This window comes from Drosophila hydei, unplaced genomic scaffold (genome assembly GCF_003285905.1).
Source record: "Drosophila hydei strain 15085-1641.00,03,60 unplaced genomic scaffold, DhydRS2 tig00008145-arrow-arrow-pilon, whole genome shotgun sequence".
NCBI lineage: Eukaryota > Metazoa > Arthropoda > Insecta > Diptera > Drosophilidae > Drosophila > Drosophila hydei.
In genome coordinates, this window is record NW_022045850.1 from 343,910 (window position 1) to 415,526 (window position 71,617).

Here is a 71,617-nt window from a genome sequence, read left to right on the forward strand (position 1 = left end):
ACATAAATTCTTGTTAACTTATATGTCTATAACTACTAATTCGTCTACTTTTTCTTGCTACAACTAGTTCTACTACTATTTCTCTTATATTTTCTACCTACTTAAACTATAATTAATACAACTGTTTTACTACTATTATTTCTCCTACAATATGTATAATTTTTCTGTTTACTAAAATTCAATTTATACTACTGCTTTACAAATTACTACGAACCCTCCAACTACTTCACACGCTGAACAAACACCTCTGTCGAGGCATCTGGCAACACTCAAGGCTGCCACAACGCACAGGCTTTATGGAGAAGGCAACCCTTGTAAAAGTATTCGGTGGTTGAATAAAGCAAAGCTGCGCAGTAGACGCAAAAAGGAATTGTGAATACAAATCGCAAGATTAAATATATTGAACACATTTTTTTGCCACAGAAAATCAAGTTTACTCTTTTTGTTATTCCTTTAAAATTATTCAGTGTTTTTTTTAAGATCCAGTTATTGTGATCTTATATGTACTTCAAAAGGAAAACCGAAAAGCATTTAGAAATTATATATAAAGTTGAAGTGAAGAAGTTATAAGTGCGAATTTCCATGGCTTATTAAGAAGGTGGATAAGGTTTCAAGCTGGTAAAATTAGTAAGTATTATATGAGCAACAATATATATCCAGGACTCGTCCCACATATGCGTAGAACAATAAAAAAATTAATTAAAAACAAATTAATCCATAGATATGTTGTTAATATATTGTTAGACGCTACTATTTATTTGTATAAATAAGTATATGATGACATTTACAGCCTCGACTGGGAAAAGAATATGAGAAGTGCACGACTATAATATATTCTTTATGCAATACAGTGTCAGGCAGATGCTGAAATGAAGATGATTTGAACTGAATTGTGTTGTTCAAAATATATGGTCATTCATATACATTCATTCTATTTATATTTATTTGAGATAAGGAACATTGTACTTAATTTGAAATCTTGTTTTTATTTACTTTCCAGCACTTTCATGTTCAATTAATTACAATTAAAACTGCTTTTCAAATTATAATAATATTCATGTTAATATTTATTATAATCAATAACTATTAAAAAAATATTAATTATAATCAATAATATAAATGTAACTTATTAACAAATTATTTATTTAATTTTTATATTTCCTTTATTTACTTTTTGCCATAATTTAATAAAGATCTGGCCATATAAAAACATATAATGATAAATATCAAAAGGAACAAGAAAACATCCACAACATGTTGAGATATTTGAACTTTTGCTTTATGCCTTGGAACATTGAAAATGACTTTCTTTTCAAATACCCATTTGTATAGCCACATGGAGGCGTAACGAGCTCGATCTAGTGCAGTGTCTATTCATGTCTGCCTGAATATCGAACATAATCGATATACTGACTTAACTACTTTATATGCTAGAGATACCAAATGTTGCATATTACTCCTCGAGCAAACTTATCCTAGATAACTACAATTATTTCTAATATTGAAAAATAATTCATATTAAATAGGTAAGACCTTGTGACCTTAATTGAAATGAGTTACATTGAATTAAAAACAATATTTCAGAAATATCACGACAGAAATAAAAGGGCCAACATTACAAAACCGCGAAACTTTAATGAGATTTTGTGCGGATTATGGCGACTTCATATGGAAGCAAAAAACGTTCGAATAACTTAAATAAATTCAAGCCGATTCTCTTTTTCATCTTGCATTTAAATATTAGTATTCAACGAATTAGCGCAACGTCGTTTTTAATTATCAATGGTAAGCATAGACTACCAATCTGTTAATGAACTAATAATCTTTCCTCTTGTTGCATAGATTTAGCCAATGTGAATCGACCCTATTTTGACGACATAAGCCCAAGAAATATTTCAGCAGTTGTCGATGAAACAGCAATCTTAAGATGCCGAGTTAAAAATAAAGGAAATCGAACTGTACGTAGAAAGATATATATGTAAATATATTTACTCTAGTTTATTTCAAAGTTATAAAGTTATATTATACAATTAGAATACAATTAGAATATGAAAAGACCATAAAATCGTATTATTATTCTAAAATTCATATTTCAAATAACTTTATTTTTGTCTGCAAATGAAAACAAATGTACTTCATATTCATATTTCAAATACCAGATATCATATCAATATTGCTAAGATCTAGCCTCTGTTTTCATTCATATACTATATTATATATAGTAATCTATATCCATTTTATAATCGATAAACAGGTTTCGTGGATGCGTAAACGAGATCTTCACATTTTGACAACTAACATATATACATACACTGGGGATCAAAGGTTCTCTGTTATACATCCGCCAAATAGTGACGACTGGGACTTGAAGATTGACTACGCCCAAGCACGCGACAGTGGAATATATGAGTGTCAAGTAAACACAGAGCCTAAAATTAATATGGCTATTACTTTGGAGGTCACTGGTAATTCATGTTGATTGAAACTTTTTTATTTATAACTTTATATATATTTTTTTTGTTATTCTGTTCTTATTTCTTCAATTTATTTCTCTTCTATTCTCATCCATCTTTTTTCTTCTCTCTTCCTTTATTTTCTTTCTTTACGATTCTGTCATTTTCTCTCCTTTTCTAAATTTCAACGTATGCTTGTTTTTCTACTTTTCTCCTCTCTTCCTTTTTTTCTCTTCACGTTTTTATTTATTCTTCCTCTTCCTTGTTCATCATTTCTATTAACTGCTCGAATCCCTCTTCTTTAAATTTATTCAACTTTGAATTCTTCTTTGATCTTCTTTTCCCATTTTTTCCATTCGCCTGCTTTTTCTTTGTATTTTAATTTATTTTTTGCTCTTCTATTTCAATTTGTTTTCCAGCTGAATATGATATGAGAGATAAAAATTCGGAGAATCTATACTATAATTCTAAAGGTTTGTTATTAAATCAATTTTTAATAAAACGTATGTCTTGAAAGATCGAAAGATTGGTTAAACATAGTTTTACAAATATACATTTTTAAAATTTTTGGCTTAGTCATTTACATATGTCAATTTATTTAAATGAATCCACAATTCATAATCCATAAGTTTATATACCTAAATTTAAAACAAATAAAAAAGTTCTAGTCTGGGTGCCCGACTAGGAGATTCCCTGATCCCAGTCTGATCTGCGTTTTTTAATATTTTCTATAGTTTTCAGAAACTCTACTAAAACCGGCACTTTAATAAAAATAAAAATTGTAGAAAGTATACATAAAACTAAACAAAATTTTGAGGCTCTAGCTTTTAAGACGTACGAGATATAATTTAATAACTATATTTCTATCATGTTTTTAATTGATAATAATAAAATGGGAATGGTTACCGAATATTTGAAACAAAGTTTATATGCGTCTGCTATATACGGATCTAGCTCTTATACAGACCGACAGACAGACGAACAGGGCTCAATCGACTCGGCTTGTCGTCCTGATCAAGAATTTATGTGAAAGCGAAGCAGTGTGTGCAGTGCAGCACTGGCGGTGATGGTAGAGACGTCGCTCGTAAGCAGTAACTTCTGGGTTTAAGCCAGGCACCGAAGGGACATTTTTAATGTTTTTTTTTTTTTATTTTTTTAATTATGAAGAGGCTGTATTGGTAGAATTGATGTAAGTTACGCAAACAATGTGCGTTCGAATCTGGGTGTCGTAATTTTTGTCTTCATTTGTTGATTTTTAAATACTTGATATAAACTATGGATAATATTAAAAAACGCAGATATGACTGGGATCACTTATCTTCTAGTCGGGCACCCCGACTAGAGCTTTCGTACTTGTAAAATATATTTATTTATTTGACTTAAATAAATGTATTTTTCATTTCCATACCAAAGCGGCACGTGCTAAAATTTTGGGATCGACAGAAATACACGTGAAGCGAGATAGTACCATTGCTCTAGCATGCTCCGTTAATATACATGCATCATCTGTATTGTGGTAAATAATATTCTATATATATGTGCATATATCCTTGCTGAACTGGTAAATATTGCAGGTATCATGGCTCAGCGATTGTCGATTTTGATTCATTGCGTGGCGGCATTAGTTTGGAAACTGAGAAAACTGACGCAGGTACTACGAGTCGGCTAATGTTGACCCGCGCATCACTGAGAGACTCTGGAAACTATACGTGTGTACCCAATGCAGCTGTACCAGCTTCTGTTCGAGTTCACGTCTTGACGGGTAGGTGAAAATATTCTTCCAGATCTGCTAACTTATCCGCAGGACAGAGTCCTGATATTTATTTATCGTGGCGTGTACCCCGAGGGGGTTTACAACCACGGTACGCGTTTGAGCCACATATGTGACACAAAGTACAGCCGGTGAATACGATGCGTCCACCAACGCCCCTAAAAGAAACTCTTTTAGGTACCAAGTTCGAATGCATGCTGTCGGGCATGGCTTCCCTCTTGGGTAGAGGCGAGGCCTATCTTAACCTCTGCTGACTGCGGGAACATCTTCCGGCTGTGGTCCAACTTTACGTTGAACCACAACATTTTATAAACCACAGTCACCACGATACTCCCACTAAAGGGGGCCAACCTCAATTGGGCTGGCCTTGGCCACCAGCCCATCCCGTGGTTCAAATTAACAGCTTTGATCGGCTGATCGCAGTCAGAGACTGCTTCCCATTTTGGTTTCCGACAACCAGGAACTGGGTAAACACCGGCGGCTGACTCCCGAAGGAGTGAGTCTACCAAATTAACAGGCTTTGGTCCGCCCTTCGACTAGTCCATAAGGATTTGTCTCCCAAACTGAGGACTTTGGTCAGCCTTCCGACTTTCTCCGGAGAGAAGAGAGTCTACTAAATTGAGGTTTTGGTTTGCCCTTCGACTAGTCCGTGAGGATTCGTCCACCAAACTTAAAGGACTTTGGTAAGACCTTCGATGTATCCACAAGGACACGTCTCCCAGATTAAGGCTCTGGTACGCCCTTCGACTCATCGCGAGAATTTTGTCTACCAAATTAAGGCTCTGGTAGGCCTTTGGACTAGTCCGTTAGGATTCGTCTCCCAAAATTGAGGACTTTGGTATGACCCTCGACTTTCTCCGTTACGAAGAAAATCTACCAAATTGAGGCTTTGGTCTGCCCTTCGACTCGTCCGAGTGGATTTTGTCTACCAAATTTATGGACTTTGGTTGGACCTGCGATTCACTCCGGGGAGATCGTCTGCCAATTTGAGGCATTGGTGGGCCTTTCGTAGTAAGTGCTTCTACCAGTTTTGACTAACGTCAGTCCGGTACTGGTCGACCAGGTCCAGCTCCAGCGTCAAGCAGCATGCGTCGCCTGCTGAAGACTATGCGAGCATAATCTTCAAGCAGTTGCATGCTCTCGTTGGTCGTCAGGGTGTCAACAAAAGTCCAGTCACCGGATGCATTCTACTGAAGCTTACGGCGGGCGGTCTGCCAGATGACAGCCTTCCCTTAAGGAGCATCGTCACAGTCTTCGTTGCCGAGACTGAGACGCCTACCTCGATACCCCATCCTCCAACTAATTCCATTAGTTGGGCACCTTTGAGCTCCAGTTGGGATCTGAAATTTCCCTCAACGAGCAGCAAGAGGTCGTCAGCAGATGCACTTAGAGTGCATTCCGCTTTAAGGCGATGCAGAAGAGTGTCCATCAGGATGTTCCAAATAAATGGACCACTGATGGACCCCTGCGGACAGCCACGTGTAACATCGACACTGACTTCGCCGAAGCTGCTGATGATACTTGCCTTTCGGTCTGAAAAGAAGCTGCGCCAGATCCCAACTTCCCTGCATTCTAGATCCGATAGTCGGCGTAGAGCTGCGTCCCATTCGACATGGTCGAACGCACCCCTGAAGTCAACGAAGATACCGAGCACATATCGAGCCGAGCTGGCTTCGACACTGCTCACGACGTGACTCCAGGCATCCTCAACGCAGCGCCCGGGTCGAAAGCCAAATTGCCATCGACTCTCGTCCGTGAGCACCTCCTTCACACGGTTCCCTTCGAGTACTTTGCCGAAGACAGGCAACAGGCAGATACCCCGATAGGACGCTGGATGCTCCTGTCCTTATCTGGGCCCTTGAGGAGCGCAACCATACGTGGGCGCTTCCACTCAGTGGGGAAGTATCCCTCTGCCAGGCAGCGGGAAAACAACGCTGTCAAGTACTCAGGGATGGCGCGCCAAGCTGCTTTGACCATACCCCCAGTTATGCCGTCTAAACCAGGTGAGCGTTTGCTCCGAACTCTGGCGATGCATGTTTCTACCTCGAACCTGTCAAGGGCTGGGGGTACTTCGCTAGGAATGGTAACGTCCACTGGCCTCTCAGCAGTAGGAAAGAAGCTGCGGAGCAGGACGTTCGCACAGTCGTGCCAGGTTACAACTTGCTCATCATTCCAGCGAAGGCAACCGAGATCGATGCACGTCTTGCGGCCTCGGCATATCCGGTAGGCACGCCCCCATGGGTCTTCCTGGTGCTCGCCGACAAATCGTTTCCAGTCTTCCTCTTTCACCTTAAGCATCATCCTCACGTATTCCTTTCGGGTGATCCTGAAATACGTGGTTTCGACGCGCATGCTGAAGCCTTCGTCGGGCTCTCCTGAGCTCGCGACGTGCATCAGTGAGGGCAGCATTCCACCAACCCACACGACGTCTGGCTTGTAGCTGTTGGCGTCCCAACACAGTGTCGCTCACCTGATGAACTAGGGAGCGAAGTGCGGAGACCTGCTCATCAGATGCCATCTGGTGAAACTCCTCCAGAGAAAGTTCCAACGATGCAGTCATCAGCTCATCACTGAAACGTCGCCAGTCAGCACGTTGGAGTTTCCACGAGGGCACCGGAGCATAGCTCTCAACAGTGCTTAGCGGATCCGGCGTTACAACAACAGTAATGATGTTGTGATCGCTCAGATCCCATTCGCTTACACTCCAATCATACGTGGCCCACGTAGACGCTGAATCGCTGACGATCGTTACGTTGATATCGCTTCTTGACCTGCGATTATCGAACGTGTACACACTGCTGCGGACATTTAGCACTCCGGCTCGGCTGCCCTGTACCCAATTTGCTAGCAGCTCACCCCGCTGCCTGTTCAAGTAGCCCCGAGAGCGCTCGGGGAGCTTACTGAACCACAGATGCGTTCGCATCTAGGCCATAGATGACAGGCGTGCGGCTGGCTAGCGGCAGCACCGCATCCATGTACAGCAGGTACTGTTCAATTTCAGTATTGAACTGGCAATACACGGAGGTGAGGAAAATTGAGCTAAAATTCCCAGACACACTCACGCATACGCCGTACTCAGTGATGAGCGACGAGACAGGCATGCAGACGACCTCCTGGTCGTCAACGACTATGGCAGCTTTATTGCGGCGGTCGGAGAAAACTCGCATGCCTGCCGGCAATCCGGTGATCCTTCCCCCACGATCAACGTAAGGCTCCTGCCGAGCTCTATCTCGGCAGCTCGACTGCGACCGCAGTTTCCCTGGGTGATGCTAAACATTAATGTCTAGCAGCCACCTTGGCGAGCACAGCTCCGTAAATCGGGCAAGCCGCTGAGAGCATAAGATGCTCACAGGGTAGCCCCATGAAGCTGCAATTCCTGCAGTGCACAGGGTTGCAGCATTTCCCGGCTCGGTGCCCAGACTGTCCGCACTGACGGCAGATTTGCTCCTTCATCCGGCACTGGGCGATCTTGTGGTCAAAGCTGACACACCTGTGGCACGCATACGTGCGCACCATCTAACGCCAGCGGAAGGCGAACCAATCCACGTAAATCCTGTCGTGTTCCTCCAGGATATCCAGGGCCTTCTGCTCCAGCTCCAGCTGGATAGGCACCGGTCCAGCATCTTGCGTCCATGCCTTCGACACAATGGCCACCGACTTCTCGAAGGCAGCAATAGGCATGTGCCCCGAGAAGTGGTTTTTAAACAAACCGCCCATGAACTGCTTGACAGTAATACTACTGTCAACGTCAAGGACAGATCGATTTTTTGTCTTGAAAGGGAGCTTTGTCTCCTTGCTTGGTTTCAGACAAAATCTATTTAACGTATTTTTTTCTTTTCAAACCAAGCCCATTCAATTCCATTTTTTTTTCTTGGAGCTGTTTTAATTTATATGTCTATCTTAAAAGAACGTCAACACAATTTCACTGTAAATCTTGTTTAAGTATATACTTGAATTTTAATCGAATAGGTTTTTAACTGAATACTTTGTTCTGTTTGTCACTTTAACAACAGCAAGAGGCCCACAATTTATAATATATATTTTGTATACCATAAGCGCGCTTATTGTTTTGTGTGTGTTTTTTTGTGTATGTATAGATGTATACATGTAACTGTAATATGTAAATGATGTATCTCTTAGTCGAGCACTGCCGACTACAGCACATTTATTTGAATAAAAAGAGATACGTATTTTGAGCCGATGTTTTAATATATAGATATAAAATATCTTAAAATTAATTTAAAAATATATATTTTTGTATATTTGTGTTTGTAGGCGAGCAACCGGCAGCAATGCAGACGAGCGTTGCGAGCGTATTACATGATTCCACTGCAATCATAATTACGTATTTCATCATATCAGAAGAAGTGTTGTTAAGCATTTTAAACATACTCCTTTTACATCGAAGTTCAAGATGACTAACTTATAAAATTCAGCCATAACTCCAAAGAAAAAGAAATCAAGGAAACTAAAATAATGCTATATATAAAGGTACAACAAATTTGGTTTTAGTTAATGTGGTTTTGTATAAATTATACGATTTTCAAAAGTACATAATGATTTAATTTATAATTAAGTTTCTAGGATTTATTTATTGTTTTCATAGTAAAGGCGGCTTTTCAATCTTTGAGCCATCATATGGATCTAATAATGAAAGTCTGTGTAAGAAGTGAGACTTTGGAGCCGTCAATGAGTTCCACTTACTCGTTTCGTAAAACTAAACAATATCACATGAATATTACTTCAAGCTGATTTCACTAAATACAGATTGATTTCTGTTTGTGCATTTGCCTGGACTTATCTCACGGCTTTCACTTTCTGATGCAAGTAAATTCCCTGTCATACCATAGTTTTTAGTTATGCCTTTAAGAAACTCAAAATTTAGTTATATACCTTATATAGTTATATACAAACATATATATATATAACATGTGACTATATAAATTAGTATATTCCACTTAATTATAGATTACAAGCATATTCCAAGGGAACGAATGTAAATGAATGAAGTTTACCGAAAATAAAAATAAAAGAAAAAACTTAAAACAAGAAAAGAAAGGAAAACAAATTTTAAATGCATACCTATATTAAGTATAATTCCTATAGTCTTATGTAATATTAATAAAAGATTAACAATATTAAATAAATAAATAAATAAATAAATATATATATATATATATATATATATATATATATATATATATATATATATGTGTATAGTTATATGTATACATTCTTTTGTTTAACTATGTAAGCATTACACGTATGATAACTAATTAACAAATAATATATATATATATATATTATTTGTTATTTAGTTATATATATATATATTATTTGTTAATTAGTTATATATATATATATATATGTATATCTTTGTCTGCAGATGTGGGCTCCATCTTTGAAGATCGTGAACATCTAGTTGATCTGATATCTGGTATGTTATCGCTTGGAACTGGATATTAACTGCTGTCGTTTATAAAGTGGTTTAACCTTCGCCGTTGGCATTGAAGTTTTTGTCGTGTTGTTTCTCTCAAATTCGGCCGTCTTTGCACACAATGTTGCCCCGCCTATATTCGATATACTAGTCGGCAGCTTTGGCTCAGATATGGTCGTTGTTTGAACTTTACTCTCTAAATAAATTAATTAAATGAGTTAAAGAAATCAAATTTTAAATAATCAATTACTGGAGCAATAGTCAACTGGTACATGATTCAACTGCATATTACGAATTGAGCTTGCCTTCCGTAAAGTTTATCTTGTACACTTGAATTTCGATGAAATTTTCAACTGCGTTATTAGCTAACAGAACTACCCATAGAACAAAGGTACACCTATGTGCGTGAGTTTGATACTCTGCTCGAAAGATTCATGCGCAAATGAACACTTGAAATAAAAAGTTTGTTTTATGAATATAATTATAACAACTAATAATGCGAATTTTCCGTTTTTATTTTATCATAGTTAAATTTGCTGAATTCCAAAGCTGAAAGTCGGTGCACTTTGGTCTGACGTCATCCTTTTACACTGTTAAGTTAAGTTGCCATTTGGCCAGAAACTAGTCGTCAATCAGGGTGCTGCTTATATACATATAGCCGTGTTTATAAATATATATACAAATAGGAAATGTACATGCTTATTGAGAAAGGATCTAAAGTATAGTCCAGTTCGTAAAGTTTGCTCCTATTATTTTATTTATATGTTGTATGGTTAGTGGGATCACCAGTTTTATTAGAACAATTATTGTAAATGGAAATCTTCTACAAAAAAATCATTTCAGTTCACTTTACTCTAGTCACATTTGATGTACAGAATCATAATATTTTACCTTGCATTTTATTTGCTCTCGCCTTTGATTTTGATGTCGGCTCGTCAGGTTTTGATATCTGTAAGCTGGCCGAGAACACGTTTTGATTTTCTAATATAATCGGAGTCGATTGTCGCCTGCCATCAGGCAAAAGTGCCGAATTGTAGGTGCCATCTCTTGGGCTTACTTGATTTTCAATAGATTTTGATATCTCAACCTGCGTACTAAAACTCAAATTAATTAGAACACAGTATTTATCTGTTATATACTATACACGTATGTTAAATAGTTATCAACATTGATGACAAATATGTAATAATTGTTAAGAAGTTAGAGGAAGGAACTTGACTAGTAAATTTCCTAATCTGATCTAAAGAAAATTTCATTTAGAAACAGTTATGAAAAAACGAAGTTTTAAATTTTATATAAGCTAGATGTATTAGAAAAGGGCTTTAAAAACCCGAATATTTATTAAGTAAGAATATTTGAATCGGGGCAAATATTAAGTTTCTTTTTTGCAATTTATAACAGCACTCATGACCGTTGACACTTTTATGACGAGGGTTTCCGAGAACATATTCTCGATTGTAAACGAAATGCTTTGCATTCATACGGACAGAAAGAAGGAAGACTGAAAGATGTAACCAAGATCCAAACTATCTATATACATCGACGATTTAATACAGACGGAACGATGGATTGCCTATTTGTTTTGTAGTTTACGATTCCTTCTGGCTGTTACACACATTTTCACAAAACCTTTATATGTAAAACTTGAATTTTCAATGGGTTCAGTGTGAAAGAAAAATGACAGCAACATGTTCCCCCATTATCCTCTATTTTATGGCTTGCTCGCTTAGGAGGGAGTAGCAACTGACAATTCAAACACAATTCCATCACAATTGTTAAGTAAGTATGATTATATGAGTGCACATGTAAAATGAAGCCGTCTCGATACCCAAATTGAGTATGTGAGAATTCTATTGAAACTTAGAAGATAAAAAATGGTGGGGACGTAAAACTTTATATATTTTAGAGCTAAGTCTCCCAAATGTAGCATTTTAGTTAATGTAAAGATTATTTACAGATTGAAGCCCAAAGGGATCTGACTGTATAGTGTCCAGTACAAATTCTGATATATTTTGAACACTATTGGTGATAGAGACTTGAAATTTATAACGCGCTCATTTGGGGCTAAAATTGAATTGAAGATTATTAAAAAAATTATATGTCTACTGTGATAACTTTAACAAATCGGTACTACAGTAGTAGAAACTCAAAATTGACCAACAAAATAGCTGTGGAACTTCTTCGTTGCTCTACCAAAATGAATATAGACGTGGAAAATCGGATGATGTCTTCCAAAGTTTTGCAACTGGCAGCGCTTAGGCTGTGAACTTGTTTTAATTTTATTTAATAATATTTGTGTTACCTAACGGATAACAATGACTATTTCATCATATTGTCAGCATACTCTATTAAATATTTGTCAATTTTTTAAAAATACTTCCAAAGAATTTTGTTCGAATTCTCAGAAGAGTAGATAGACTTAGCTTGTCGTCCTGATTAATGTTAAGTTTCCCAGCACAGGCCCGTGATCAAGAATAGCCTTAGTAGCCTCAACAATCACTATTCTTTATGCATATTAGTGTTATGAGCTACTTCGCTTTCTAATCAGAATAATATTGTTAATTGAATCAGATAAAAATTTAACATGTACTCCTATTATATATTATATACTATAATAAGCGCTTGGAATAAGAAGAAAGAAAGCGATTATTGTATTATTTAGTTTTGAAAAGTTTATGGCAGAAATTCTTACGTTGAAGATTCATTGATTTTAGTCGTGATTAGCGTGTGCAATTGTTCTGGACAAGTATCTAACATATGGGTGTAAAGAAGATCTAAAAGATCTACAGGGACTTTAAAGATTTCTTCATAGTGGTCAATCATTATTCTGCAAAGTAAAAAGCATAATAAAAATGATAAATAAAATAAAACATATAATATTTTCATGTAAATATATAATAGAAAGAGAGAGACACGGTATGCAGTAATATATGTAGTTATATTTATAGAAAGATTAAATTTTATCCATAAACAAGTAAGAAAGCTTTAGTCGGGGTGCCCGACTAGGAGATACCCCGATCCAAGTCCTATCTGCGTTTATAAATATTTTCCGTAGTTTGATCGAAAAAAAAAAAAACAAGTAAAAAACGACATTAGGAGACCAGGATTCGAAATCGGATTGTTTGCGCAACGTGCACCAACTCTACCAACACCGCCACTTCATAATTAAAAAAATAAATAAAACAATAAAAATGTCTCATCGCCGCGAATTTTGAACCGCTTACGAGCGCCGCCTCTACCAACGCAGCCACTGCACCGCTTGCAAGAAGAGTTGCAAATTTGAAGTGAGTAGCAGCTGATAATTCAGCACAATTCAATCGCAATTTCGATTCTTGGAATAGAATTGAATACACGCATTTGAATGTATGTGTGCACACGCATAGAAAAAATGTGCTTTTGCAAATTGGCCAAACGTTTTGTTTAATAACTTCTGTTCTGCTTAATGGATTTTAATGAAAGCCTATGATCAATGAATGGCCCTATTTTCAACTAAACTTAAATTTTAAGAATTTGGGGAAATTTGGAGCCGGTATCCAAAACCCAACAAAAACAACATATAATATATTAACTGTATTTCAATTATGTTTTTATTCGATTACAATTAAATGCGAATAGTTATCGAATATTGATCTGCGCGTGCTACACACGGACCTACAAACAATTTTTAGTCTCTAGCTCTTATAGATGCTGGGATCCACGCGTTCACACATACGGACAGACGGACAGACGGGCGGACGGGCGGACGGAGAGACATACAGACGGACATGGCTCAATCGACTCGGCTTGTCGTCCTGATCAAGAATATATACTTTATGGGGTCTGCCACGCCTCCTTCTGCCTGTTACATACATTTGAACAAAACCATTATACCCTGATTTCCCATTTTCAATGGGATCGGGGTATAAAAAACGCGTGTTTAATTGGTAAAATCAGAAGAGTGTATAAGGCCTATGAATGAAAGCAACCCATTTCGTGGCTACTATTGCAGGCAGATACATAATTGATATTTGGTAAAATATACATTTTTTTTATAAAGAAAATATAATTAATAATATTACCTAATGACATTGATGGCATCGGTCATGTTGCCCTGCTCTTTGTATTCTGCTGACTTTGGTGGATAATAACGCAAAATGTTTGGAGCAAAGACGGTGGATAGATTGTTGCTATCCATTTTGTTGCCAATCGTATGAATGGAGCCATCTGGATTGCACATATTATCACAATGGGCAGCTACATTGCCCAGAAACTTTAATAATACATATAATGTATCACGATGAGCAACGGGTAATAATTTGATTAAATGGGATATCGCTTCCAGTTGTAGGCGTCGATTTCGTATCCCTAAGAAAATTTGTAAAATTACATATAGTTGTAATATATTTTAATACATTTAGCTGTTTAGCTCTATTGCCTTACGTTGCGTTTCCAAAAATGTTGTATATAATCTTTTGCACAATAGGGGCTCGGGTAAGTCCCGTAGAAACTCTTTAAGCAATGTTGCTACATCATGTGGACATGTATTATCGGGAATGCGCATGTTGCAGTTCTTATCAAAATCCTCACGAAGCTAAAAATAGATATAAAAATGGTAATATAAATATATATATACTCAATCCAACTCTAAATTTATAAGAGGGAGAGTGGGATGGGATTTAGACTAGCTATAAAAATTGCAGAGGTGTCTATAATATCCTATCTTCACTGAACGGTATACTTCGTAAAAGTAAAGAGCAACGTAGAGGGGATAAGCGGAAAGAACAGATGATGTAGACATTTATATTTTCCGGTCATCTCCTCTACGTTTTTTCAACAAAGTTCTAAAAATAGTACTGGTATCGGTGTTGTGTCAGTAAATTTTATAACTAAGGATATCCTAACGAGATTTAAATTTTGAAAACCGATATTCTATATAAAGACAGGCAAAATGCTTAAGTGACCCACCTCGGCCAATCGACGTCTACTAACATAGCTTATAGCTTATATCTATGCACACATGCACACGTACAATGTGCACACATACATGTATACACATATATGGTTGTGACTTTAGAACTTTGACACATAGATTAGATATATGTTAACTCATAAGAGTCATATATATATTAACTATACATGAAACAATGTGCAAAAATGGGGATTCTCCCCAAATACGAGACATAATGTACGATAATCGTTTTTAATCGATTAGATCAAGAAAATTAAGAAACATTTATGGCTTTAGCGCTTATACGTTTTGAGATCGATGCATTCTATACATACATTCGGACAGACAGTTCGAGAATATATATACTTTTAGCGGTCAGCCACACTTCTTTCTGTCTTCATATACATTTACCCAATCTTGGTTATTTAATTTGATTAGTTCTATTAATTAAATTAACATTTTAACGACTTACCTGTTTCACGCGCTTTTGAGATGTACTAACTCTAAAGAGTCCGACTTTTTGTAGTCCATATTCCTCCAAATATTCTATACAAATTGTTACGAACGTTGGCACATTCAATGCTAAACTATTTTTTGGTTCTGTAAATAATATTCGATCGAGATCGAGCTCAACATTTCGCATATCAAACTGACTCCGCGACATTTCTATTGACATTGATGAGGATTTTTGTAGATTTGTTAAGTAGTCTGTAGAGGAAGCCACCTGATCTGAAGGACTACAACGTCCGTAGTCCATTGATTTAGTTGGCAAGCTTTCATACGAACGTACCTAAAAGTGAATAAAAATAATAAATTTGAAAATGTGTATTTACAATGGAGAGTGACATAGTGCTGAAATCTACAGAACATGTACCAATGAGTCAGATTCTATATTTTGAAAAATACTTATTTTTAATTTATAGGCAAGAGTTGGGGCATTTATCCGAAATCAAAAATATGTGCAATACAATTTGCTAAAGAGCAGCTCATTACTTTTTGGGAATGAATGGAGTTATATAAAAACAAGTAAGAAAGCTCTAGTCGGGGTGCCCGACTAGGAGATACCCTGATCCCAGTCCTTTGAGTTTTAATATTTTCCGTAGTTTGTATCGAGTATTAAAAAAAAAGAAAACAAATAAAAATCGACATTGCGAGACCAGGTTTCGAACCCGGATTATTTGCGCAACGTGCACAAACTCTACCAACACCGCCACTTCATAACTAAAAAAAAAATAAAACAATAAAAAACGTTTCTTCTCCACTGGTCTCGAACCCGAACCAAGCTGCATACGATCGGCGCCTCTACCAACGCAGCCACTGCCCTTCTTACGCGAGTTGTTGCAAATTTGAACATAAGTAGCAGCTAATAATTCAGCACAATTCAATCGCAATTTCAATTCTTGGAATAGAAAAGAATACACGCATTTGAATGTATGTGTGCACACGCATAGGAAAAATGCGTGCGCGTGGCGCTTCTGACATGTGCTTTTGCAAATTAGCCAAACGTTTTGTTTAATAACTTCTGTTTTACTTAATGGATTTTAATGAAATTTTCAGCATATGATCTACATATCCTATTGGCATGGTTGAGATGCAAACGCCTTTACATAATGGCCCTAGTTCCAACTAAACTTAAATTCTAAGAATTTGGGGAAATTTGGAGCCGGTATCCAAAATCCAACAAAAATCAAAATTGCATAAAATATACATAAGACTAAATACAAAATTTGGAAGCTCTAGCTCTTAAGACGTTCGAGATATAATTTATTTACTGCATTTCAATAATGTTTTTATTCGATAACAATTAAATGCGAATAGTTATCGAATATTTGAAACAAACTTGACCTGCGCGTGCTATACATGGACCTACAAAAAAAATTTCAAGTCTCTAGCTCTTATAGATGCTGAGATCCACGCGTTCACACATACGGACAGACGGACAGACGGACAGACGGACGGACGGACAGACGGACAGACGGACAGACGGACGGACAGACAGACGGGCAGGGCTCAATCGACTCGGCTTGTCATCCTGATCAAGAATATATATACTTTATGGGGTCTGCCACGCCTCCTTCTGCCTGTTACATACATTTGCACAAAACCATTATACCCTGATTTCCCATTTTTAATGGGATCAGGGTATAAAAAAAAACAGAATAGAATAGAATAGACATAGTAAATTAAAATGCTCCAGCTTTTGTGAAATTGCTGCACGCCTTGGTACGAATAGACTGATCGACGCAACAGCTAGATAGACTCAACTCATCGTCCTAATCAATTATGTATGTACTTAATGGGTGCTACAACGCTTTCTCTTAGCCCCCAATATTATACAAGTTCTTACGTTATCATTCAGTTTTCCAACTCGACTACTTCGAAATACTGAAGCCAGCGAATGTTTTGATCCGGTTTCCACTTCTCCGCATTGCTGTTTGTCTCTTGATAAGCAGCACTCCAAAGAGGTTCCAAATAAGTTATCACGTCCATCTTTTTTAAAAAGTATGTAAAGTTATGAAACAATTAGCAAGAAAGAATAAAATAAACTTGACTGATGCAGTCGGACTAAACCGACTAAAACTCGTATTACTCGTAACGCCTCAAGGGCGGTCCATATAATTTATAGGTTTGTCTATGAAAGATATGGAGGAAGTCAACAGTAATACACCTGTAAAATTTGGCGATTTTAACTGTAAAATTTTAGAAAATAAAGGTTTCCCGTTTCGCAGCGCCCCCAATAGATTATATAGGTCAATCTTAAGAGGGCGTCTACAGTCACTTTACTATCACATTTAAAGGCTCTTTCTCCTAAACTGTGGGTTATATAGTTTACCGATTGCACATGCCCTCAAGGAGCGAGTCTATTGGGTCTATACGGTCTACGAGAAAATCTTAAAACTCTTGAAGATTTGTTGCGCCTTTTTTCAGTATATATTACAATTATTAGTGTATATATTATAAGTTAAAATACCCGAGTTTCAACAGAGTCTTGAGATCAGTAAAAAAAATGGTGAGTTTGTCTGAGATCTTCTAGATCTCTGTGCTCAAACGACCGGATGAACAGACGGACGGATGTACATGATTAGATAAACTCAGCGATACCTCCTTCTGCCTGCTTCAAATATTTCTACAAAAACAGTGCACCCAGAATATCACTTTATGGATTCAGGGTATAAAAATCTTGCTTACTGTGTTCGTCCTTTCGGCCAATATCAAAAAAGCTTGTTGTGAGCGCTCTTTTTTTTGATATAACTCGTGTTTTCGGCGTATTTCGATCTAAATCTGAATCAAGAATACAAATAGTATATTTTAGTATTTTCGTATGTGTGTGAAACATGTAAATCAAGAACTTCGCATATAATTACTTACCTATATTCATGCCAATATTTAGTTCCTTAATTTTTTCTAGAGCAATGTGTATTAGGAATTCAGTTTCGATGTTGGAAAGTTTTTCTAATGATGTATCTGTTAGATGAAGGATTTGGCCTTCTTCTGATATCCATGAGCATTTCTCCTACGCAATATGTATATAGAAAAGTGTATATTAGCTTTCTGCTATTTTTATTTCATTGTCTTAGATTTTAACGTTACTCCTGTTTCAAATAAGAAAGAAACTTCATGCAACCCCACATAATTATACAAATTTTGTCTTACCAGGGGAGTCCATTTTTGTCGCTGTGGTGCAAAGTCCTGACTGTGATTTTGTCTGTTTTGACATTTGGAACGACTCCCCCAAATTTTTCTTGATACAAATTGTCCAACATTAGATAAAGATTTGGATTTTTGCATGTTTGTTGTTTCATTTTTATCTGAATCTGAATCTGAAAGTAAATCGAATGAAATGAGAAAAACTAGGGGAAGCTCTGGGTATAACTCAGGATAGTATATATATCAGGCTTAACGGTACGCACACAATTGCATATGAGGCTGGTGCTCATCTCACAAGAACAATTAGACCAAATATAGTCATAAGACGTGATTTCTATTTCTCTCTCTTATTCTCACACCCACACTTTACATATGTGCCCGGGTGTGTAGATCTCTCTGCATTAAGACTACTTATATACATATTTATTGGCTGAAAGAGTCTAAATACCTTCAGACATTAAGATACATAGAGATGTTCAGGTGGACGGAGAGTATATGTGTGTACGTATACTTACTTATAAATGTTTTATTTACATTTCCATACTTTAAACTTTGTGTACTTGGGGGCTCGCTAGAGTTAGCATGCCAAAAATTTGATAGAAAATGTGAACTTGATGTTAATATGGCGCTAGCCGTTCTTCCACTTTTCTCCTTTGGTTGATGATGATGCTGAATGGGACTTGTTGGGGAGTTGGGTGCGGACATGCAAACCGATTGGGCAATCGGCTTTCTGCTAAGGCTAGCACGTTGTTCATCCGTGTTGCGCTCTTGAAATTGCTTATCCCACTCATTTTTCTTCCGTATACGCTCATCTAAATCCTTTTGCCAGGCAATGTGTGCATTATGTAAATTTATTGAATTTTCGTTGCCGCGGATATAGTCCAAGGCAACTTGAGCCCATGCATCCAAAGTTTGTACTGCCTTATTATTGCCCTCATCCAGGCCAGGTGGGTTGATTTCACCTTTTGCCTTAATATTACGTAAATTTCGATCATAATTGACAGACTTAAAGCGATTCTCATCCCCATCATGCAAATTCTTCTTGCGTGCCATACGCAAATAACGTTTTATCGTATCGCTAACGGATTGAGAGACATCTACATTGTCAATCGAGCTACGTCTATGGTTGGCAATATGCTTGCTTAACTGCGTTTTATCGGCTTCGTCATTTTCTGAATTATTATTATAACTAATTTCGTTCAACATTTGCTCATATTGTTCCGCAATTAATTTTAATTCAGATAATTGTACGAAATTCGTTTGCGTTCCACATGAATTCAACATGAGGAACTTATCACGTAATCCCCGATTAGGATTTTTATCAAGAATATTTGTTTCCAAATTCTTAGTACTTCCGCGCCTTAGTTCAAGTGTTTCCGGTGGCTTTTGTATGCGCTTAACTGCATTTGATGACTCAATCGATTTGGTCTTTTGAATCATCTGAACAGTATCATCCAAATACGACATATAATTTGAGGCGATGTCATAACAGCTGTTACTTGTATTGTTATACAGAAGGCTCGAATATGAGGTAGATCTGGCTAAATTAGCTTTGCTCGATGTTGGCTCAGTGGAATGTAAAATACGATGTAATTGCTGTTTCTTTAGCACATTATAAATCTTTTTTAATAAAGCCTTATCTTCAAGAATTGCTGGCGTTATATTATCAGTATACAGTTTTATGCTGCATAATGATGAGTTTTGTAAGAATTTCAAGCGTTCTAATAGCACTAATTCATAGTTCGGATTAGTCACATTCAAACCATTTGAATTTAAGATCTTATTCTCATAGTTGGGTCGCTGGGAACTCGGAGAAGATGTTTGGTCTGGACGGACGGTTTTTGTGCCCAGTAATGTTGTTGTCTTATACGAATCCCGAATTTTGAGATAGGATTGTAAAATTTCTATAGTTACATCTACATTCTCATTCAATTCTTGAGTTCGTTGATGGACTTGTGCAGCATAATTATTGCCTCGATGTTGGGAGAGTATCTTAAGACGCCGCTTGGAACAGCTTTTTGTGGCACCTGGAAACGAGGATTTCCGTCGCCACAATATAAATCGAGGCTCCGACGCACAGACACGCTGGAATTGCTCCTCTATATGGGATATACTATCTACGCCATGGATTGTCTTGCCCTCTGGCAACAATTTGCGACCAGCATCGGTCATATATCGCCAAGTTTTTCGTGTCAATAGCCAACGTTCGCGTTTTTTATCCTTCTCTTTCGACTGGAATCGTCGACGTCCAGTCGACACAACCGTTGATGTCGGATGTTGATTAACATTTGCGTGGCGCCCACTTTCTTCGACTTGTTGCAATTCATCAATCACACTATCTAACGGACCCGATTTTTTCTTTATGACTGTCACAGGCTGGCGCAAATTACTGTTCGATGCATTTTGCATTTTTGGTTTTCTTATTATATCCAGTTCTTGTGCAGTTGCCATCTAAAACAAAAATATAATCGTCAATACTTTGGACATCGATTCGTTATTCGGCATTTCAATTCTATATTCTATAACAATAATATCCATTTACTTTTCAGCTACAGTCCTTCAAGATAGACGTATATAAAATGAATTATGAAATATATATTTGAACGAGCATTACGCAGTCGCTTGCACCCGACTCTTGCGTTGAGCACAAAGTGTTTTCCTGAACTTATCTACTTTCAAGTATTAAGTTGCAAATTGATTATTTATTACTTGTTAACGGTAGTATTTTGTATTTAAATATCAATGACTTGATTATTATCACTGATACTAAAATACTAAATACGAACTTGATATAAGAACATTTAAAATATTACATTGATATTTTTGTTAGCTTAAGTTTTTGTTTTAAGACTCCAAATTGAACATAGGGTTTTTAGGTAACTGGCCTATATTAAAATATTATAGTAAATATCAAATATGTATTTATTTACCTTTTTTAAAGCGAAAATTTATAATATTAAAATTAGTTAATCAAATTGATCGTCTTTTTCATTCATTATAATAAATACCAAAAGATCACTGTTCTTTTCATAATTGTTCTTATTTGTTAAACCACTAAATAATTTAATTTATTTAAAATTTACTGACTAACATAAAACTCTACACTTTAGTCTTTCTGCTAATACCACACAGAAAATTTAAAAAATGGAAACTACTTTTTTATTTCCCAATTTTGTTTTGGTAACTATTTTCTTTTATGACTTAAACTTTTTTCGTGTTTTTATTTCACGTACTCTCTTATTTTTGAATTATATTTTGTTTTAGCTGTTGAGTATTTAGCAAAAGGTAAAATATGCCTTAAGTATATTAATACTAGCAATTTAAATGATCTACAAGTACAACACTCACACACATACTTGACAAATATATATTTACTTACAGATCTTTTGTATTTACTTATTTCTTTTTGAAGTATTGCAGATCCAAAAAAAAATTATTTCAAAGGAGTCTTAATATTGTGTTGTCTGTTTTCACACTTGTTAGACTTCACTAAACTCGTTCTGACATGGGGCAAAAGGTTAATAGATATTAACTTTTGATAGACCCCATGTACATACATGTATATGTATGTTTTACATAGGCACACACATTAAAAATACGTAATTTCACTTCAACTTATTTATCCAATACATATACATATGTATTATATATACATATTTATTTATTAATAATACTCACAATATAATTATTAATTTATATATATATATATATATATATACACACCCACACACATACATACATATATACATATGTATATATAAATATATAAATACACATATATTTATATAGAAGATCAACTTTATTTTTATCTAAATTTTAGATATGATAAATCTGTCTTTATGTGTACATATATAGAAGATATACGTATGTTAACATATATATATATATATATATATATATATATATATATATATATATATATATAAATATATATATATGTAAATATATATATTTATTTATTTTTTTCTAATTATGCAAAAATCACATCGATTTTAGACTGTTCAACAAACTCAAGTCTCGAGAATAACGTCAAATATTTTTGAGAGCATGCATAAAAAGATGGAATATATAAAAAATCAGTTTATTCTTGGGAAAATATCGCTGTGTATATGTATACAAATGTTTATAAATATATATACGCACAGGCGTTCCCTCTCTCTCGCTCTCTCTCTCTCTCTCTCTCTCTCTCTCTCTCTCTCTCTCTCTCTCTCTATATATATATATTTATATATATACATATATATATATATATATATATATATATATATATATATATATATATATATGTATATATATATATATATATATAAATATATATATATATATATATATGTGTGTGTGTATATATAAATATATATAATAAAAACTTAAATACTCGCGCTCTCAATCTGCGTTATGTGTGTATAGAAACATTAATATACATTTTCTTTTATATACATATATAAATTATATTTATAATATAAATTATATACTTTATATACACTATATATATTATATACATATACTTAAAATTATATAACAATATAATTATTATTATACATATACACAAGCGAATATATCCAGTTCTCTGCTTTTCTTGTATATTGAAACGTTACTAAAAATTGGTAAACAAGGTATAATGTTGCTTATACCCTGAGGCAATTGGAATTGGGAATACAAGGTATATCGGTTTTGTAATAATATACGTAACAGGCAGACGTGGCGTTGCAGACACCATAAAGTATATATATTTTTGATCAGTCAATCTAGTCATGTCTGTGTGTTCGTCTGTCTGTCTGAGGTTTGTCCACCATTATTTTTCCCTGAATTTCATTAAGAAACCCCATTTATAACATAGTAAAATCCAAGAAATACTGAAGCTCTATGTCAACTGCGTAGTAAGCAGAGCGCGTGCTTATGTGTGTGCTAGGTTACTTGCAAGGTACGTGTAAAAGAATCGTTGTCTGATTCGCAGGGTTCAGGGTATCTATTACTAGAGCACTCTTATTTGTTTTTTTAAACTCTATATAACAGCCATACATACATACATATGTAAATTGCATATGTAAATTGTCTTACTTTAATCAATCTATGGAGACATGACAATTTGTCTGGCTAATCTCATGAGCTACAAAAGCTAGCAATTTAAAGTGCGAAATCAGAGTATAATGGTTTTGTTAAAACGTACGTTACAGGCAGAAGGGGCATGGCAGATCCCATAAAATATTCTTAATTAGGACGACAAGTCGATTGAGTCCTATACGTCCCTCTGTCCTTATGTATGAATGCGTCGATTTCAGCATCTGTAAGATGGGTTGTGTATAGCACATAGCACATATCATGCTTGTTTAAATTCATCGACAAATATTCCAGTTTTATTGTTATCGGTTAAAAACATGATCGAAATGCAGTTGCTAATTTATATGATCTAGGTCCTCCATTTTTGTATTTTGTATTTAGTTATATCATTATATGTTGGACACCGGCTTAAAAGTTTTCATTTTTATAAATCTCTAATAGAATATGTAGATTATATGCTGAAAATTTTATTAATAATCCATTAAGTAAGCCAGGAGTAATTAAACAAAACGCTTGGCCAATTTGCAAAAGCACGTGGCAAGCAGAGCCAAGCATACGCTTTTTTCCTATTCGCGCGCATACATCCATTCGAATGAATATATATTTCTATTCGAAGAATCGAAATTGCGATTGGATTATGCTTGAATTGTCAGCTGACACTTTAGTTGAAATTTGCAACCTATTTCGAAAGCAGTGCAGTGACGGTGTTGGTAGGGTTGGTGCGCGTTGCGTAGGCAATCTTGGTTCGAGCCATGGTGTATTGTCGTCGTTTTTTTTTAATACTCCATACAAACTATTGAAAATATTAAAATACGCAGATAGGACTGGGATCTGGGTAACTTTTATTTATTTCATGAATACACCATTACTGATAAGGAACTAAACAGGCTTACTCTATACAATGTTGATTGTACCCAAATTTAAAAAAACAGCTAGAGTCCAAAAATTTGAGTGTTAAATTACGATAGCTACATTTTAGATTGGCCAAAAAACATTATTTTTTATAGACAATATTGCCAAATTCCAGTTATCGATTTCCTACTCAAATGGACTTGTAAATTATAATGGTGCGCCCATCCGGACATGTCAAATCCCAAAATACTGATTGTTTTCAGATTGCACATATTTCGAAACAATTGCAGTACAAAGTCAATAAATTTGATTTTCATTTCTTTCATTTTATTTATTTTTAATTGTTTACAATTGATTATATATATTTATATATATATATATATATATAATTATGGTATATATGTTAGGTATTGGTATATTTACTAATAAAGTAACAGATAGCACTCTTTTTTAGATTTAGGTTCGTATGAATAACTCAATACTTATATAATTGATAATTGGTTGGTATATATATATATATTCATACACAACATATATGTATGTATGTGTGAGTGGAACTAATCAGCATTAGCAATAAACTATATATTCACAGCCAATTTGTCGACGTATAATAAATATATTTAATTTTGCCTTTAGCTTACGATTGTTATTATTACATATATTTATTTATTTTCGTACTTAGTACAAATATTACTTAAATTAAAAAATATATATACACACATAGACCACATATTGCAGTTCTTACACTCAGACGCATGTTGGGCGGGGCACAAAAAGTTATAAAATGCCAACGCAATTGACGAATATATCTTAAAATTTAAGATGCAAATATGAAGCTATTTAGAATTTTGCTCACACCTTGTGTACATGTTTAGACATTTTCTCATCAATTTTGCAGGCTCGATATCTCTTATTTAATTGTCACCTAACAACATGCCCGATGGCTAGTAAATATATAGTGAGAGAGAGCGGCGCTCTCTAACAATTTAACAGCAATTACATTTTTTCATATACAGACTGTCTATATACAAAGCAGGCTTAAGTTTGTTTGTTAAAACCTTTGTCATATTTTTAATTAACAAATCATTTGTATTATATGCATACATATATATAACACGAACAGTCCTGTTTGCATTTCTATAAATTGTGTCAGATGGTGTATATATTTATTTATATATAAAATAAAAATATGTAAAATTATAACTTATAATAAATAAAGTCATTTAGAGTTATACAAAAATAGAAAATACAACCAATAACAGAATAGTAGTAACCGAAAGTTCAACTATACTTATCCAAACGCTGTGCTGGTGCTGATTCTGATTATAAGTTATGTAGGGAGAGAGATAGAAAAAACTAACTGTAAAGCAACTCAAGTATAAACGCACACATTTTTTATTTAAAATTACGATGTGAAACGGCTTTCACAGCTGTATTTTGATTTCAGATTCAGGGTCAGCATTCAAAAACATTTGGAACGACCTTCAGTATAGTTTGAATTCGGAATTAATTAATATTATTCAACTTCTTTCTATGCCATACATAATTTGTTGTAAATTTTTTTTTTTTGTCACAATTGTTACTAAATCCTAAATATTGTCGCAATATATATGTCCATTTTATATGAACAGAAGGATCATTTAATATGTTCAATACATTGAATAATATTGTATATATAAATATATATATAATATATGTGTGTAATCGTACATGCCTTTACATTTTTATAATTGTTAAATAAAGTTTTTATCATCTTTAAAATCTTTCAAATACATATATATTTTTATAGCAATTTATTGTATTAAGAAGTAGCTAATAAAAACTTGATGGGGTCTTCATAATTTTTACATACATTACGTACTTTACTTTCTATAGTTATTTATAATGAAACGTATGTTTACTTTTTGTCAAGCATTTATAATTTTGTTAAATAAACAAGTGTTTTTACCCAAATTATTAACATCATTTCGAATAAATCTGTGTTCAGCTGTTTTCTATTACTTTTATCTTGAGTTTCTCCTGGAAAGTTTTGGTTTACAAAAAAATTACCATTTCGATTAAATAATTTAAATAATTTAATAATATATAATATATAATAATAAATAATTTAAATATTAGAAACTATATCCGAAAATTGGTTATGTGCATACATATATATATATATATATATATATATATATATATATATATATATATATATATATTTCTATGTATGCACATAAAAAAGTTTCGGATATAATTTGTAATATTTATAATATTCAATCGAAATGGTAATTATATATATATATATATATTATATATTTTCAGTCATTTAAAATTTAGAGAACTTTTTGCTCCCAAAAACCACGTTTTAGTAGGTCAATGTACATATTATGTATTATAAATAATGAATATATATCCTTTTATATGTTTATTTATATGTATTCAACGCTTAGACCATCGATGAACACATACCAACAACATATACGAAACAAAAAATGAAATAATACTTGATATATATATATATATTATCAAATTTTTTACGGCTGAGCCTTTCATTTGCCTTTTATCTTTCTATGATCTCTTTGATGCATATGTACAATGTATTAAATTTAATTTAAATAAATTTAAAATTACTAAATACATATTATCAGTTATCAGTTATCAGTTATCAGTTACAGCTTGCCCAAAGCCTAGATTCACATTATTCTGTTGGTATTTCATTATACATAATCACGATTTGAATTTGTTGAGTATTCATCGGTAAAACGACCCGTTGCTGAAATATAAAAGATTTCAAATTTATGTATGTAATTTAATTGTAATTTTTCAAACAATTAGTGTCTTCGAAAACAGTTTATTCAAAATTTGTACATAGGTGTCAACAGTTGATCCGTAAGGTTTAAATTTTTCCAATTACTAGCCACAGCCTCAGAAAGAATGCTCAAACATGATCACATGACAAAAATAAAAGTTATGAATTCAATAACCTATAGGTTATCTCACAAGCATAACTCTAATCAATAACATTGGAGTCTATTAGTTAGGAGTGTACAAATAGGAGATACGATGATACCTGAACTTCGCGCAGTGGTGCAATTGCAGTTATTCTGCGTTTATTTCAAACATGCATAATACACACCGATGGGTGCGCATTTGCCAAATTATAAGGCGTGGGAAAATATTCAAAATCTGTGTCCACATCCCAGGTTTCTACACAGTGTAGCTTTTATGGCAATGATGGATTATTATCGATAATATGGAGATGGGATGAATTTATATGGACGGATAGATGGCGAGACTGACTTATCTCTCAATTGGTATAATTACAACAGTATATCCAATAATAATTTAAAATGAGCCATGAGTGCATGACAAATATGAACCTTCCAATATCTGTAGGCTCATTTAAGATTGTCAGGTTCGGTTAGGATTTTAAATAAGTAAGCGGGTTCAAATCTTGCATTCACAATTTTGTATACATTGAACCCATTGAAGATCAGGGTATAATAGTTTTGTTAAAACGTATGTATGTATGAACTAGAGATTTGCATTTTTTTGGAAGGTTCTTTTAAATAAATTATATTCATTTCCCTTTTTTTTGTTATCGATTAAAAACATGATTGAAAATAACTTTTTTTAATTTCAGTTTTAAATATTGCCAATATGTGAAAGAGTTCACATTTTTACATTTATATTTACAACTCAAGAGCGTGCATTCTTTTCTATTCGAAGAATCGAAAGTGCGATTGAATTGTGCTTGTATTGTCAGCTGCTAGTTCAGTTAAGATTTGAAACTTCTCGCTCAAGGAGTGCAGTCGAAATTTTGGGCTCATGGTCAGGCAGAGAGGGGACGTTGTTATACCCTGATCCCATTGAAAATGGGATTTTGGATACCGGTTCCAAATTTCTCCAAATTCTTAAAATTTAAGTTCAGTGGGTCATTATGCGAAGGCATTAGCATTTCTACCAAGCCATATGTAGATCAAAAGCTGAAAATGTCATTAATATCCATTAAGTAAAACAGAAGCTGTTGAACAAAACATTATCCAATTTGCAAAAGCACATATCAGCAGCGCCAAGCGCACGCATTTTCCCTATGCATGTGCAAACATGCATTCAAATGTGTGTATTCTTTTTTATTCGAAGAATCGAAATTGCGATTGAATTGTGCTGAATTATTAGCTGCTACTTAAGTTCAAATTTGCAAATAATTTTTCAAGCTGTGCAGGGGTTGTGTTAGTAGAGTCCGCGGTCGAAAGAGGTTAGTCCCTGGGTTCGAGCCTAGCGGCAATGGGACATTTTTTATAGTTTTATTTCTTAATTATAAAGTGGCGGAGTTGGTAGAGTTGATGCGCGTTGTGTAGAAATTGTGGATTCGAATCTTGGTGTCGTAATGTCGATTTTTATTTGTTTTTTTTTTTAACTCTATACAAACTACGGAAAATATTTAAAAAGGCAGACAGGACTGGGATCAGGGCATCTAATAGTCGGGTACCCTGACTAGAGCTTTCTTGTTTTTATTTTTTTTAAATTGCGAAGTGGCGATTTTGGTAGAAATGATGTGCATTGCGTAGGCAATTTTGGTTCGTATCTTGTAATTTTCAATTTTTATTTGTTTAATAGTCGATATCTTTTTTGTTTTATATTAAAACTAAAATATAATACTTACAATCTTCCATTAATATAACCTGTGTATTTTCTATATTTGTACTAGCTACAGAGTGCGGAATTAAGTTGAACTCGTCTTCAGGAAGTCCATTATTCCATCGCGATCTGGCACTTGAACGATGTGCAGAGGTCACAGACATTGTTGGTGTTGAGTATAGGCTAAGATTTGTTGGGCTCATAACACCAGACATTGTCGAAATAGATCCGGCATAACCCAATAACTGCAAAAATAAAAATAGATAAATCTATATTGCTAATATTTAGTATATAGAACGCAAACATAAATATATATTTATGAAGTTTCCTTTTATTCATGAATCTTTTTATTATACCCGGATCCTATTGATGGGAAATCAGGGTACAATGGTTTTGTGCAAATGTATGTAACACGCGAAAGGAGGCGTGGCAGACCCCATAAAGTATATATATTCTTGATCAGGACGACAACCGAGTCGATTAAGCCCTGTCCGTCTGTCTGTCCGTCCGTTTGTCCGTCCGTGCGTCTGTATGTCTGTTCGTATGTGTGAGCGCGAAGATCTCAGCATCTATAAGAGAGACTTGAAATTTTGTTGTAGGTTCGTGTATAGCACGCGCATATCGGATTTGTTTCAAAAATTCGATAATTATTCGCATTTAAGCCAATAGAATGTGTAGAATATGTAATGCCAGTTTTTATTGGTTTTTATTTTTTAATACTCGATACAAACTACGGAAAATATTAAAAAACGCAGATGGGACTGTAATCAGGGTATCACCTAGTCTGACACCCCGACTAGAGTTTTGTTACTAATTATGAAGTGGCGATGTTAGTAGAGTTGATGTGCGTTGCGTAGAAATTATGGGTTCAAATCGTGGTGTCGTAATGTCGATTTTTATTTGTTTTTTTTTTTTAATATTTGATACAAACTACGGAAAATATTAAAAAACGCGGAAAGGACTGTTTTATACTCGCTTATATACACGAAACGAAAAGAGTATATTCGATCTTAGCATTACCCACCTAGCTACCCGTTTTATATCTCTGCCTGGCTCCCACATATATATATAAAAAATTTTAAATTATATTTAACATTTTATATTATATATTTATATTTAACATTTTAAATATATACTCATGCATAAAAGCTTCGTAGGAGTGTATATAGTAGTATAAATATCTACCCCATAAACTAAAACGAATCTGCCTCAACTTAAGAATTAAAATTGATCTGTAAAATTTAGACAGTAAAAAATGGGTGCGTACGAGGGCTGCATGGATAGGAATTACAACAAACATTTAGCCTTGAATATAGCTTCAAATATTACTACTACTTACCGATGTCGATTGGGTATGGAAGTGATTGAAATACTCTCGACTATTCGCCGTGGGATACAGTGGCGTTGAGATTCGAGTTAGAGAGTTCGGGGCAATCGATGGCATTTTACATCGAAGAGCTTCGTTTGAATGAATATGGGGACTGGTCGCTGGGTGTGGCTGTGGCGACGATCTTGCCACCAAAGTTGTGCAATCTGCATTTGTATTTGGATCTGTCTCTGGATTAACTGGACTTTGATTGCCTGCATCCATAGAATTGACATTACGATTCTCATCCTCATTGGCCAACGTGCCACCCTTTGTTGATGAGGACGTGGCTGGCGACTGAGCCGTTGCCAAATCGGCGCTGGTACGAATTATGGCAACAGGTCGAGCCATCGGCGGCAACATCGGTGGCAACATTGTGCTATGATAATGAGTTGCTGATGGAGCTGCTGTTAATTTCGTCGTTCTCAGCTGTGGATGGATTTGATAGTGTGGTGAATGATGGCTGTGATGTGTGGACAACTGATGCGCATGTTGCGCATGCTGAAAGACTGGATTCTCCAAAGTTGCGGCTGCTGCAGTTGCTGCTGCTATGCTTGTGGAATGCCCTCCTCCTCCATCTTGACAAACGTATGTAACAAAATCGGTTATATCATGTGCATCGTTACCATGTTGGTGTTGCTGTTGTTGCTGCTGTTGCTGTTGCTGCTGTTGCTGCTGTTGCTGCTGTTGCTGTGCGGCGTGTTCATGTTCCTGATCTAATATCGCATGTGTCAAAAGTCGTGGACTACTATGTTGTGGATAATAGATCGTATTCACCGGACTAACAGACGACGTCAGAAACGTCGAGCAGTTGTGATGCAATATGGCTACACATACATTGAAAAGAGAGACAATAAATACAAGAAAATATTTAGATGAAAGGAGGTCTCTCGTTTAGCATTCAGAGGGATTTGCCAATTGCAAATCGGTGGGGGCTTATAAGTCGATTTGTTTATAAGGTCGAACAGTAGATTTCCATGAGAGACACAATGAGTGGCGCAGATATACACTTGCCATATTATATCGAATATATAATCAGAAATTCAAATTCTTTCAAAATAGTTACATCCAATAAATGGACGGTCCAGGTATTTTATAGGTCTATCTGCCAATCTGACTTGCTCATAAGCTGTGAAAGATATATAAATATCTATGAAGTTAGTTTCTTTTTGCTGAGTTCCGGTACACCCAGACTTAAGATTGACTAAACATAATAAAAGAAAATAAACTTTGCTCAGTTTTAGAGTTGGCTTAATTTTTCATGATCTCCGCCACAGATAGATTTATAGACCTGATTTCCTAGTTCTAATATATTCTATTCTAATATTCATAATGATGTACTTCTAGCCCTCGGCTAATTGATACTGGAGATTGAGAATCATACAACCATATAACTTACCTTCTGCTGATCGAATTGCCGGCATAGTTGCGATTGGCCGACTATTTAATGGGGTATACCGATTCAGGGATATTGAGGATTCAGTTGAAGCCGCTGTTGGCTCATCGTTGGAATTAATGTTATCAGCTGATCGTAGCACGACAGAGAAACTGCCAGTTAGGCAGTTTTCGGTGCCAGTTGTTGATGTACATGAAATTAATGGAGGCGAAGAACTTTGGTCGATTTTACATGCATCGCTCGAACCATTCGTCGTGTCAGCGCGCAACAATGGAGACGATGATAAATGCACGGTCCTCTGATTCTGATCGACAAAGTCAACTGCAAATCATTAACGATATTAATTATATATATATTTATATATATATATATATAAATATATATATATATATATATATATATGAACATTAATGCAATTCTGTTAGTACTCACTGCTGTAACCGCCAGGAATTGGGTTGGAGACAATAGCACCCGCCTGTGCCTGACTCTGTGAACTGGATATCGGTGAATCGGGGGTCAGTTGATATGTGTTACAGTCAAAAGCTGTTCCCAGATTCTCCCTTTTAATCATGTTTGTTTGCAAACTATTATCACTCACTTCATCCAGTATTGAATCTACAAAATTATATATATATTACATTAAATTGATATATATATATATATAAATATATGTGTATAACAATAAGATTTTTTACTAATGGTTTGAAGTTGACTTTTATGTTATAATTTTTGCAAGCAAAAAAAAAACGAAAAATATGTATTTTGTGATATTTTCGCTTTGAATATTGAATTTTTTTGAGTGTTGTTCGAATATACGGATACTTTACCCTTGGATAGTGTCCAGAGCTCCTGTGATGAGAAAACTCCGGTGGCCAAGATAATATCGTTGCATACAACACCATTGTATGGATTGTGCCGAAGACCTTTTGTTTTTGCATCAATATCATTGTCATCTTTTCGGTCAGCTGGTATATTATTGTTTCGAATTTGATTACAAATGGCAACTTGGGCCGATCGACTGGTAAGCACCGAAGTGGAGATCGTACTTATCGATGAGTTATGCGTATTGATGAAATTCGCTAAATACAAGTCCAACTCTCTGACGGAGACGTTTATGTGATACGGATTGACACAGAGACCGGGATGAAGGCATTCGGGATTTTTTTCCAAGCGTTCGCCGTCTGTACTCTCCAATGGTATGGCCTTAAAGAGTATAACCATAACGAGATCAAGACGCCAGACTTTGTCAGCTTGTCTCAGGCAATCGATTCGTCGCATTTTTCCTTTTTGATCGGGATTCGATAGGACACAAATCGATTTACGTTTCCCAATTATCGATTGAACAAAATCTTCTCGACTCTCTTGTGTTATATCCTTTCGTAATTTACCCAAAAGTCGTGACGCCCATTTCTGTTTCACCTCTGTTTTCTCATTCTGTAAATATATATATATATATATATATATATATATATATATATATATATATATATATATATATATATATATATATATATATGTGTATTTATTTATATAGATTTATATAGATATTTATATAAATTTTGCTTTATATGACAGGTGATGCGCTTACCTGTAGCTCGTCTTTGCAATGCCTTTCTTCTTCCAATGACATACGCTTCTCGTGTTTCTTGTAATACTTTCGTTTAGCAGCTTGCAAGTTAAACCAAGAGTACGAGAATGATTTGACGTATGGTAATAATGCCTCAATGAATGGGTGAAATTCATCCTACACATAGAAAAGATACGTACAAATAGATTTTATATACATTTTAATATATTTACTTCAATTTAACAACAATTTTCAAAGTTTGCACAAATTTACGAGTGATTAGGTATTTTCTTCTACATACGTATACAATGAAAATGAAACCGTATAAAACAGCTATAAAGCTGTTTTCAAACTAATTTTTAACATTTATTGAAAAACATTTTTATAATATATAAAATGAAAATATATCTTCACATTTTTATAATTATTATAAAAATTAATTCAATAATTAATGAAATAATCCTTTTATAAATATTAAATAATATACAAATTATTCGTTTACAGATTGTGATGACAACTCTGCTAAAATTATACACTTGATATATCTACGACCATTGAGACCTTGCATAACGGATAAACTGTATCTTCGACAGTCTTTGAACTCACTAGAGTTTCTTTCTCTCGTGCTCTATTATTTAACATTTAAAACAATTTTTAAATCGGAAAGCAACTGAGTTAGTATTGACCCCTCTCAAAATTGATATACATATTTAAAATGTCGATGTCGAAAATGTCGTCAAATGTAGGAGTTTCTCAAGCAATTATTATGTAATCGGTTCTTCTGAGTTTTAAGGATTATGAAAAGAATTATTTGAAAAAACATAGTTAATATAAGTATGTACTATGTAAACATAGTTAATATAAGTATATGTATGAATCAATTTAAATAAATATTAATTATTGCAATAAGTTGAGATATTATTTTTCTTTGTTGTAATATTTTTGGAAGTAAATGCATTTAAAAAATATTAGATATTGAAAAATTAAAATAAAAATATGTAAATAACTTTTTTAAATTTTTATTTTATATTGGTTACTAATTTTGAAAGTAAACAACTTTTATTTATCTTAATATTTAAATGAAAATTGTACTATTTCATTTATATATTTTTTATAATATATGTAATACAAACTTAATTACTTATTCAATATTTAATATTTAATTATAAATAGTTCATTTAATTTACAATTTTCTAAAAAAAAAATAGTAGCAAGTTTTCTGTTTTTGATAAGGTAATTTTGCTTGTTCGTTTGTACGGTTTCACTTTCGACTACAAATTAATTACGAGAGGTGAAAACTTTCGTGTGCTGCACTGGATTTTTACGTATAGTGGCTCACATGAAAACATTTAAAACAGACACCAAAACAATTTTGAAACGATTATTGTTTTTTTTTTTTAAATAGTATTATCAAGCATTCGTATATATAGAAGAAATGAGATTAAAAGAATGATACAAATTTATATATACATAAATATATGAACTTGCTGTTTTTGTTTATCATATTATTTAATTATGGAGATGATGTAAAAAAAACTCACAAAACCATCACATCATTAATTATATATATATATATATATATATATATATATATATATATATATATATATATATATATGTGAGAAAATGGTAGAACTTATCATGCTGTGTATCACATTGTTTTGTGAGTTTTTTACATAAGTCGCAATAATTTATATCTCCAGAATCAACTAATATAATAGACAACTAAAAGAGAAGTTCAATCTTCAAAGAGATTCGATCCATTACTTTTTTAGCGACATCATGACCAATCCAACATGCATTAATATCGTTGAAAATGCTTAACTAAAGTAGACTGGCAGCTGATAATTCATAATTTGATTTAGGACCTGAAGCTCGATAGTGATCTAAGTCAGTGTAATAGCAACGGGAAAAGTGATCGAATATTTGAATACAACTTGATCTGCGCATGCTATAGGGAGAGCATCAGGCTAGGCTATATCTATTTTTCTGTTAATACTGGCCAAGGATAAATATATTTTGTGAGTCGTCCTTCTGCATGTTAGTCATTAATCTCAGAATTCCCATTTTAATGGCTGCTGGAATTCTTTTTTTAAATATATTATTAAAACTTGAGGATAAAAATTTAAATATATCCAATGATTGCTTAAAAGTGTGATTATATGAGTTTTTAAATACTTAATACAAAATAAAAGTAACACACAGATACACATTCATTGAAAATGCATTTAATCTAAATATACATAATATATATATTATATACATAATATATATATATACATATATAAATATAAACATATATAACAAGTGTTGGACGCTTTTCTTGACTTGCAATGATGGCAGCAAAGAATAAAGTCGGAAAACCCTGATAAAACACTAGCAATCACTGCGATCTTGTATGTAGAAAATGTTAAAAGATCTTAAGGAAATTTTCTCGTCTGAATGAATGTGAGAATACTTATTTTTTCAGGTACTTTTGTCCTCTAAAAATATCTAAAAATCTGTAGGAATCCGTGATTGAACTGAACTAAAAAATCGAATTCTATATATAGAGTATTAGAGTCCGAGCATCCAATTTGTAGGACGGAACCTCGTGAAGAAAAATAGAGTCTCTTATCGGTATTAAAAAATTAGGGACGTGCCCAATAACATCGATAGATGTGTCCTCCATACGGTTTATAAGTAAATATACATAAACAGAATTATTTAAGATCTTTCGCTTTTGAAACTCACAATAGCATATGGACGAACAGACGAACAGCCGGACTGACGGATATTGCTTGTCCTCCTGTTAAACTAAGGACTATATTAATACAACGATTCCAATCAAAAGTAACGTCCTTTAAAATCGAAACTTCGAAAGCAGATAAGTTTCAATTTTGAAAGTATGCCAAGTATGGAAGGAAACATATATGCCAAAGAAAAAACACGAACTTGCACAGTAAGAAGTTAAATGTGAGAGGTGAGAGGAGACAAACAAGATGCACTCAATTTATATATATATATATATATATATATATATTTATATATATATATATATATATATATATATATATATATATATATATATATATATATATATATACACATATATATATATATGTATGCATATCAACATAGAGACATACACCAAGAATTTTATTTGAAAAAAAAAACTCAATGTATCAATAAAAATTTCTTTAGTTACATTTTGAAATATTTTTGATTAATGGTGTAACATGGAAATCGCATTTATTATTTTTTCCTACAAATCCAGACCATTTCTTTTATACCTAACAATTAGAATTAATTGATTTGATTAGTTGCATTGTAAACATATACTCAAGTTATAATGATTATTAAACATATATATTTATGTTTGTCAAAATCTGTCAAAATTTAAATATATTTGGAAGCCCTAAACGTTGGCTTTGACAATTATATTTGTATATGCTATAACAGGCTATACCTAAAACTCTGCACTAATTTAAATTGTCGTTTTTGGTTCGGATGAAGGGCTGAGTCAAGCGTAAGTCTGCCTCTCTAGGACCAAAAAAATTTTGTGAACTTTGGGGTCAAAATTATAAAAACAAACAAAACTATGTAGACATGAAATGAATGCAAAGTTTGAAGACTCTAGCTCCAAAGATATATGACTTAACGACAACTGAAAAAGACACTTGATTTCCACATGCTATAGGGACACCAAGGATTCTGAAATCGACTCACTCAAACTTACGGACAGAAGGACTTACAGACAAATGGACACTGCTAAATCGATTCACCTGTTGGTGCTAATCATGAATATATATGTACACTTTATGGTGTCTGACGCACATCCTTCTGTCTGTTGCATACATTTCTACAGAACGCCTTTACGTGTACAATAAGTTCATATTCAATTAGTTTGAAAAAACAGTAATTTTGAATGTCGAGCATTATTTGTAGCAACGATCTAATAGCTTAAAACACCAATATTTACTATATATTCTTTTTTTGCTCAGCGCATTTTGGCCTAACCAAACCAATTGGACTAGCAATTGATCATGAAATATTGGCTACTTAATGTTAGGACAACATTTTGATTCCTCTCTACTCTTATTATCCTATACAAGCATTAAGGTTGTCTGCTCAAAAAAAAACATTGACTATTGAATCTTCATCTTCATACTAAATTAAGTAATTCACTGTTTTGTTTGGTTGTCATTCTATTTAGTGCAGCGATTTAGATATAGCCCGAAATGTATAGATCTTATATTAATAGTTAGTTTACCTGACCGGTCGATGATGTTTGTAAATAAGAAGATACGTCCGTCTCGATCATACAGCTTCTTAGTGTTTCTGGTATAAACATACCTTGCGCGCTTTATATATCATTGAATGTCCTATGAGCCCGATTTTAACAACAAGAATCTATCGACAAAATAACATGCTATATTTATTATTGTACACCTTTATTTTTATAGTTTACCTGTATATTTTGGGCATGCTATTTGTTCAAATTGCTTGTATTGCAGTTGTCTTTTTTAAGCTAATTCCATTATTTCGTATCGTGGTTTTGTTTTATAGGTGTGCTATTCATTTTTAGAGCCGACATTTCTGAAAGGTCATTTGCAATCTTAATATATATATATATATATATATATTTAAATATATATATATATATATAAATATATATATATATATATATATATTTAAATATATATATATATATATATAAATATATATATATATACATATATATATATACATAAATATATATATATATACATATATATATATATATATACATATATTCCATTTATTGCATCACTTTTATTCTATGATTTAAGGAATTTTAATATATTTAAATTCAAATTCAAATTGGTATCTTTGCATTACACAATTATTACACAATACACAGACGTAACCATACATATATTTGTAGACATGTAATAAACGTTTGCTCTTGTAATGTTTTGATACAGTCCATGGAAATAATTTTAGAACATGTTCCAGGCATATCCAGTGAATTGCATTTCGACTTGTAGGAAGTCATACGTATGTGTGTACCTACAAACACACACATATACAAATGTACCTACATAGCGTGTACATGTACCTACACTAACATATGGCCCTACATATGCGCACACATAAATACATACATACATTCACATATACATAGATATATATGTACCTACACACACATAATATTCAAGCACAAAACTATGTGAGGTGCGTTGTGCCATACGGGTACCTTTCGACTAAACTTAAGCTGAATTGACTCTAGCCAGCTGGTCGAGTCAATAGCAAAAATAGCTCTTTTCTCTCTCTTTTCTCTTCGGCTTTTCATATGAATACATATGTTTGTTGTATGTGTGTATATATGTATTTGTGTATGTATGTTTGTTTGTATATATGCAAGTGTGTGTGTATGTACGGTTAGTGCGCTTAGATGGCGCGTCAAATCATTCTAAAAAATAGGAAAAATTTCTCCACTCTGATAAATAGCGTAATGCCAGACATGCGTTTGGTGAGGCCAGCGACATGTGCAGATATTAAAATTCTTAAAGCGCATGGCCCAAGAGAACTACGAAATAGTACTCTCCAAGAATGCACCTCCTTTCCTCTCTCTCATTCTCTCTCTCTTTTGCTGTCATTCCCTCTCACTTTCTGTATGTTTTGGTTCCTTTCTTTCTCGCTACGAATTGATATTGTAATAAAACTCCCCCGGTTTTAACAACTTAGGTCGAATTATTATGACTAACGGGTATCCTTTTCGTAAATATTTATTAGATATACAACGATTTTGTCAGTAAGTCTTATCTTGTTCAAAAGAATATTCGGTTCAAACGAATCATAAAAATCAGTATTTTCTTTAATACAACCAAGCTATATACTATATATATAACTATAAATATATAAAATAATTATAATCGATAATGGATGTATATCCCATATCGATTATAAATATTTTTATTAATTATTAAAGTATTTTAATACAGAAGGCCCTCACAATTGCTTAAGTTTATATCCTTATAAATCTTATAATTTATTTAAAACTTTTTGTACATCGATATTTTAAGCTTAAGAGCTGTAAGACAAAACTGAAAATTAATATAGAATTCAATGATTAGTTTAAAAACGGAAAGCATATAAATAGAATACGAAATCCCCATAAAAGCATAAGAAACTGATTTCGATAATCGATAGTTTTGCCTTAGTTTTGCCTTTGTTAATATATATATTTATATAATATAGTTTACAAGATTTTCAGGGCCTAATGATATTTAGATAGTTCTGAAAATTATAATTATAAGTTATATCAAAATAAAATGAAGTTAGGGAAAAATATAATTTGAAATCGGAAATGTAGAAATAAAACTTACCAATTGTTTAACTTTTAGTCAGACTTATATAGGAATTAGAAGATGACCTGCGCAAAAGAGCTACTAACTGAGCTTTCCCAAGCACAGTTACAACTCTTATAATACATATGTAGTATGTATATATATACGAGCTACATGTAAGTTTTATATTCCATAATAATAATTTGGGCATGTTCAGTTAGTATATGTATAATTGAACTTATTAAAGGTTAATGCAAAATTTTGGTTAACTCGACCGTTTCTTTCATATTCAGTTATCTTTATGTAATATATACATATATATATATATATATATATATATATATATATATGTGTGTGTGTACACATTCATTTTCCAATATCAAGCTCTGACTCTCCATAGAGATGGGTGAGCTTTTCAGTTTTCGGCTGTTTTCCTTTTACCAGTTCGTCGGTTACTGTTATCGTCATCCCCTGCTGCTTAGTCACATTTACTTATACATACATAAGTTGCCGAAGTAAAAGTGTTTTAAAAAGGCCACAAAAAATTAAAAAAAATTGTTTAAAAAATATATGTAATGTGAAAAAGAGTTTAAATTTTATTTATATATATATATATATAAATATATAAGGAAAAAAACCGAAAGCAAAATCTATATTCTTTCCAATTTTGTGCCTAAAAAATATATACAACAAATTTCACATTAGCTAATGCGTCATAATACAGTTGTTGTTTGTCTTTAATTTTGTCTTTATATATATATATATATATATATATATATATATATATATATATATATATATATATATATATATATGTAAATTCATATATGAGAACATTTAAAAGGTAAGATCCGAAAGTTTTCTCTACATGTTAGCCATACATAAAAACTATTTTCCCTTTATCAGTGAGGTTCATTGTAGGACAAGCATATATAAATATTGAATTTGATTACATACACGCACAAACCCTTATACATATATATATATATATATATATATATATATATATATATATATATGTATATATACGTAAAGGAAGCCCCTTTACCAGCCATGTGTGTATATATGAAAGCGCGAATGCTTTTATGAACATATTTAGTAATTCGATTATGACATCCATATATATACATTTATATACATATCATATTTATCATGTATCATGTCTATATATTGTATTATGTATATATATTTTGTTGTTTGGCCATATTAATATAATATTTTAAATTAAATTAGAAATTATCAAAAAAGATTTCATTACATAAAAATTAAGTTCTATTGCAACAAATTTTGTTATTAGCTCAAGATTATATATACATAAATGATTTTATTTGTTTACACAGTTCAAACTTCCAACATATACTAAAGGCCTCCTATCATCAGATAGTGCCAAACATTACAAATGTGTATTAGGTAGTCGGTTAGACCCTACATGAATTTAATATCTATATAATTATTCATCGATTTTGAAAGTTTATTAAAATCTCAAAAATGATGTAATTCTAAATTTACGTACAGATATGGCGAGCATAATATTAATAGCTTGCCTAGCTATACTGGGCTTAATAATTGCGATAGCATTATTTTTGGCCGGTGGCTACTTGTGGTGGAGGCACAAAAGGTCACAACTGCAGTTTATAGAGCCGAATGAAGACGAGGAATCAAGTAGCTACAGCTTAAGGTAAGCTTATATGAATCTCTATATTCGTATATATGGAATAGATAGAAAGATTAAAATGAATTGAATTCATATCCATATCAATATCCCAATCGCCGCTTAGTACTTTGTGGTAGGTGCTCTTAACCCGATTCCTATCGGGTCTCATATCTGAGCTTACCCTCAAGAGACACCCTGATCCCAGTCCTATGTGCGTTTTTAATATTTTCTGTTTTTAATGCTTTGTATCGAATATTAAAATTAAAAAAAAAAAAACAAATAAAAACCAAAATTACGACACCGAAAGTCGAACTAACATTTTTAATTGTGAAGTGGAGGTGTTGGACGAGTTAATGCCCGTTGCGTAGGCAATGTTGGATCGAATCGTGATGTCGTAATGTCGGTTTTAATTTGTTTTTTTTTTAATACATATTCGATACAAACTATTCAAAATATTTAAAAATGGAAATATAACTGGGATCTGAACATCTCCTAGTCCGGGAAACCCACTTTAGCTTCTTACCTGTTAATATTCAATATTGTTAGATTGCTTACTTATCTTAACTTATCGGGCACGCCTCTCTCTGAATTTCACAAATAGCTATTTGTCAGAAACACACACTAATGATGCCCATTAAATTATTAATTAAATATGCCCATATTAAAAAATAATCAAATTTGATGTAGAGCTGCCCAGGACATTTTGGAATCTGGAAATCCGCCAAATAAGCCGCAAGTGCCCGTTGCCCAAGCGATTACGAATCCTCTACAAAATAACATTAATCGAAAATTGAATGGATTCTTAAATCTTCGAACGCCTCTCATTGGGTAGGTACAACCATTTACAGATATATCCGACTAAAAAAGTATATGTTAATATTCTCAAAAATAATATTAACATAGTAAGCAGAAGAAGGAAAAAATATAAAACACTGTAATTCAGTAAAATGAAATATTCAGTTGGAACTCAATCCAGTTACTTATTTCCTAGTAAGCCAATTAGGACTCAAATCGGATGTTATATATTGATTGTAATTGTTATATTTTATATTATAAAATATTATATACAACCATATTGCTATATAAAGACTAAAATTCATTACAGGAGCGGCTCAGCAGCAACACCAACAAAAAAATCAAATACTTCCACAGGTGCAAGTGCGAATGATGGTACAGCTAAGGATGCTGCGGTGTGTATCCATATAACATACATATAGTTCCTAAATTTATGTTACTAAAACTAATTAACTGAGATTAGTGTGTATTGTAATATGTAATATACCAAAATAAGTAAGAAAGCTCTAGTCGGGGTGCCCGACTAAGAGATACCCTGATTGCAGTCTTATCTGTGTTTTTTAATATTATCCGTAGTTTGTATCGAGTATTCAAAAAAAACAAATAAAACCCGACATTACACGACACCAAGATTCGAACCCACAATTTCTACGTAAGGCGCATCAACTCTAGCAAAAATGTCCCTTCGCCGCCAGGCTCGAACAACATCGCTACTGCACTGACTGTGAAAAGTGTTGCAAATACACGCATTTGAATGTATAGCATATCAATATGAGTGCGCTGACATCTGCTTTTGCCAATTGGTCAATTGGTTAATACTTAATGGATTTTAAAGAAATTTTCAGCAAGTGATCTACATATTCTATTGGCTTGGTAGAGATTCAAAAGCCTTCACATAATGGTCCGCTTTCCAACTAAACTTAAATGTTAAGAATTTGGGGAATTTTGGAGCAGGTATCCAATATCTCACAAAAATTAACATATACCTATATACATAACATATACCTATATACATAAAACTGAATACAACATTTGGAGGCTCTAGCTTTTAAGACGTACGAGATATAATAGTTATCGAATATATGAAACAAACTTGATATGCGCGTGCTAAACACAGACCTACTAAAAAAAATTTAAAAAAAACCCAGAGTTTAACTCACTATTTATTTGCATCGAAAGAGGACAGTCAAATAAGTGTATACAGTAGATTTGAAGTCTCTAACACTTATGGTATTCAGCATTTTTATCGATAAAGATAGACTTGTACTGCGCATCGTACACATGAGTATACATTTCCAATTTCAAGTCTCTAGCTTTTGTGGCTTACTTGATCGCTGCATTCATGCGATAGACAAAAAATATATCGATCCTCTATGGGGTCTGCCACGCTTCCTTCTGGCTGTTACATAAATTTACAGACAGCCATTATACCCCGAATTCCCATTTCCAATGGTTTCAGGGTATAAAAACCTATTTAACAAAGAATTTCCCATAGTAAAGCTCATACTGCAGCCCATATCTTTATCACCCATCGTAAGCGTTTATAATATCTTCAAGTGGAACTGTCTCGATTAGAGTATATATTTATTAATTTTGTAAAGTTGTTTTCTGGTTTTTTTGTTTGACTAGTCCAGTAAATTGACAAAATTTATATATAAGTATAAATGTGAAAGATATATTTATATTGAAAATATACATATAAGTATTTAATGTTTTTTTATAGAATAAGAATAATCGACTAAAAGTTCGCCTAACATTTTTTTTTCTTTTTAGAATAAAAGCATCTCAATGACCGATATGTATCTGGATAGTACGGATCCCAGTGAAAACGTCGGACAAATTCACTTTTCATTGGAATATGATTTTCAAAACACGACGCTAATATTAAAAGTGCTGCAGGGCAAAGAGCTGCCAGCAAAGGACTTAAGTGGAACATCCGATCCCTATGTACGAGTGACACTGTTGCCAGATAAAAAACATCGCCTCGAAACTAAAATAAAGAGAAGAACTCTGAATCCGCGCTGGAATGAAACATTCTATTTCGAAGGCTTTCCAATACAAAAGCTGCAATCACGTGTAAGTTGTAAATCGTCGCGAGATTTCGAAAACTTTGACAAATACAATATTAACATATTAACATTTTATTTAGGTACTTCATTTACATGTCTTCGATTATGATCGTTTCTCACGGGACGATTCAATTGGTGAAGTATTTTTGCCACTGTGTCAGGTAATATTAAATAATATATATATATATATATATATATATATATATATATATATATATATATATATATATATATATATATATATATATATATATATATATATATATATTATTTATTATTTATTATACATATATATGTATTTATATATATCTCACAGGTGGACTTTGCTGGCAAGCAATCATTTTGGAAGGCCTTGAAACCGCCAGCTAAGGATAAGTGCGGCGAACTTTTATCTTCACTATGCTATCATCCTTCGAATTCTATTTTAACGCTGACATTGATCAAAGCTAGGAATTTAAAAGCTAAAGATATCAATGGAAAGTCAGGTAAATAAAAAATGTTAAAAATATATATTTAAACAACTAAACTAAGATTCTCAAATTGGATAACTTGGAGTTGCTTGGAGCTCCCTGTGCAGAGTTGCTGTTTGAATCGTTCGAGGCTCCCATACACTCTCACAGACTCTCAGACAAATAAGAACGTTAGTGGTGAAAGTGCTCGACTACGAGATACCCTGAACAATGAACCCTTCTTTTGTAGACATACATACTCATAGACATACTCACACACGAATATACACACAAAGGCACATGCTTCGCCCACTAGAGTCATTCTGCAGCGCCTACCCTTGGGCTGTATTATTGAATTACTTTTGTTGTGGATGTACTTACTTAATGAAATTTTCAGAACGTAATTATGTCAACCAATCAGTTCAGTTGCTAAATTTGAAGTATATTTTTCTTGGAGGAATGGGAAGAGAGATATAAAGGCGAAAGTAGGAGTACCTGCTATTGCATATTCTGTATGTATATAGAAAAACAGACGCGCGCACACTTACTCAGAGACATAAGCAGACACAAATTTGTGCTTAACAATTGAAATACAGGTTTCGAACTGCCTCAATTGCTCAATCAACTATATTGGCTATAAAAAGTTAGCTTCTTCACACGAGCCAAGATAAATTAATTTCAATGGAAATCAAATAAGTTTTCGATCGGTAGAAAATAAACCTGATTTGCACGCTGTATGTAGATAAAACTGCCGAGTTGTGGGCGGATGAATTAAAAATATAAATTGATTTTAACAGATCCTTATGTGAAGGTTTGGCTTCAATTCGGCGACAAGCGTGTAGAAAAGAGAAAAACACCTATATTCACCTGTACGCTTAATCCAGTCTTTAACGAATCATTCAGCTTTAATGTGCCATGGGAAAAGATACGCGAATGCTCTTTGGATGTTATGGTCATGGACTTCGATAATATTGGGAGAAACGAGCTGATCGGCCGAATATTGCTAGCAGGTAAATGGAAATACTAACTTTCCATATTTAATAAATATATGTATACATAATCTTTAAACAGGTAAGAACGGTTCAGGTGCCTCAGAAACAAAGCATTGGCAAGATATGATCTCGAAGCCCAAACAAACTGTGGTACAATGGCATCGCTTAAAGCCTGAATAGATCCTGATCTGCGAACTACTGCAGTTTAGTAAAGGGCTATAATGAATGCCCTCAATATAATATAAATTTGATTATAAACTAAGATTTCAATGAAACATACATACGATATAGAGGCATTGAAATCGGAGCACACGAAAAACAAAAGCACATTGTATTAGGGTATAATCGACTGCATATACCCGTTCACGAATACAAAACTGTATACATTTTTGTTGGGACAAATTTGCCACAAATACAGGAAACTACAGGGATCAAGCGCGAAAACTTGGTCATCCTAGCTCATTGGCCTAATAGGATTAGATGACGCTGATCTATATACAAAATATGAAAGCAGTAATCATCCCGGAAAACTAGATAATCCTCGTTTATTCTCTCACCGATTTTTCCGATTTACCACCAACTATAGAGCTTGTGTAGAGCTAGTCTATATGCAAATACATATCTAAAATCCAATGCTTCAGCCTTAAATCGAACAGGAATTATAGAGAAACACTAAATGTATATAATAATTCCTTGATTTCCCCAGAAGCCATTATCCATTATCCTCCAAATTAACACCAAATACCGTATTCTTTTATTTCCGACTTCGTGAACGAGTATCAAAATGCTTAAGCTTTAGTCGGAATCTAAATTGAATCTGAATTGTAAAGTTGTAGCGAGAAGCCAGCTAAGGTGAACAAACAATTGAATTGTGCAAAAAAAGTTTAAAAGAAGAAATGTTTTTACTCATCTTTTTCTGGCAGCTAGATCAGCTTAATATTAGAATGATTTGTGCGTTATTTATATTTGATATAAAAGAAGTAAAAGTAAAAGAATTCAATTTAAAAATTTACTTAATTCTAAAAAAAAATTAATAAAATAAATAGCAAATAAATTGAACAAAAACTATATGAAGGAAGAGACACATAAAGCAAAAAAAAAAAATCACCTTATTATATGTATATAATAAAAAAGTTGTTTGTTATTAAATAGTTGTATATATATATATATATATATATATATATATATATATATATATATATATAGTATCGTAAATCGTATGACGACATTGTTACAAGTTACTTAAAATGCGAATTTTTGTTTCTTTTACAACTTGCTAAATTTAAATATATATATATATATATATAAATATATATATATGTATATATATATATATATATATTTATATATTTACATATATAACTATATGTATACATAAATTTATATAAAATAGTTTAAATCAAATAAAACAAAACAATTTAGTAAAATAGGCTGTAGGATAAAATAAACATATTTTTATTAGAAAATATTAGAAAATAAAACGAATATATAATAATATATGTATATATATATTTCTATACATATATTTATATATAGTAACTGTAAAGAAATTAGCCAACCATTGCCGGAACACGCCTCTACTGAGAGATGAAGTGCACAACCAAAAACAAAACCAAAATAAGAAGAAAACGAAAAAGAGGAAGAAAAATAAAAAATAATGATGGATTGACATTTAAGAGTTTAACAATAATTAAAAATATATAAAAGCAAACAACAAATAAAATTATAAATTGATGATGAAAGAGAAACTGAGTTTAAAAAACGAAAAAAATCGAAAATTCAACCCACCTTGAAATTACATATTTGTTATATACCTGTTAAAATATTATTAAAAATCAATTTATGATAAATTAAATTGCTGCAAATAAAGCATTTTTAACCTAGAATCTGTGATTGAAGTATCATTTGTTTTAGTCGGGTCTCAAATCTTACTCAAAATATTTAGCACACAATAGTTGCGCAAGTTGTTTTTTTATACCCTGATCCCATTGAAATTGAGAAATCAGGGTATAATGGTTGTAACATGCAGGAGGCGTATGTATAAATTATATCTTGTACGTCTCAAGAGCTAGTGCCTCCAAATTTAGTATTTAGTTTTATGCATATTTTATGCAAATTGGATTTTTGTTGGATTTTGGACGCCTGGTCCAAAATTCCCCAAAATCTTAAAATGGAAGTTCAGTTGGAAATAGCGCCAATAAGTGATTGCATTTCTACGAAACCTATAGAATATTTAGACAAATTCAAATGCGTGTATTCTTTTCTATTCAAAAAACATTTTAACATTTTTACCGGTGATAATGGGCTTCTTTGTTTTCTGTAAAGTTCGATGCCGCTATCTTAACTCAGATGTGTACATTCCCCTATATCGACCCTCTATGCACAGCATAGCTCAATTTAAGCCTGTACCGCCGTAGGCCTGTTAAGGCTGAAGTCCTAGAATACTGCATCCGTCAGCTCATGTGCAATCGATCGAAAAATTCCATTACATTTTGGTATAACCAATAGTATATCATTTACCAATCCAAAAAAAAAATGGTTGTGAAAAAAGGTGTTTTGTGATTTGTTTGTTTGTTCACCTTTAAAAACATTATATTTAAAACGGATTAATAATTCCTTTTTTAAGTTACAAATAGATTGATCATCTCTTAGAGATACAAATATAAACGATTAGGCAATTAGGTCTATAAAATTTTGCAAGATTACTTTTATACTTGGTTGGATTAAATTTTGTATTAAAATTGTTTTTTTTTATTTTGTTTGTTGTTTTCATTTGACATACAATTTTCAAAACATACAAAATGAGGCAACATGATTCGTTCCATTTCAGAGTGTGTGTTTGTGTGTGTGGAAGCGACTTTAAATATTTTTGTAGATGCTGCCAATATCCGCAACAATTATACTGCGTCCACAATGTAATATAACATTTTATAGTAAATAAATATTATATAACTATAAATTTCCTTCAGGTTAGCTTTTATTTTTATAGTACATTCATACACAGTAATTTACATGCATATATATATATATATATATATATATATATATATATATATATATATATATATATATATATATATATATATATATATATATATATATATATATATATATATATACTCCGTCCGTGTAAAATCGCGTAGTTTATATGCATTCATCCACATATTGTAATAGAATATATATTTTCTCTGGTTCCTCCGCCCGAACTTCACACTTCATTCTTATATATGAAAGTATATATTTCTCATTTTTCTGCAAAGTTTACTTTGTTTTGCTGTTTTATTAAATAGTGTTTTTGCTTTGCCCTAAAACTCGCTGTCTGTCAGTTTTACGAGTATATATATATTGATACATTAATTGGCTTCATCGTTGAATAAGTTGTTTAAAAATGGATTCACACTCTTCACAGCCACACCTGTATACGAAAACAAATAATTGTAAATGATTTAATTTAATTTCATTGATATAATAATTACCTTTGCCAGCTGAATGATCTTTTGAATCGCGCCATTTATAAAGCGACTCTTTGTTTATGACAAAGGTATCGTACAGTTCACCAAACAGTTCGCTTAACAGCCCTGAACAAAAAAATAAAAAGATTACATATATATTTTTGAAAATCTAAATGAAATTATCTTGTGTCACACCTCGAGGCTGCTCCAAGCTATGAACAAACAGCTGTACTCCGTAAAGGCACTCGAGCTGAAGATCTTCATTGGTACCAATATAACACTGAAAAACTGGTATGCAAAATTTTTGAAAGACTTCCGGCTCAAGCTTATAGCTATTATCCTTGTAAACAATTGCAAATTTGCTTAAAGTTTCTGCCAATCCTCTAATAAACAGCTTATCGGCCACAACAATATTGCCCTGTATTTTATTTCAATCAAAGTTAAAAAGAAAAACAAGTAAGAATGTTGAAGTCGGACGTGCTCGTTCAGCAAGCATGTGTTCGTGAACTATTATGCGAATTTGGAAACTTACATTGCAATAATCAATAATGCAATCGGCAGCGGAGCCTTCTTTAAGCAACTGCTCAATATGATCTATCACATTTTTGACGTGTGTTTCGTGGGAATCGCGTTCATCAATCACTGGCATCTTCTTTACATTTTCCACATATTCCAATTTCTATATAAGTTATTAGAAATTGATCATTTGTAACGCACAGACATTTGTCTTCTATAAAAGAAGCCCAACTTACATTATTTTCAATAAAGTCATTAACCTCATTGTCGGGCATAAAATCTGACCATCGCATGTTAAATTTTTTCCATATGTTGTGTGTGTAGCTCGGTCCCACTTCTCTTGTAGAATAGAGCAAGAAAGATTTAAGGAACATTTTACCCATGCTCAATTGGCTGCTGTCTAGCAGATTTTTGTTCCACAAATCAGTTATCACCAAATGTTTCTTGACTATTAATGGACCTACACACAAAATGCAAAAAACATGTATTTAATATACAAATTTAATAAAAAATATACAAACCAATAAATTGATGAATATACAGCCATAATTCTGGAACATCAAAATATAAATCGCTAGCACACTTGAAAAACTCGTGGTATGCCAGTTTAAAATGTTCCACAGAAATGTAGTTCTGCTGTATTAGTTGGGTAATTTTGTTTGCCAGATATCTTCTGTTTTGTTTGTCCACCTCCGATAAATGCAAATAATTAGTTAGTATATAATATAAAAATCCACACCGTTGCGCTTCTGGTATCCGCTGTATGCATTCAGCAATTGTAACTTCAGCTTCGAAAATATCAGCCAAAACAGATTTAAATAGTTTTATATATTTATATATTTACATATATAACTATATGTATACATAAATTTATATAAAATAGTTTAAATCAAATAAAACAAAACAATTTAGTAAAATAGGCTGTAGGATAAAATAAACATATTTTTATTAGAAAATATTAGAAAATAAAACGAATATATAATAATATATGTATATATATATTTCTATACATATATTTATATATAGTAACTGTAAAGAAATTAGCCAACCATTGCCGGAACACGCGTCTACTGAGAGATGAAGTGCAAAACCAAAAACAAAACCAAAATAAGAAGAAAACGAAAAAGAGGAAGAAAAATAAAAAATAATGATGGATTGACATTTAAGAGTTTAACAATAATTAAAAATATATAAAAGCAAACAACAAATAAAATTATAAATTGATGATGAAAGAGAAACTGAGTTTAAAAAACGAAAAAAATCGAAAATTCAACCCACCTTGAAATTACATATTTGTTATATACCTGTTAAAATATTATTAAAAATCAATTTATGATAAATTAAATTGCTGCAAATAAAGCATTTTTAACCTAGAATCTGTGATTGAAGTATCATTTGTTTTAGTCGGGTCTCAAATCTTACTCAAAATATTTAGCACACAATAGTTGCGCAAGTTGTTTTTTTATACCCTGATCCCATTGAAATTGAGAAATCAGGGTATAATGGTTGTAACATGCAGGAGGCGTATGTATAAATTATATCTTGTACGTCTCAAGAGCTAGTGCCTCCAAATTTAGTATTTAGTTTTATGCATATTTTATGCAAATTGGATTTTTGTTGGATTTTGGACGCCTGGTCCAAAATTCCCCAAAATCTTAAAATGGAAGTTCAGTTGGAAATAGCGCCAATAAGTGATTGCATTTCTACGAAACCTATAGAATATTTAGACAAATTCAAATGCGTGTATTCTTTTCTATTCAAAAAACATTTTAACATTTTTACCGGTGATAATGGGCTTCTTTGTTTTCTGTAAAGTTCGATGCCGCTATCTTAACTCAGATGTGTACATTCCCCTATATCGACCCTCTATGCACAGCATAGCTCAATTTAAGCCTGTACCGCCGTAGGCCTGTTAAGGCTGAAGTCCTAGAATACTGCATCCGTCAGCTCATGTGCAATCGATCGAAAAATTCCATTACATTTTGGTATAACCAATAGTATATCATTTACCAATCCAAAAAAAAAATGGTTGTGAAAAAAGGTGTTTTGTGATTTGTTTGTTTGTTCACCTTTAAAAACATTATATTTAAAACGGATTAATAATTCCTTTTTTAAGTTACAAATAGATTGATCATCTCTTAGAGATACAAATATAAACGATTAGGCAATTAGGTCTATAAAATTTTGCAAGATTACTTTTATACTTGGTTGGATTAAATTTTGTATTAAAATTGTTTTTTTTTATTTTGTTTGTTGTTTTCATTTGACATACAATTTTCAAAACATACAAAATGAGGCAACATGATTCGTTCCATTTCAGAGTGTGTGTTTGTGTGTGTGGAAGCGACTTTAAATATTTTTGTAGATGCTGCCAATATCCGCAACAATTATACTGCGTCCACAATGTAATATAACATTTTATAGTAAATAAATATTATATAACTATAAATTTCCTTCAGGTTAGCTTTTATTTTTATAGTACATTCATACACAGTAATTTACATGCATATATATATATATATATATATATATATATATATATATATATATATATATATATATATATATATATATATATATATATATATATATATATATATATATATATATACTCCGTCCGTGTAAAATCGCGTAGTTTATATGCATTCATCCACATATTGTAATAGAATATATATTTTCTCTGGTTCCTCCGCCCGAACTTCACACTTCATTCTTATATATGAAAGTATATATTTCTCATTTTTCTGCAAAGTTTACTTTGTTTTGCTGTTTTATTAAATAGTGTTTTTGCTTTGCCCTAAAACTCGCTGTCTGTCAGTTTTACGAGTATATATATATTGATACATTAATTGGCTTCATCGTTGAATAAGTTGTTTAAAAATGGATTCACACTCTTCACAGCCACACCTGTATACGAAAACAAATAATTGTAAATGATTTAATTTAATTTCATTGATATAATAATTACCTTTGCCAGCTGAATGATCTTTTGAATCGCGCCATTTATAAAGCGACTCTTTGTTTATGACAAAGGTATCGTACAGTTCACCAAACAGTTCGCTTAACAGCCCTGAACAAAAAAATAAAAAGATTACATATATATTTTTGAAAATCTAAATGAAATTATCTTGTGTCACACCTCGAGGCTGCTCCAAGCTATGAACAAACAGCTGTACTCCGTAAAGGCACTCGAGCTGAAGATCTTCATTGGTACCAATATAACACTGAAAAACTGGTATGCAAAATTTTTGAAAGACTTCCGGCTCAAGCTTATAGCTATTATCCTTGTAAACAATTGCAAATTTGCTTAAAGTTTCTGCCAATCCTCTAATAAACAGCTTATCGGCCACAACAATATTGCCCTGTATTTTATTTCAATCAAAGTTAAAAAGAAAAACAAGTAAGAATGTTGAAGTCGGACGTGCTCGTTCAGCAAGCATGTGTTCGTGAACTATTATGCGAATTTGGAAACTTACATTGCAATAATCAATAATGCAATCGGCAGCGGAGCCTTCTTTAAGCAACTGCTCAATATGATCTATCACATTTTTGACGTGTGTTTCGTGGGAATCGCGTTCATCAATCACTGGCATCTTCTTTACATTTTCCACATATTCCAATTTCTATATAAGTTATTAGAAATTGATCATTTGTAACGCACAGACATTTGTCTTCTATAAAAGAAGCCCAACTTACATTATTTTCAATAAAGTCATTAACCTCATTGTCGGGCATAAAATCTGACCATCGCATGTTAAATTTTTTCCATATGTTGTGTGTGTAGCTCGGTCCCACTTCTCTTGTAGAATAGAGCAAGAAAGATTTAAGGAACATTTTACCCATGCTCAATTGGCTGCTGTCTAGCAGATTTTTGTTCCACAAATCAGTTATCACCAAATGTTTCTTGACTATTAATGGACCTACACACAAAATGCAAAAAACATGTATTTAATATACAAATTTAATAAAAAATATACAAACCAATAAATTGATGAATATACAGCCATAATTCTGGAACATCAAAATATAAATCGCTAGCACACTTGAAAAACTCGTGGTATGCCAGTTTAAAATGTTCCACAGAAATGTAGTTCTGCTGTATTAGTTGGGTAATTTTGTTTGCCAGATATCTTCTGTTTTGTTTGTCCACCTCCGATAAATGCAAATAATTAGTTAGTATATAATATAAAAATCCACACCGTTGCGCTTCTGGTATCCGCTGTATGCATTCAGCAATTGTAACTTCAGCTTCGAAAATATCAGCCAAAACAGATTTAAATAGTTTTACATCACTGTCGTTTGGTTCAGTGAATGTAGCAGGCGGCGGGGAAACACCTTTAGCTGTTGACGGAGATGCAGAGATACTAGTGGAGGTTGAGGCACTTGATAAATGCGGCTGTTGCTGCTGCTGATCGATGCCCCTGTATATGCCGCCCGAACCGCTTAACGAAGAAGATCCTAGAGACTGTGAAGTAAATGAGAATTTAATATCGGATCAGAAGAATATGAATATATATATATATATATATATAGAAGGTACCTACCTTGTTGGAAAGTCTGCTTGGGGGTGGCGCTGATTGAGTATACTTTGACTGACTAGCAGACTTTTGCATTGAAGAGCTCATGACACGATTCTGCGGATTTTGTACAACGCGCGATGACGAATTCTCTCGCGAGCCTTGCGATGAACCAGTTCGCGAATGCATGCCTAAAACAACAAATAACATTCATCTATATAAATTGAACTATTGATTATAGTTTATGCTATATACACACCACGATCATTATAACGATCCCGCTCAGTGGAACCTTTGTTATATGAACCTTTATTTCTGGGACCACCACTACGATCTCGATCCGAGCTACCTAGCGATGAAAGCGCGGCAAATGAATTTGAAGGTGTTGTCGTTGGCGTTGTCGACGATTGTCTGTTGCCATTGTTATTCCAGTTAATGAACTGATAAGCTCCGCCCATCTTTTTAATATCCAAATTTTGATTCAGCTGAAAAGTCTGTAAATATGAGTTTAAGTAAACCAAATAGAAGTGCTCTAGTCTATACTGCTCGACTAGCAGATACCCTGAACCCTGTGAAAAGCTAATATTCCAATTAATCTCCTTTTTTACAACTATGTATTTAGTGAACACATGCACATTTTGTGCACGCGTTTACTGCATACTTTACAGCGTACAGCAGCTGCGCTTAGCCTGCAATATAGACTAAACTTTGAGAGCCTAATTCTTGAATAACTTTTAAAAAAAAATTGGGTTGGGATGAGTTATGGAAAAGAAAAGTGATACTTGAACTGCGTATAGTATAAGCGACTATATATTTATAATTTCAAGTCCAGCTTTTGCGCATAGCGAAAGGGCGACGTTCATACGGACGGACATATGAACATAATTAGATGGGGCTGCCACGCGCCTTCCGAGTTTTACTTACATTTTGACACAGCCATTTTTACCTAAATTCGCATTTTCAACAGGTTCTAGGCTATAAAATGTAAAAAGAATTCGTACTAACCAAACCCTCTAGCTTGTTACTATCCACAGCTTGGGAGCGACTGCCTTTGCTAGTCTGAACATGCCACGTAGTGTCATCATTATTTCCATTCGAATGATTGCTGCCGATATTGCTGCCACTGCCGCCGCCACCGCCGCTGCTGCCACCGCCGCTGTTTGATTGTTGATGCCGCATATTGGCAACACCATCGCCGCCGCGTTGACTATGACTGCCGCCATAGCCGCCAGCTGAGCGGGCATCACCGAAACGTGCATCACGTTTGCCGGAACCACCACTACCACCACCACCATTGGGACTGGATGTTGATGTTGTTGCTGATAATGAACTGCTATAGTTCATATATTGTGCCGATAGCTGTTCATTTTTAGCCTCCTTTTCAATCTGTCCCATTGTCTTCGGCGCCTCATTCCGTGTCGATTGCCATTTGTTTTTGCGCAAATCAATAACGTCCTGAAGCATAAAACGCACTCGGGAGCTGACTTTGGCGCTATCCTTATCAGTTTTTGATGCAATCGATTGCATTCTGCCTATTGACTTTTCAAGAGAATAACATCGACTTGACTCCTTGGCATTAATTGGCGTCTGTTCAAATTTGGCTCCAACTGTTGTCAGCAGCTTGCATAGGCATTCGAGCATATCTTCCGAATTCGGATTAAGCAACGTATCAATGCAAGAGTATATAATCTTTCCAGTTAACATTGAAATTTTAAAGAGTTCACCAATGAAACGCACAGTACCTCCGGAACGACGACGTATCTTGCGTTCCTCCTCTTCGAGCAGAGCTTCCAGTTCAGCCTTTTCATTGGGATCATTACATTTTTTGATCTTTTCAACTATCGGTTGTAGTTTTTTCTCTTTGGCCGCGCCTTGCGAGACATTTTGTGTGAATTCCTTTTCTGTTTTATCGAGTAGCGCATTACGGAAATGCTGTAAATTCGATTTTGTGCCACTTTCCATGCGTACATCACGCGCCTTCACTTCACTTATCAGACGATGGCACAGTCTGGCATATGATACGGAGAAATTTGGTTCATCGATAGCTTTCTCAAAGACAAGTACAATCACCTCATTCATTTTATCTGGTGTATCGATTTTCAGTTTAATTATCTCCTCAACCAACGTATCGAATCTCTCCGGCGTTAATTTATTCAAAATTCCACGCACCTTACGCACAAGTTCATCTTTTTCATGTGTTGATTTCATATTATCGGAGCTATTGTTACTGCTGCTCGACTCCTGCTGCTGGTGTTTATTATTTTGTAGACGCGGTCGCCAGGCATTTTCCGTTTCATTCAGCTTAACATCTTGATTAAGCGATAGATTAACATGGATCATACCTTTCATACTACTACGACCACCTCCACCGCCTTGTACACCGGACATTGAAACTTGTTTTCCAGCAAAATTGTTACCAATCGATTCACTATTTCGATTGCCACCAATCGTGCCAACCATCGATTGAACACGCTTATTACTATTATTGTTATTGTTATTATTATTGCGCATAAACATAGGCATTAGATTTGGATGCGGCAATATCGAGACATTCTTCACTTCCGGTTGTATACGTGAAGCCTTCGCTTCTCGCAACTGCAACAATTGCTCGCGATCGTATTGCTTCTTGCCACCGGGATTACTTGGCGACCATTGACCTTCATTGTAGTTAATCAACGATGTGGCAATTTCCGTAGTATCCATGGCAGCATTACAGACGATAGCTTCTTTTTGTTCAGTACCCGAAGGTGCTTCCGTCTCTTTTGAGTCTGCTGCTTTTTCTATGTCCGCATCCTTAGTATCCGTTACTGTTTCTAAGCTGTGAGTTAATATCGTTTCCGTTAATGTTTCACTTTTTCCACTTTCTTCTTTAACATTTTCGACAATTGTTGTGTCTTCCAAGTTTTGCTGTTGGGCACGATCAGTCTCATCGGGTGTGCTTTCATGTGAGCTAGTTACTACAGGGCCAACATTATGTTGTCCCTCCTCCCTTTCCATCTGGCTAAAAGCTACATTTTCGCTTAAATTAGTTGGGAGACTTGACTCAGTTATATACATGCTAGTTACGTTGTCGGCCAATATAGAAACTTCACTTGCTGAGTTACTGTTCGAACTCAACTCGACATTTTCTGGCGTTGAGTCCACTTCGACTGCAGTAAAGGTGAGTCCTTTTTCGTTGTTATGTTGCTGGACTGTTTCTGCTGCGACTATGTCAACAATTGGCTCAGTTGTGTTTGCCATAAACTGTAAATGTGATTCCTGTTGCTGCTGTAGCTGGGACTGTTGTTGTTGTTGTTGTGCAACACAGTCTGACTGTAAGTGTTGATTTGGCTCGTTCGCAATTTTAACGCACGTTTTCGCTGCAACATCATCCACTTTGACTTTAAATAAAATTCACAAAAAGGAAATTAGTACAAATTTTAAAAATATGTTTTACCAATACAATGTAACTATATAATTTATATGCCAAAACTACAACTGAATTATAAAAATATTTCCGTTCATTTTGACAGTTATTTATTAGTTAAGATTAGAGAGGAGCGATTTCAATCCAATCGACTTCTAAGTCTATCAAATCATATATTATGTATATAAAATTGTCATGAAAATCACGATTGGATTATCTCACTAGATACCCTGGATCCTGCGCAGAGCTGCTGTCCAATTATTGAACGCTTCCCTTATACATATATAACAAACAATACATGCGCACACATACATAAGCACATTATCCACTTACTACAAATGTATAATGGTTAATTAATTAATAAAAAGCCTTAGTTTCAAATGGAAATTACAATTATAGATCTGATATAACAATATGCATACTTAATGGGGTCTGCCACTCTTCATTCTCCACGAGTCTTATCGGGTTCTATCTTTTAATAAAATTGTCTAGAATACTTTTATATTGAGTTGTGGCGAGTTGCTATATAGGCATGAAATTCTTATATTTTTTCGTTTTTATTTTTTTTTTCTAATAAAAACTATATAAATTTCGCCACGTTGATATAAGTGTGTATATTTGCTATCACATGTATGTGTATGTATATGTATATGTATATACACACATAAACATACACACTTATAAACCTATACATCTAATATATATTAGACATATCAATATATGATGCCTGACTATGATATTTGTTATCCCATTATTTTGGATCACAGATGAGATAATTAACATACGGTAGGATGATAGGTCTTTTTACGACAAAACTATGTTTATGAAACACAGTGAAAAGTAAAAAGTAAAAAGTAAATGTATTTTCATGTTCTACTGTTAGAGCAAAAGATGTACTAATTAACCGTTAAGTTGAATGATAGTTTGCACACGTTTTTCGTTTCTTTTAAGTACGTAAATAGTAGCATATGTTTTTTCTTTTTTGTGCATGTATATATGTGTGTGTATGCTGCTTAACGAATTGTCGCGTTGTTGCTTAGCACTATAGATAGAAACACAAATAATATCGGATCGCACCAACACAAACCAAACGATCGCATCCAACAGCGAACGGTTAGCGGACCGGCCGCGGTTTAAGCAACAAGCAGCGAAGGCCGCAACTGAAATACTCTGCATGCGTCGAGGGAAGCAGAAAGACGGCACTCGAGACAACGGGAACTAGCACTAGCACCAACGCCAGCGCCAGCGCCAGCGTCAGCAGCAGCAGCAGCAGCAACCTCAACAGAGAACAACCTTATAAACATGTTAGAGTAATAGAAAAAGCAAAAGTCAAAATTTATGCATACACTCTCACTTTAGCGGACCCGTGCAAGCAGCCAAGCAGATGGCATAGATGCATGTACGTATACGAAATTACGCGTTCACAAACACATGCTCACCCATACTCACAGAGGCAGATAGACACATATACACACACATTAACAATTCAGGCCAAAAACCACGTGTTTGTGTGCGCCGATAAAGTTGAATATATTTAATGAACCAACCACCCAATGATGTGATTGCTCACATTCTTCAGTATTAAACAAGTATGAAAGCTCTAGTCGGGATGCCCACTAGGAGATACCCTGATCCCAGTCTTCCTGCGTTTTTTATATTTTCAATAGTTTGTATAGAGTATTAAAAAATTTCTACTAATTTCAAAATTAAAAAAAAGGAAAAAATTTCTTTACTAACAGCTGATAATTCAAGCAGAATTCAATCGCATTTTCGATTCTTCACATAGAAAAGAATACACGCATTTGAATGTACATGTATGTGTATAAAAGGAATGCGTACGCTTGGCGCTGCTTGCCACGTGCTTTTGCAACTTTGGCCGAACGTTTTGTTTAATAACTACTGTTGTATTTAATGAATTTCAATGGATTTTTAGCATATAATCTCCACATTTTATAACACTTTAATAAAAATGCATAATAATAATTAATATACATTAAATTAAATACATACATTTAATAATTGCATTTTGTTCATATCAACGATAACAATAAAATAACACTGAGATAGACGCGTTCGCACATACGGAAAGACGGACATGGCTCAATCGAATCGGCTCATCGTCAAAAATATATATACTCTATGTGGTCTGCCACGCCTCCTCTTACCTGTTGCATACATTTGCAAAACCATTATAATATCAAGTATACGCCTTGGAAAATAATTGGAATATTCTTCTTCTCCCTGATTTCGTCTGCCGAGAGACGAGAATTTAAAGCATGTCGGAGGAAAATCCTTTCATATTTTCGTAATTCTTTTCCTTAAAGGGAAATTTTTGATAACGTGAATGCGGCTAATCCTTGGAGCTATTAGTGTTTAATACCTGACTAAATATGGCTTTTTATTTGATATATTTAAAGATCGCTCAATGGTTGTGTGAGATTCTCTTAAAAAATCCCAACTTCAGTATATCTATCGATTGCAAATTTAAGTTTAAGTTCTGAAACCAATTCAGATGAGCCAAAATTAAGTAAAATTCTGATATATTATTGCACATTAGTTTATCTGCTATGTTAACATCACTGTATTGAAAGTATCGAATTAATACTCCTGGTTTTACTGCTACTTTAAATGCTTGAAACAGCTATTTAAGTGCCGAGATTACTGTCCATTAATATCTTCAAAGAACTTTCATTTGCCTTTCTACGGAACTTGCAAATATATATATATTATATTATATAATCTATTGTGTGTAAGTCCAAATCAGACAGAACAAGAAAGTTCTAGTCGGGGGCCCGACTAGGAGATACCCTGATCCCAGTCCTTTGAGCGTTTTTTTAATTTTTCTGTAGTTTGTATAGAGTATTAAAAAAATACAAATAAAAACTGACATTACCACACCAAGATTCGAACCCACACTTTATACGCAAGGCGCATCAACTCCACCAAAACCGCCACTTCATAATTAAAAAATAAATAAAACAATAAAAAATGTCTCGTCGTCGCGAGGATTGAACCCGAGATAAACGAGACGAGCGCCACCATGCAGCCACTGCACTGCTTACTCAAACAGTTGCAAATTTGAAGTTAAGTAGCAGCTAATAATTCAGCACAATTCAATCGCAATTTCGATTCTTCGAATAGAAAAGAATACACGCATTTGAATGAATGTGTGCACACATAAATTTTCAGCACATGATCTACATATCCTATTGGCTTGGTAGAGTTGCGAACGCTTTCACATAATGGCCCTATTTCTAATTGAACTTATATTTTAAGAATTTGGGAGATTTTGGAGCAGGTATCCAAAATAAAACAAAAATCAAAATTGCATAAAATATACATAAAACTAAACACAAAATTTAGAGGCTCTAGCTCTTAAGACGTCCGAGATATAATTTATTAATTGCATTTCAATTATGTTTTTACTCGATAACAATTAAATGCGAATATTTATCGAATATTTGAAACAAATTCAATAAACTCGATATGCGCGTGCTATACACGGACCTACGAAAAATTTCAAGCCTCTAGCTCATAGATGCTGAGATCGACTCGTTCACACATACGGACAGACAGACAGACGAACAGGGCTCAATCGACATGGCTTGTCGTCTTGATTAAGAATACATATACTTTATGGGGTCTGCCATGCCTCCGTCTGCCTGTTACATACATTTGCACAAAACCATTATACCCTGATTTCCCATTTTCAATTGGATCAGGGTATAAAAAAAGTATCTAGTTAAATGGGTTTTCTGGTTTTCTATTTTGATAAATTATTTAATGATTAAGTTAATTCATTAAAAATTTAATGTACTAGAAAGTATTTCGCCAAAATTTATGATAACATGTAGATTGTGAACTTATACTACATACTACAATACTACATACGTTTTGTGGAGGATCTTAACTGTAACTCACATGCCAAATTTGAAAGTTCCAGGTATAAAACTGTGGAAGATACAGTCTTATCCTATTTTAAACCCTATGTTAAGCATTTCAACTTTCTAGCGGTTTCAATAATAACGACATATCAGACATAGTTTTTCTGGGAAAATATCAACACTATATCGGACGAGAATATAAATTCTACTGCTGCTTACTGAAAGCTTACTTTGATTCTAAACTGTCGGTAAATAAAAACTAATAAGAGTAAACTGGTATTGCCAATAACAAATAACACAAACAGAAGGCAATTCACACAACAAAAGTTCACCCATTTATTCAACTTTCAGGTCATTACATTTTAAATTGTCATTGAATATTTATTCTCAATGGCTTTAAAGTTAATCTTAATGATCAAGCTTTTCAAAAATCAAAGTCCAATAAAAAAAAGTAAGACGATGGCTCAAATGTTACAATGGCAATACTGAATATAACCCAAGGACGTGTGGAATATACTATCCCAATATGTATAATATATATGACTACTTACATGAAGAAAAACTAGACGAGGATTCCGGCGCATCTTTCGGGGAGACTATGGGAATTCTGAAAATAAAAATTCAACAATTTGATTGTAGCAAAACAGACAACAACTTTGTCCTCATTTATGAAACTTACTTTTTACTCTTGTTTTTCTGGGAAGTCGGCAATATTTCTACAGATGGAGCATCAGACATAGCTGAGACCACAGGTGTCTGTCCCACTATTATATCCTGGCGTTGAGAGGGAGTTTGATCTGAAAGAGTATGTAATTCGAATTAGAACAGGATTGCTCCAGTTGAGTTTGCTCGACTAGTGTGAGTATGCAAACAATTTTAAGTTATTAATACCTACAACGAATGCGACAATACTAAAACCCAAGATTGATCAGGATGAAAGCTAGAAACTAATATATGTAATGTAAGCATTGTAAATGAACGAATATATTAAAAATGTAGAACGCTCTTTGTCTGTGTATTAATCACAGGATCTTCTCTAGCTTTCTTAGTTTTCAAATTCTAATCCAAATCTAATTTCAAATCTAATTCAAATCCAACCTAAAATATAAATCGATTAATAAATCGAATGAATTATCGAAATCTTCATATGTATCTGAAATTTCTTATTATTAGCCGAGGCCAACGTGTTCATAGTTCAGTTGAAGAAGCAGCAAGCTTTTTGCAGACTTTTCATACACTTAAAAGAGCGAGGTGCAGGGTAACAGGATATACAAATTTACAATTCGATTTTATAAATTTTACCTAATTTGTACTGCATACTAGCCCTCGGATCTGGGCCTTGGATTAATACATTACTTGGGGGTAAACAGATGCCACCAGCGTCTGGCTGGGAAATACACAATGAGACATCTGGTTGCACGACGACAGCTGCTGTCGTTAATGTAGCAGCAGGAGTAGCATGTGCAATAGCAGCAACAGAAGCAGATCCAGCCTCCTGATAGTCACTCTCCGTACTCGCATTACTCTATATGAATGAATTGTATTATATATTTATATTAATCTCTATTTACAAAATATTTCTTACCTTATCCATTTCATCGAGTATATTCTTTTTTGTTGTGGGATCGATAATCTGTAAACGATGCTGATGTCGACGCCTATTTGGTGGTGGCACTTGGACTGGTTGTGGCGCCACATTGGCTGACATAACGCTGACCATGGGCGGCACACCGACATTTACACCCACACCCACTTGACCACTCGCCGTTCCACCGACACCAATAACTGTATTAGCGCCTGGCTGTACAGCACCTGTTAGCAATTGTAATTGAGATGGTGTCGCACCACCGGGACCAGCCAGCGGTCCATTGGGTCCACCGGGCTGCACAGATTGCATTGTATTGCCTAAGTTAACGCTCGTGTTAACCGCAACACCGCTGCGTGAATGTGGCGGTGGTTGCTGTTGTGGCAATGTGGAAAGATATGGATAGGGATAATAGGGTATAGGCGTGTGCGTAAATTGTAAATGCGGCGCCGGATAAGCTGGTTGTCGTTGACTATATTGTGGATACTGTTGCAATACCATATTTGAATATATCGGTGGCATATGGACATGGGGGCGTGCTCCACCCCCAGCTCCGTTGCCACGTGGCGCATTTGATGCTGGCTGTGGTCCACGATAAATTTGTTGATTTGAACGACTGTTTCCAGAACTGTTGTTGCCCGTCGACACATACTGTAAAATGTATTCAATAGCTTTAGTTGTTACAGTTCTGAATAATTTTAAATTGTTCAGTGTTTCTCGAACCCAAAAAACCTACCCTAGACGGGCATTCAACATCTGATCAGTTTTACTCTTGTTTATTTTCATAAATTCATTATGCAAATTACATTGATCACATATATCATATAGACTCTATTCCAACTAGATAACATTTCTTTCTTATATATGTAACTTGGGGTATGTCAGAGAGAACTAGCCAGACCTATATTCCACATGTATCCTAGAGTGAAAGCGAAAACCACGACAATACAATACGTGGTCCACTATAGACATAGAACAGAACACCAAAATACTCTTTTTTAACTTTGCAAACAATTATAAAAGGTCAAATTGTACTTCCCAATTGGTGTTTTTCGATTTGCCCCTCATATACAACATTTTGTAGCTCTTTCTGACGTAAATGTCAACTGTGACATTAATAATTTGAAGTTCATTTTTATAGGTCAACATTTTATAATTCATTTATCTATATATTCAACCTGTCGAAACACTTGACAGATTAAGTGTAATTTTTAACTGGATGAAATATATATAAGAGTTAGAAATTAAGACGTTGTACCGACTGTATAATACAATCTAAATGCTGTCAGCTTCACTACATTTTAAGATAGAGCTTCATCCAGTCACGCCCTCAAAACACACACATATATATCAAATAGTTTGGTACATTGATGATGAAGGTCAGCAGTAACTCAGGAATCGAACTTTTATGTTTCTAGCCCTACTTAAGAATAAATGAACTTGCACTTTAAGTAGTACCATGACTTTCTGACACACCTGATTTGGTATTTCACGATTTGCCCCTAGTGGGCGGAAAAAATCTTTACACCCGGTATCTGCTTTTAATAGATAGACTGACAGAACACGGATACTGCAGAAAACCGATATACTCATTTCACTTCGGGAATGAGTATAACCAAATAAGAAAGTTCTAGTCGGGGTTCCCAACTAGCAGATACCTGATCCCAGTCCTATCTGCGTTTTTTAATAATACTTTGTATCAAGTATCCCATGACTCGGCGCTTACAAGCGCCGCCTCTAATAGCATCGCCACTGTACTGCTTGGACAATTTAATCACACTTTCGATTCTTGGAATAGTAAATATGGAAACGTAAATATGTACACGGAAAGGGATAGATCGACTCAGCTGATGATCCTGCTCAAAAATAAATACTTTACTTTATTACACCCACACACTCATATACAACCACACATACACACACATACACGGACGCATGCATGCATAAGCCCATGCTGCAGTATGGATTTTACTATGGGATGTCTAGATGGCCTTTCTTATGGAAACTCATGCCATAATTGTAGTATCTATTTGCCAAAGTACAAATTTTTATTATTTGCAATTTTTTTTGTTAAGTAAAGGGGAAGGGGGAGGTATCCCAACTCCACAACATACAAAGTCTCTGTTGTTAGTAGAGGAAGCTGCGCAGTAAATCTGAAGTCTCCAAATTTTCAGTATTCAATCTACGCCAAAGTATCAAAGCCAAAGTATGCATTTTTATAAATAAATGGAATGAGTTGGGGATATAAAAGAGTATACATTTCAAAATGCAAATCTCTAGCTTAGGAGATTTACTAGATCGCTGCGCGATCTGAAGGACAGAAGGACCTGACTAGAGCGATTCAGCTCGTCGTCCTGATCAAAAATATATATATATTTTATGGGGCTTGCCTCCCTCTGCCTGTCACATACATTTTCAGAAAATCATTATACTTTGGACATAAAAAGGAAGTTGTAGAGTTGCCTACCTCTTGGGCTGTTTGTTGAAAATTACTGTTCGATAGCAGATTATTGTTTTTATAGTCGTATTTTCTATTATCGATACAACTGACGTTAATACCGACGCCGACGCTAACACCAACAGTACCCAACAGATTCTTGTCATGCATATAGGCAGATGGATTATTCGATGAGCCGAGTGTTAGGCCATGAGAATTGGCCAGAGTAATGATGCTTTGGTTGCTGCCATTAATATTGTTGATGTTGTTACTGCCACTATTATTGCTATTGCTGCCCACAGCAGCAACAGTTGTTAGTTGTTGTTGTTGCTGTTGTTGACTGTTATTTGGACCAACTTGACTCGACTTGGATATATCCGATAGTAGGCGACAATTTGTTTCGATGATTCCATTATTGCCCCCGCAAGTAGCAGCAGCAGCAGCACGATGTCCCGTTAGATTATAAATGGCGGCTGTATTCAAATCTTGCTGAATTGTTGTTGAATTCAAATTCAATTGACAATTGTTAACCGCCATTATATTTCCGCCGCTACAGATAACTGTTGTCGATTGCTGTTGCTGTGTATTAACAGATGTTAATGGCCTGTTAACAACATTTGCATAGCTTTGCTGGTGTTGATGTGACTGTTGTTGCAGATGTGTTTGATGTACCATGTGAGCGGAAGCTTGTTGAGCATTTGTGGTTGTTGCAGTGGTTTTTAATATGGAAACAACATTGTAAGCCTTGTTTATCTGAAATTGTGGCTGTGATGTACTATGTTGTTGCTGCTGTTGCTGTGACTGTTGCTGCTGCTTTGTAACAGGCACTTGCGTTGCGTACTTTTTAGTCTTTTTATTTGCCGGCAATATCTACAACAAATTTAAGTAGCGCCCACAAAAATCATTCGATATTTAAAATATATATATATATATATATATATATATATATATATATATATATATATATATATATATATATATATATATATATATATATATATATATATATATATATATATATATATATATTGCGACAAAAATCGAAAATCCAACGAATCGAGTAACTAAATAAAAACTCAATGTATAAAAACTAAACGAAATAATCACTATGACACAAAAAAGTGGGACATGTAAATAGAAATCAAAGTAAAAGAGTTTTTACATCCTATATATATATATATATATATATATATATATATATATATATATATATATATATATATACACATGCTACTGTCATTTTCATCAAGCTAATCATATAAATTTGTATTCGCGCATTCATAACAATGGAAGAGTCGCACTATACTCTATTCATATTTAGCATAGAGCATAGCATCCCAACCTATTGATATATTATTGGGAATGGATTTATCGTTCTGGCTTTAGTCGAATCTTTAAATTTTTCTGGTGTCTTTGTATTATTTTATTAAAAATTCACAACTTTTCTACAAAATTTAGCGTGCAACATCGATTTTTCAACGATGTTCTCCTATTTACATACTGAAGGAATACCATCCTAATTTGGAACTCAAGCTATTCATTAGTCCTTCATGTTAACAAACAAGTAGAGAAAAAGAAAATTATTTTAAAAATCAAACACAATTAATATTCTTAACTTAACTGATTACTTATTGTTATAAAAATAAAATACCCTATGTCAGCATTTGGAGCATTGCAACCAGAAAAACCAATGTTCCGGATAAATGTACTCTGATGCTTGCATACTGAGTCCTGCTGACCAATGTTATTGTTATAAGCAAATTATCGCTTAGTAAAGAAAAGAGTTAAGTAATAATACAAATAATTTTCTCGTTGTGAAAGCGATTTTAAGCCAATTATTTTCAAAGTTTCAGCTTTTAAGCTGAGTGTGAATATATATATATATATATATATATATATATATATATATATATATATATATATATATATATATATATATATATATATATATATATATATATATATATATATATATTTAAATAATAATAATATAAATGAGAGAAAATATAATTAAAATAGGAACATACCATATTTTGGGGCTGCATGGCTTTAGCAATATCGGCTTGTGTTGCTAGTGTTGGAGCAGCTGGTTGCATTACGAATGGAGCAATCCGTTTGTTAATCGGAAGTCGTCAAACGGTTTGCTTACCGTTTTATTGGCGATTTCCGGGATGACTTTAGACTCCCGTTAGCAATCTGTCACACAACCATTTGATTATTATGCTGTGAATGATAACAATAATAATTATTATTATTAATGTTGATGCTAATGCCTCTTACCTGCAAATATGTTGGTGCTATTATATAGAAAAAAATTCGGCGAGACAATTCTGATAATTTCGGAACAACTACTCGGCCTGGAAATAATAAAGTTAAATACACTTCTTTTTTATAGTCAACAAACTAATTATTTTTTACATTTAAATATTGTATGTTCAAATTGCATTCAAAAAATTATTTTTATATTGCTTTTATACTGTTTATGTATTTCGCATTTATTACATTTCAAAATTAATTAACAGTTATTAAGGCTCTGTATTTTCATTAACTGTTTTATCATGCTTTTTACCTACATATTTGCCGACGTTGCGACGTTGGCGCACATGCGACCGACAGATGAGCGCGAAGTGAGAGTGAGGGGGGTGAGAGTGAGATAGAGAGATTAACTGAACAACTCTCGAACGATGGGAACACACAAAGAAAATGGAATAGTTAAAAAATCGCTATGTTCACATAATTTCTTTATTTTGTGAACTAGCGTTGTACTAAGAGTTAAACGATTGGAGAAACACAAATTTTCAGAGTTCCACGTAGTATTTGCATTATGGTTAAAGTTTAATATGTAATGAGAGCGCAACGTCAACTAATTGCATTGTGGTAAAAAATGTCATCATGTAATTTTACTTTACGTCCGTTCTCGTTCGCAAAATGTATTTTACCTGGAGCATTCGTCACTAGTATATTCAACCAATTATATACAATAGTAAAACCAGTTCTCGCACTTTTTATGTAAACTTGCACAGTAGTAAACTAAGTTATACTTGTCTTTCTTTATGTTTATTGCCAAAAACAAATTTTCTATCAATTTCATTCCACATGCAATGTGCTGCCTAGGAATGGTGACATCGTATCAATATATAAATCGATATATCGATATATACTGAGATCCTAGCATGGTTGATCACTTTACTTATCGATATTTGCTGTCGGACAATATTTTCATGTAGGAGTATCTGTAAGAATTTTTAATATATGAATATTAATATATAATTTAATTTACATATGCATAAATTGTAAGACACATACTTAGTCACATAAAATATATATTGCGCAAAGATGTAATTAAAACAATCGAATAAGGTTTTGGTATTTTTTCGAAAAATCGTAACATCGCAAAAGAGTGCATGTTAAAACGGAACCAGCATTTGTAAATTACAATAATGAAATTTACAAATGGCAAACAGCTGATTGCCACGTTGATCGCATTTGATGCCGAATTTGGGATCCGTTTTGAATTAAGCCATGAAATTACAATTTTGATATAAATATTCAATATCATGCGTACATAAATATGTATATATATATATATATATATATCTTAGTGTTCCTTCCATATATTTATCTGTTTCCTTTGTATACATACAACATATAGTATGTGTAAGTGCAATCAGTAAGTTTCTCTTTACAACATAAAATCGAGCTACTGAAAGAGTAAAGCTTTGAAATAAGCTCTCTCTCGGTGCTCTTTGCGACTCGTTCAGGCCGACTCCTACTGAGTTGTTAGGCATGTGTTGTTTTTGGTAAGAGCGTATGTCGGAACATCTTCGCCATTTTTTTAAATGTAATGTACTCTTTGAGATCTATGTCGGCGGCCATTGCTGCTGTAGTGTTGCTCGTGCTTCCTAAATTGAGTATTCAAGGAGAGATGGACAGTTAGATGGCTGCTGTAGGTATCGTTGCTGGTGGTGGTGGCGCTGCTGCTGTTTCTGCTGCTTCTGGTGCTGCTGCTTCTGCTGCTGCTGCTTCTGCGTCTGCTGCTGCTGCTGTTGCTGCTGCTGGTGACGCTCCTGCTGATTGATACTGTTCTTAGCCACGATGCTACCACAGCGGCTCCTATTATTGTTGTTGTGTTGCTGTCGTGGTCGCTGCTGATGCTGCTGCCACTGCTTCTTCTGCTGCTGCTGTTGCTGCTTGTACAAGAACTGTTTTGGGCTTATCATAAGTAAATCAGTTTATCTACTGTTAATGCCATGGACAGATGTATGTGCTTTTCGCTCGGTTTTATGATAAGTGTCAACTGAAAAGAAAATTTATTAATAAAGTGAATTCAAACGCCTTTAAGCGAAGAACTACATGTGTAACATTCGTACATGTACACATACACATACATATATAGATATATGTGACGTACAAGAAGGGAAATTTTAATAACGGTAAGTACTTAGTGCGTTATCCATAATTTTAATTTAAGTTTTAATTTAAGTTTGTCCAGTTCAATTACGTACCAATAGCATATATATATATATATATATATATATATATATGTATATATATATATATATATATTTATATTATATATATATCATAGATACTTGTATATATATGTACATATGCATATGTGTGAATGGTGCATATACAATACTTTACGCACAGATAACTGTGCATGTACTTTGATACATTTGATACATGCATGCATGTGTACCTTAACACTCACACAGTAACAGCACCGTGGCACATGAATTACGGGAACCATGAACCAGAAAAAAAGAAATCACATACACAACATACATACATATATTCTTTAATATACTTGTATAAATATATATATATATATATATATATATATATATATATATATATATATATATATATATATATATATATATATATACATACCTGTATTTAAATATATTATATTATTTTATTAGCATTAGCATTAGCTGCCATTAGCTCCGCAAGTTAAACAAGTCTTTTGTACCTACATACGTACATCTATTACATCTATATAATAGACGTACGTACATACATTTATTGCTGAAGTTATATGTACTAAGATATATATATATATATATATATATATATACATATATATATATATATATATATATATATATATATATATATATATATATATACATATATATATACATACGGTTCCGTTGCTGTTGCTGCTTTCGCTGCTTTGCGCATTGCCATCATCGGTAGAACCATTCTTCCTTGGTACTTCTGGTAAAGTTCTTGCATCGAAGCTTTTTCTGGGTCGACATTGTTATTTTCTTCCCATGTAACATACTAACACACACACAGTGTGCTTGTGCAGCGTCGCTGTAAGCTCACAAAAACTTTTTGTGCTTGTGTCAAAAGTATCCCCAACTGTTATGCTCTTTTAATAGTTGGCATCTCCCTCTTTCTCTCTTACTGCTTACTCCCTCGCGCTCTCGCGGGCTTTCTCTTAATAAGCTGAGAGCGATTTTCTGCAAACTCTTACTAATGGCCATCTGCGAAGAATAAGTAACCATCAGTGTGAATATTTCGACATTTAGCATTTCACTATTCAATTAGTTACAATTTTGTCAAATATATCTTATTATGCACATGCATGTGTATGTTTGACTGCTCGTTATACCCTGATTCCAATGAAAATGGAAAATCAGGATTTTTAAAAAAATTTGTTTTATGTTTATTTTTAAAATATGAGATATTTTAACGAAAATTAGAACTGGATGGCACTCCATTTGTAATTGAATGAAACCGTTAACTAAGCTAGCTTAATGCTTTTAATTAATTTTGTTTTTATATTATATTGTTTTCCGGGTCATATACCTTATCAGCCAACAATTTTCAGATATTCCCGATGATATTTACGTGGAGGCAATATAAGGGCTATAAAAGGATCTTGACATTTTGGGTCTTAATCTGATTTAATATACCTAGCAGATGGGATTGGCACATTGTTGTGCTGGAAATGTCAGTTCATATTCTCAAATAACTTTTCGAAGAGGATAAAAGCTGTTTCTAACACGTCAATATATGACTTCGCCATAATATGCAAAATTTAAAACTGCAATTACAGGTGTTATAGATAGGTAAGAGATGGTTTCCCATGTCCCATGTCGATTGTCCAAGCGGTCCAACTGATGCTCCTCTATACGGAGAGCACAATACTAACGGTTAAGCCCATGCGGGAAGCCCATTAATGTACATTTTTTGATCTGAGCAAATAAGTACATGAACTGGGATTACTGAGTCATATGCACTTGTGCAATATTTGGGTGAGCTTTGCTCCGAAGCTTATTAAGTGGAGATATATTATTGGCTTTAGTTTCTGCAAGTCTTCAGCTTTTGAAATAATTCATTAGACCTTTAAAAAACATGGCTTACGACAGCTTCTTCCTACAAACAAATAGTGTGAGTTGGAGAATTCTTTTAGTGTCGAGCGTCTTTACGTC

At 33.6% G+C, this 71,617-nt stretch overlaps 7 protein-coding genes across 24 annotated transcripts in view; 3 read left to right on the forward strand and 4 right to left on the reverse strand.

Moving 5' to 3' along the window:
* Nucleotides 1–427: 427 nt before the first annotated feature.
* LOC111598115 (zwei Ig domain protein zig-8) lies at nucleotides 428–8,717 on the forward strand. 3 transcript variants are annotated; one of them, XM_023313172.1, is made up of 9 exons: nucleotides 428–627; nucleotides 1,194–1,526; nucleotides 1,585–1,785; nucleotides 1,843–1,958; nucleotides 2,255–2,465; nucleotides 2,873–2,926; nucleotides 3,867–3,969; nucleotides 4,028–4,215; nucleotides 8,500–8,717. In XM_023313172.1, the coding sequence occupies exons 3-9, from the start codon at nucleotides 1,656–1,658 to the stop codon at nucleotides 8,640–8,642; spliced, it is 945 nt and encodes a 314-aa protein (XP_023168940.1). In that variant the 5' UTR covers nucleotides 428–627; nucleotides 1,194–1,526; nucleotides 1,585–1,655; the 3' UTR covers nucleotides 8,643–8,717. The 3 variants fall into 3 exon arrangements, with proteins under 3 accessions (XP_023168940.1, XP_023168948.1, XP_023168957.1); XM_023313180.1 differs by having other exon boundaries at nucleotides 1,333–1,526; XM_023313189.1 differs by lacking the exon at nucleotides 1,194–1,526.
* Nucleotides 8,718–9,607: 890 nt separating this feature from the next.
* Nucleotides 9,608–18,709, reverse strand: LOC111598104 (rho GTPase-activating protein 6). The gene is made up of 11 exons (XM_023313160.1): nucleotides 18,685–18,709; nucleotides 18,243–18,409; nucleotides 17,958–18,102; nucleotides 17,778–17,870; nucleotides 16,936–17,078; nucleotides 15,061–15,378; nucleotides 14,081–14,231; nucleotides 13,720–14,005; nucleotides 12,354–12,488; nucleotides 10,553–10,755; nucleotides 9,608–9,857 (listed from the first exon to the last, which is right to left on the reverse strand). The coding sequence occupies exons 1-11, from the start codon at nucleotides 18,692–18,694 to the stop codon at nucleotides 9,667–9,669; spliced, it is 1,842 nt and encodes a 613-aa protein (XP_023168928.1). The 5' UTR covers nucleotides 18,695–18,709; the 3' UTR covers nucleotides 9,608–9,666.
* A 155-nt stretch (nucleotides 18,710–18,864) lies between these two features.
* On the reverse strand, nucleotides 18,865–22,808 carry LOC111597647. Its single transcript, XM_023312464.1, has 3 exons — nucleotides 22,782–22,808; nucleotides 18,983–20,687; nucleotides 18,865–18,905 (listed from the first exon to the last, which is right to left on the reverse strand). The coding sequence occupies exons 2-3, from the start codon at nucleotides 20,685–20,687 to the stop codon at nucleotides 18,865–18,867; spliced, it is 1,746 nt and encodes a 581-aa protein (XP_023168232.1). The 5' UTR covers nucleotides 22,782–22,808.
* A 3,886-nt stretch (nucleotides 22,809–26,694) lies between these two features.
* Nucleotides 26,695–38,325, reverse strand: LOC111597986 (dual specificity protein kinase splA). Of its 3 annotated transcripts, none has more exons than XM_023312968.2 (10): nucleotides 38,264–38,325; nucleotides 37,552–37,679; nucleotides 37,354–37,493; nucleotides 33,123–33,278; nucleotides 32,362–32,968; nucleotides 31,967–32,149; nucleotides 31,538–31,855; nucleotides 30,112–30,965; nucleotides 28,798–29,017; nucleotides 26,695–26,904 (listed from the first exon to the last, which is right to left on the reverse strand). In XM_023312968.2, exons 3-10 carry the CDS (start codon nucleotides 37,432–37,434, stop codon nucleotides 26,849–26,851), a joined length of 2,475 nt encoding a protein of 824 aa, XP_023168736.1. In that variant the 5' UTR covers nucleotides 37,435–37,493; nucleotides 37,552–37,679; nucleotides 38,264–38,325; the 3' UTR covers nucleotides 26,695–26,848. The 3 variants fall into 3 exon arrangements, with proteins under 3 accessions (XP_023168736.1, XP_023168744.1, XP_023168754.1); XM_023312976.2 differs by having other exon boundaries at nucleotides 38,260–38,316; XM_023312986.2 differs by lacking the exons at nucleotides 37,354–37,493; nucleotides 37,552–37,679; nucleotides 38,264–38,325 and adding an exon at nucleotides 36,289–36,373 and having other exon boundaries at nucleotides 26,697–26,904.
* A 1,909-nt stretch (nucleotides 38,326–40,234) lies between these two features.
* LOC111597780 (synaptotagmin-7) lies at nucleotides 40,235–46,275 on the forward strand. Of its 3 annotated transcripts, XM_030225855.1 has the most exons (9): nucleotides 40,235–40,256; nucleotides 40,928–41,090; nucleotides 41,754–41,894; nucleotides 42,172–42,256; nucleotides 43,635–43,937; nucleotides 44,011–44,091; nucleotides 44,247–44,415; nucleotides 45,177–45,389; nucleotides 45,451–46,275. In XM_030225855.1, exons 2-9 carry the CDS (start codon nucleotides 40,930–40,932, stop codon nucleotides 45,549–45,551), a joined length of 1,254 nt encoding a protein of 417 aa, XP_030081715.1. In that variant the 5' UTR covers nucleotides 40,235–40,256; nucleotides 40,928–40,929; the 3' UTR covers nucleotides 45,552–46,275. The 3 variants fall into 3 exon arrangements, with proteins under 3 accessions (XP_030081715.1, XP_030081716.1, XP_023168435.1); XM_030225856.1 differs by lacking the exons at nucleotides 45,177–45,389; nucleotides 45,451–46,275 and adding an exon at nucleotides 44,777–45,101; XM_023312667.1 differs by lacking the exons at nucleotides 40,235–40,256; nucleotides 40,928–41,090; nucleotides 41,754–41,894 and adding an exon at nucleotides 42,032–42,097.
* A 2,336-nt stretch (nucleotides 46,276–48,611) lies between these two features.
* LOC111598134 (eukaryotic translation initiation factor 4 gamma 3) lies at nucleotides 48,612–68,292 on the reverse strand. Of its 7 annotated transcripts, XM_030225869.1 has the most exons (18): nucleotides 68,108–68,292; nucleotides 67,449–67,525; nucleotides 67,196–67,391; nucleotides 65,199–66,038; nucleotides 62,732–63,382; nucleotides 62,449–62,671; nucleotides 61,826–61,943; nucleotides 61,698–61,753; nucleotides 54,862–57,236; nucleotides 54,116–54,350; nucleotides 53,884–54,047; nucleotides 53,614–53,804; nucleotides 49,861–50,153; nucleotides 49,576–49,799; nucleotides 49,356–49,502; nucleotides 49,019–49,241; nucleotides 48,848–48,949; nucleotides 48,612–48,786 (listed from the first exon to the last, which is right to left on the reverse strand). In XM_030225869.1, the coding sequence occupies exons 3-18, from the start codon at nucleotides 67,262–67,264 to the stop codon at nucleotides 48,725–48,727; spliced, it is 5,973 nt and encodes a 1,990-aa protein (XP_030081729.1). In that variant the 5' UTR covers nucleotides 67,265–67,391; nucleotides 67,449–67,525; nucleotides 68,108–68,292; the 3' UTR covers nucleotides 48,612–48,724. The 7 variants fall into 7 exon arrangements, with proteins under 7 accessions (XP_030081729.1, XP_023168995.2, XP_023168986.2 ...); XM_023313227.2 differs by lacking the exons at nucleotides 48,612–48,786; nucleotides 48,848–48,949; nucleotides 49,019–49,241; ... (1 more) ...; nucleotides 49,576–49,799; nucleotides 49,861–50,153 and adding exons at nucleotides 52,072–52,246; nucleotides 52,308–52,409; nucleotides 52,479–52,701; nucleotides 52,816–52,962; nucleotides 53,036–53,259 and having other exon boundaries at nucleotides 53,321–53,804; nucleotides 62,503–62,671; XM_023313218.2 differs by lacking the exons at nucleotides 48,612–48,786; nucleotides 48,848–48,949; nucleotides 49,019–49,241; ... (1 more) ...; nucleotides 49,576–49,799; nucleotides 49,861–50,153 and adding exons at nucleotides 52,072–52,246; nucleotides 52,308–52,409; nucleotides 52,479–52,701; nucleotides 52,816–52,962; nucleotides 53,036–53,259 and having other exon boundaries at nucleotides 53,321–53,804; nucleotides 54,116–54,341.
* A 752-nt stretch (nucleotides 68,293–69,044) lies between these two features.
* The window catches only part of LOC111597961 (metabotropic glutamate receptor), an 11,923-nt gene continuing 9,350 nt past the window's right edge, over nucleotides 69,045–71,617 (forward strand). For 5 of the 6 annotated variants that reach the window (XR_002751359.2, XR_002751360.2, XM_023312929.2 and 2 more), the window contains exon 1: nucleotides 69,449–69,601. The gene's annotated coding sequence lies outside the window, so the exon portion shown is untranslated. Of the gene's footprint in view, nucleotides 69,115–69,448; nucleotides 69,602–71,617 lie in introns of those variants that run through there. The other variant, XR_002751358.2, reaches the window with a different exon arrangement.

Bases quoted from the DNA above. Each gene is read 5' to 3' on its own strand.
- LOC111597986 (XM_023312968.2), bottom strand. From the start codon at position 37,434: ATGTTTATACCAGAAACACTAAGAAGCTGTATGATCGAGACGGACGTA. The intron at 33,279-37,353 runs GTAAACTAACTA...TTCTATGTGTAG, and splicing joins AAACATCATCGACCGGTCAG to GATGAATTTCACCCATTCAT. The intron at 32,969-33,122 runs GTAAGCGCATCA...ATATATTTACAG, and splicing joins ATTGCAAAGACGAGCTACAG to AATGAGAAAACAGAGGTGAA.
- LOC111598115 (XM_023313172.1), top strand. From the start codon at position 1,656: ATGGCGACTTCATATGGAAGCAAAAAACGTTCGAATAACTTAAATAAA. The intron at 1,959-2,254 runs GTACGTAGAAAG...ATCGATAAACAG, and splicing joins AAAATAAAGGAAATCGAACT to GTTTCGTGGATGCGTAAACG. The intron at 2,466-2,872 runs GTAATTCATGTT...TTTGTTTTCCAG, and splicing joins TATTACTTTGGAGGTCACTG to CTGAATATGATATGAGAGAT.
- LOC111598134 (XM_030225869.1), bottom strand. From the start codon at position 67,264: ATGCAACCAGCTGCTCCAACACTAGCAACACAAGCCGATATTGCTAAA. The intron at 57,237-61,697 runs GTAAGTAGTCAT...TTTTATTTAAAG, and splicing joins CTCGTCTAGTTTTTCTTCAT to TCAAAGTGGATGATGTTGCA. The intron at 49,503-49,575 runs GTAAGTTGGGCT...TAACTTATATAG, and splicing joins ATGACTTTATTGAAAATAAT to AAATTGGAATATGTGGAAAA.
- LOC111597647 (XM_023312464.1), bottom strand. From the start codon at position 20,687: ATGGCAACTGCACAAGAACTGGATATAATAAGAAAACCAAAAATGCAA. The intron at 18,906-18,982 runs GTGCTAGCCTTA...AGTCCCATTCAG, and splicing joins GCGCAACACGGATGAACAAC to CATCATCATCAACCAAAGGA.
- LOC111597780 (XM_030225855.1), top strand. From the start codon at position 40,930: ATGGCGAGCATAATATTAATAGCTTGCCTAGCTATACTGGGCTTAATA. The intron at 44,092-44,246 runs GTAATATTAAAT...TATATCTCACAG, and splicing joins TATTTTTGCCACTGTGTCAG to GTGGACTTTGCTGGCAAGCA. The intron at 45,390-45,450 runs GTAAATGGAAAT...ATCTTTAAACAG, and splicing joins CGGCCGAATATTGCTAGCAG to GTAAGAACGGTTCAGGTGCC.
- LOC111598104 (XM_023313160.1), bottom strand. The intron at 14,006-14,080 runs GTAAGGCAATAG...AAATTTTCTTAG, and splicing joins AACATTTTTGGAAACGCAAC to GGATACGAAATCGACGCCTA. The intron at 9,858-10,552 runs GTAAAATATTAT...TAATTTATTTAG, and splicing joins GAGAGCAAATAAAATGCAAG to AGAGTAAAGTTCAAACAACG.